This window comes from Hydra vulgaris, chromosome 03 (assembly GCF_038396675.1).
Source record: "Hydra vulgaris chromosome 03, alternate assembly HydraT2T_AEP".
Lineage (NCBI taxonomy): Eukaryota > Metazoa > Cnidaria > Hydrozoa > Anthoathecata > Hydridae > Hydra > Hydra vulgaris.
In genome coordinates, this window is record NC_088922.1 from 44,220,062 (window position 1) to 44,292,150 (window position 72,089).

The 72,089-nt window shown below is 26.9% G+C and overlaps 3 protein-coding genes across 3 annotated transcripts in view; 1 reads left to right on the forward strand and 2 right to left on the reverse strand.

Moving 5' to 3' along the window:
* The first annotated feature begins 4,360 nt into the window (after window positions 1-4,360).
* Window positions 4,361-47,852, forward strand: LOC100213529 (phosphoacetylglucosamine mutase). The gene is made up of 21 exons (XM_065793346.1): window positions 4,361-4,519; window positions 4,640-4,713; window positions 4,956-4,999; window positions 9,929-10,014; window positions 16,053-16,148; window positions 16,245-16,318; window positions 16,423-16,550; window positions 24,224-24,379; window positions 24,462-24,504; window positions 30,258-30,338; window positions 30,450-30,493; window positions 30,657-30,717; window positions 31,906-31,964; window positions 41,731-41,832; window positions 42,128-42,183; window positions 43,981-44,038; window positions 44,798-44,857; window positions 44,977-45,039; window positions 46,965-47,086; window positions 47,575-47,626; window positions 47,714-47,852. The coding sequence occupies exons 1-21, from the start codon at window positions 4,422-4,424 to the stop codon at window positions 47,810-47,812; spliced, it is 1,656 nt and encodes a 551-aa protein (XP_065649418.1). The 5' UTR covers window positions 4,361-4,421; the 3' UTR covers window positions 47,813-47,852.
* Window positions 33,652-35,384, reverse strand: LOC136077838 (E3 SUMO-protein ligase ZBED1-like). Its single transcript, XM_065791990.1, has 2 exons — window positions 33,951-35,384; window positions 33,652-33,760 (listed from the first exon to the last, which is right to left on the reverse strand). The coding sequence occupies exons 1-2, from the start codon at window positions 35,382-35,384 to the stop codon at window positions 33,677-33,679; spliced, it is 1,518 nt and encodes a 505-aa protein (XP_065648062.1). The 3' UTR covers window positions 33,652-33,676.
* Window positions 47,853-61,047: 13,195 nt separating the features above from the next.
* LOC101237115 (huntingtin) overlaps window positions 61,048-72,089 on the reverse strand; it is a 108,662-nt gene continuing 97,620 nt past the window's right edge. Inside the window, exons 45-53 of the mRNA XM_065793347.1 lie at window positions 69,592-69,709; window positions 67,691-67,836; window positions 66,602-66,669; window positions 66,131-66,236; window positions 62,542-62,704; window positions 62,375-62,457; window positions 62,085-62,162; window positions 61,649-61,739; window positions 61,048-61,539 (exon numbers count right to left, since the gene is read on the reverse strand). Of these exons, the coding sequence (XP_065649419.1) occupies window positions 61,408-61,539; window positions 61,649-61,739; window positions 62,085-62,162; window positions 62,375-62,457; window positions 62,542-62,704; window positions 66,131-66,236; window positions 66,602-66,669; window positions 67,691-67,836; window positions 69,592-69,709 (985 nt within the window). The 3' untranslated portion in view covers window positions 61,048-61,407. The remainder of the gene's footprint in view (window positions 61,540-61,648; window positions 61,740-62,084; window positions 62,163-62,374; window positions 62,458-62,541; window positions 62,705-66,130; window positions 66,237-66,601; window positions 66,670-67,690; window positions 67,837-69,591; window positions 69,710-72,089) is intronic.

Below are 72,089 nucleotides of genomic sequence, written 5' to 3' on the forward strand. Positions count from 1 at the left end.
TGACTCACAAAATTGCTCCAAAATCGTATCTGGCTTTTACGGTACCGATTTTAAAGTTAAAACCTGTGAATAGTTTTTTAAAGCATGTGTTGGCGCCCAACTTGTATACAACGCAACATGCTGTTTTTGTTTTGTTCGTTTTTAGAACTATATATCAACTAAGTTTTTATTTTGAAGCTAGAATTGAACTGGAATGTTTATTATGTTCAGTTTGGAGTTCTTTTTTAGTTTTTATTAACTTTATTAGTTTTAAAAACTTTGTTTCTGTATTAGAAGTTTTTTTTTTCCCACATCTTCACTTCCAACAAGGCTGAAAGCAACCACCATTAGAGTTGGAAGTTACTGGAAGAGAAAAGATGAAGTTTATAGAGCAAGATAACGATTGACAGACGACTTAAAATATTACAAATTATACGATTCAGGAAAACAAGATGAAGGAAGGAAATTCTAAAGAACTGATGTTCGAGGTAAAAAAACTGGACAAATAAGAGTTTTTAGAGCATTTAGGAGCATTTACAGTAAAAGGACATATTAGAATGACGAATAACACGAGAATGAATTTTAGTAGATGGCGCAAGAGACGCTAGCTCTTTAGAGCAGTGCCCAATATAGTATGTATAGAAAAGAGAAAGAGAAGCCACATTAAGACGATGTGATAATGGTTGGAGGTTAGCTGCAAGAGCAGGTCCAACTACGTTTACAATGCGTTTTTGTACCTTGTCTAAAGGAGAAAGGGCATCATTGGAAAATTCGTCCCAGATATGGCAACAGTATTTCATACAAGGATGGATTTATAGAGATAAAGAATAGAATCCTGAGTAAGAAAGTGGCAAGCACGATAAAAAGGTGCAACCTTAGCAGAAGCTAATTTTGTAATAGATTTGATATATGATTTCCAACGAAAATTGGAAGTAAGAGTTAATCCTAGAAAATGAAGGGTAGATAACTGATCAAGTATATTACCGTTCATAAATATAGGAAGATATAGATTATTGCAATAACGATTAGCTGAAAAAAATTGAGTTTTATCTGAGTTAAAGTTCACCTGCCACTGTAAGCCCCATACTGTAGCAGAAGTGAGGTCCTCTTCAAGCTCAAATACCCTCTTTAAGCAATCAGAGAGTGTTGGCTTCTTATCAAGACAAGAAAAAATGGTAGTATCATCAGCAAACAATGCCACCTTAGATGTAAGAATATAAGGAAAATAGTTTATGTAAATTAAAAAAGTATAGGGTCAAGAATAAAACCTTGAGGAGCCCCTGAAATGACAGGATATGGAGAAGAGTGCTGTCCATTGAGGACAACTTTAATACTACAATCGGTAAGGAAGGATTCAATAATCTTAAAGATGTTACCTGATACACCGTAAGAAGAAAGCTTATGGAAAAGACTGACATGCCATCTTTATCAAAAACTTTAGAAATGTCAAGAGCGATAGCTTTAACCTCTTCACATCTATCTAATGCACATTAAAACCTATCGGTTGTTAAATCAGCAGTAAAGCAAGAAGATCGAAATCCATATTGATGATCAGAAAGTAAGTTATTAGATTCAAGATGAGAGATTAAGTGTTTTTAGTTAGACGAGTCAGATCGCTCTCCTGAAATAAGTGAATTTGTATCTGAGATATGTTAAAATATGTTTGATTTTGTTCCATTTTGTTCCTGAACATGTATAGCGTTTGATGGCGCTTTCTTTGTATTAGTATAAATTTTGATGGCTATTTGTTTTGAAAATTGCTAGCCATTTTTTTTAATACTATAAATATCAAGTAATACTGAGAAGTTGCATTGAGAAGCTACCATGTCTTGTTAAAATCAAGTTTTAAGCTAATAAAAGAAATTGTTTCAAACATTTTGAGCTCCTTAAATAAATCTTGATCTTATTTAGTACGAAATAAATGTGATTAGAACGAAATTTTATTATTTTTATTTATTTTATTATTTATATATTTTACATTTATTTGTCTTGTTATTTAATATTATTTAGTACAAAATAAACGTGATTTAGAACGAAATAAATGTGATTTTCAAAATTATGTTGAAAGTTTGGGTAATGAAAGAGGAGGGGTAGCGTAAGAAAAGGAGGGGTTTGGGTATGAAAAGAGGTGGGGTAGATTTTAAAATAAATAATGCGTTAGTACTCGGCGAGGGGAGTGGTTGTTATAAGCATACAGAAGTGTAAAAGAGGAAAGGGATGTCCTAAATTAGTGCGTACGTACTTTATGGATGCCCTCAAAACAAAAGATATAACGAAGTTTTCGAGCGGCAAAAAAACGTCAGATCAAGCTGTTATCTTTTATAAAAAAAAAATATTGTGAAGTTTTGCACGCGAAAATAATCAAATTTTTGCACATTTAAAATGTAAATAACTTAAAATAAAATTGTTTTCAAGTCATAGTTCCTTATCAAATATATATCAGCATAAAATTTGCCATTCATATACAAATTATGTATAAATTCATATATAAATCATACATAAATTGCTATCCATTCATATATAAATTACAGATTTTTAAAACTATCAAATTTGTTCACATTTTTTACCAAATTTTTACCGTGGCTATTAGGTCCAAGGCTCTCCCAAAAAAAGCTGTCAGGAGGGCATAAATTACGTTACTCTTTAAAGGAGGGGGGAGGGGTTTGTATTTTGTGACTCATACGGAACTTGTTACTTAAGAGTTACAAAGTTGTGACGAGGAGAAGGGATCAAAAACTGTCAAAAATTGCGTGGCGTAATTTATGGACAACCCTATAGGTGTTACTAAAAAAAAAATTAAAGCTTCTTACATTTGCAAATGGGCCCCCTAATTTGCTAGGCCCCCCTTGATTGGGGAAGACTAGCCATGTGGATCTAAACTCTGTCTACCACTTAGATGCACATTTTTCAGCTTTATATTATTTTTGTTTGGGTTCTAAGATATTTTAAGCTAATTTTTCTCCTACTAATGGACATGTACACAAACATTTTTATACGTATGCAGGGCATTGAAATAAACCAATCACAGTCTTATTTTTGTTGAAACAGACCAATCACATGTTTATAAACTTTAATGTTTATAAACTGTTTATAACATATTTATAAACTTTAAAATACTAAAATCTAAGAATCGCCAATTTTTATTTGCAGAAAACAAAAACAACAAACCAACAAAAATGTAAATGGCAAATGGCTTGCTTTATTTTTGCTATGTTGCTTGATAAAAGTGGGCTTTTTAATATTTTTTTGATAGAGCAAACATTACTAGTACCTTAGTGTAATAAAGAATATACCTTGCAATATAAAAGCTTTACAACTTGCAGGCCATATTTTTTGAATCTAGTGTCGGTTCTGAATAATATTTATACATTATTTACATAGTTTCATGTATTTAATTGTTTTTATAGTAATTTTTATTAGTGAAAAAGCAGAATTAATAGATTACTAGCAACTCTAATACAAAAAAGACAAGCTTAGCCCTGATCGCATAAATGTAATTTTGATTATATTTATTAAATATAATTACTCTTAAAGTACTTAAATGATATAAGTACTTAATTAATTTGTATTTTTTAATGGCTGTTTGCAATTATAATATAAAAATGAATTGCTTTACTATTTGAATTATAAGCAGTTTAACAATAACATGCTTTATCTATTTAGTATTTTAGCTTTAGTGGAAAGTTGTAAATCCATAGTCATAGAGAAGTTACTAAACTTGTTTTTTAGTTGATCTGAATGAGAATATATCAATTAATTTGAATAAAAAATTAAACAACCAGTTAAAAAATAAGATTTTTATTAGATAGACATATCAATTTCGATTCAATGTTGAGTTATCTGTTGATAGTATTCTTTACTTTCTTTTTATCAATGAAAATATTGTATTTTATGCTTTTGTTTTTGCAGAAAAGATATATTTTACAACATAAGTTGACTTTTCATCTCATCATAAGTTATAAAAACAGAGTTGAAAAAAAAAAACTGCAAAAGGGGAAATTTAACTCAAAGTTACCCAACTGGGTTATACTGAATAATTTCTCTACAAATTATTTGGTATAACCCAGTTCAGTTCAAATTTTAAAATTTAATACTTTAATTTATTCTTAAGTCACCCTAATTCAAGAAAAAATTGTTAATGATTAATGCTATCCTACTACTATAACAGAAGAGTACCTAAGCTTTCTTCTATCTATCACAGTTATGTCTAATGTTTACTTTGTACAATTTTTATCATTTTTATCTGAATAATTTTATACACGTTACTTTTTAATCTAAACATTTTGAACATTTAATTATAATATCAAAATTTTTATTGTTCTACAGATTCTAATATCTGTAGTTTTGTTTGAGAATTTTTATTGAAGTAGTAAAATATTGATCATCAATTCAATGGTAATCTAAACTTTATTTTCAGAATCAATATCAATATCTAATATAAGATGTCTTCTTTAAATGAAGAATTAATCAACCAATCATCTGCTTTACATCCAAGACCAGATTTTCTGTTTACATATGGCACTGCCGGGTTTAGAGAAAAGTATGTATAAACTTTTATTTTACAAATTACATTGCTTTTTAAAACTCTGTAAAATAAATTTTCATTGTTTTACTTTGATATTTTTTTTTCCCTTTTAAAAGTCTTAAATTTAATTCTTAGAGCAGACCTATTGGATTCCGTTGTTTTTCGAGTTGGAATGTTAGCTGTACTTCGCTCTAAACATAAAAATGGACGTTAGTAGAGAACATATATATTATAAAGCATACTTAATTATCATTAAAGTTAATTTAATTATCATTAAAAGTTTAGTGAATGCACTTAATTAGTGTTTTTATACTAGTTAATTATTTATTGGGACATAGTATTTTTGTTCTTGCAAATATTTTTTTTCTTCTTTTTTTTCACTTTATTTCTTCCTTTTTTTTTTCTTTATAGATATTTTTTAATATAAATATAGTTATGTTGTTTATTTTAGAAGCCATTGGTGTCATGGTTACAGCTTCTCATAATCCTGTGCAGGTTTGATATTTTTGAAAATCTTAAAATGGTTCTATGCTAGTTAGTTTTGCACAACATTTTAAATCTCAAATTTTTTAAAAAAATCTCAAATTAGCTTTAAAATACTAAATCTTTAAAGAGAGTGTGTAGACTAAGAACTTCACTAGTTACATCAAATTTTGCTTTATACAATTCTAATTTTATACAGCTGTTTGGGTCACCAAATCACCTGCATGCAGTGAAAAAACAACCCAGAAACTAAATTAAAATATTTTAATTTATTTAATTTATAATATTAATTTATTCATGTGGTTTATTCATGGATAAATGATTTGAATTAAATTTAAAAAGTTTTTAATTTTAATTTTCACTTTCTTTTTCTTAAGTAGAGAATAATGATTAAACAAGGTTGCTCTTTTATTTTAAACGGTTTGCAAGAAGAATAAAACAGGAGAGAATTTATTTTTCTCTAACTTTATTAATATTGAAATGAGACAAGAAAAAGACATTTATGATCTTGCCTCATTAAATTCCATTATTGAGAATGATAAATGAAGTTCTTTAATTTATCATTTAATTAGGATCAATAATAAAACTTTTTATTTGTAATAAGTTTTGTTTGAGACAGCTTTTATCATTAATAAGCCTAGAATGTGGCATAGTTGATATTTATTTTGTTCAGACATTTTTTTTATTATACTGTTGTGTATCAGTATTTTTTAAATTTTTCCAAAATTTAAACCAATTGTTTAAAATAAAGATTTACCAAAAGTTTCAATTTTTAAATCAATTTCTTTAACTAATTAATTTATTTATCAATATAAATTAATTACTAATGAACTACGAAATGCGCTTAAATAACAATGGTCAATATTATTTAATAACTCTTGAGCTATGAAGAGCTACAATGCAGTAGTGGTGTAGAGATGTGTAAAAATGTGTAGAGTGCTCGACTCATAAGCAAGAAGTTTTAAGTTCAATGTGGTGGGGCCACATCCCTGGTAGTACTGCGCTAAACTTGTTTCTCTGTGCAGCATCCTTGTTTGTCAAGGTTCGTGTTTCAGAGTTATTGAGTCAGGAGAGGGTTGTTAAAATAATTAAAGTAGTCTCCTCAACAGTCATGGTCTTCAAAGTCTTAGGGAGGTGAATTATCATAAAAAAAAGTGTTTAACAAAACATTAGAAATCTATTTTTACTACTTTTTATTTGTTTTGTGATCATTAGGGCACTCCTAGAAGTCCTTACAGTCTTATCACAGAGCACTGTGGAAGAGCATTTAACTAAAAAGTTCACGTCTCCTTCTTTACCAATGCTACTTATTGGGCTAGAGTCAGTGCCAAACCTCAGAGCTCTTGATTCTGAGTCAGAACTCTAACCACTGAACCATGGCTGCATACTTGAACCAATATTTTAGCCAGGTCATATTACAATACTAATAATTAATGTATAATATTTTGCCAGATTTTTGACCAGCTAAATATAAAAATGATATTTTTATTAACAGTTAAAACTGTCAATTAAAAAGTTTTATGATATATGGTAAGCATTTTTTGTCATTATTTCAAGGCGGTCACTTTTACTTAATTTTATTTAAACAAAAAATATTAGGAAGTATCATAAAACACTTATTAAATATATATCTTTTAATTTTGGCATTACAAGTTTCATGCAAGCTTGCTGAACCATTGGCATGAGAAGTCCCAGAAAATAATTAATTCTTCACAGTATTGGATGTTTGTATGCTTCGGCTGACATGTGACCACAACTTTGAGTGACTGGCTCTTGCACCCATGTGTTGTTGTTTGTAATTGATAATTAAATTGTTTACTATTGCCTGGGGAAGCACTTTGGTACTTACTGTTAATTGCTGTTTACTAGTAGCTAGTACTACCAATTCCACTACAAAACGTTATGGTAGAGGTATCTTTCTTGTTCAGACCAGCATTATTCATACTTCTTTTTCTAACATTTCTAGACATTTCTTTTGTAAATTTTTTATTTTTTATTTTTTTATTATAAATAAAAATAATTTAGGAAGTATTTTGTATATTGAAAGTCATTAAAAATACAAAATACACCAAAAGTTGTATTTAAAATACAAATACTATCTACTTGATTAAAAAGTATTTTAAATACAATATACAAATATTTTAAAAGTATTTTAAATACATATTTACTAGTATTAAAAAAACTTTACAACACTGAAAACAGATCGATATAAAGTAGAACTATCTCTATCAGAACATGTAAAAATATCTTTATTTAATGACGATATGTGAGATAAAATGTTTATCAATTGAAACTGAAAAATTATTCATTCATTTAATCCAACAGTAGGGGTTATAATTTGAAGATAGCAGATATAATTTCTATTGTTCAAACTATTTGAATAATCTAAAAATACAAAACAAAAGCATCTATTCAAAAATGTCAAACCTTCATTACAGTGGTAATATGATTTTAAAAAGTGATGAAAACATGATGTAGCATAACATAATGTATATAACATTGCATCAAACAGAGTGTTATTTTGCACTTCAAAAATAATTGACACTTATTTAAACAGTTACAAGAAACAATGAGAAATGAATTCTATTGTAAACAACTGCATCAGGCTTTTCTACTTACCATCATTGTTTATAAATCAAAAAGATACTTATATCAATCATGGTGCAAAGATTATCCAACCGACATAATGTATACAAGATCAGATTAATAGATAAATAAAGAAGTTTATTAAGTAGTTTGAATGGCTATTCATCCTAGCAGTTAATTTGATTGGCAGACAGATTTCTATAAGATGGTTCTATGGTTCTATTCCTATTAGATGGTCACAGCACTTGTGTTAATAAAAGTTATTGAAATATGTAAAGAAAACAATGTCAGATTGGTCTATCTACCAGCTTAATCAAATCATATTTCGCAGCCACTAAATGTTGGAATTTATTTTCACATTAAACATACCTAGGAAATTTGTTAAAATTGTATTATGAATTATTGAACCGAAAAAATGTTGATAAAGCTAGTTTTCTTAGTTTATTAAAAGTTGAAGGAAGTAGCATGTGCTTCACCAGCATACATGCAATCAGTGTTTTCGAAAGAGCGGTGTTATTTTGTTTCAATAAATCCAATATTGACTTATCAAAATTGATAATAACAGAAGTATTTGAAGATTCAGCATCAGAGCTAGCATCACAATCAGCATTAATTATATTATCTACTGCACAGTGTTCATCATCAATTTCATCAAAACAAACAACATCAATTTCAAGTATTTTAGTTGAATATTATAACAAAAGGTACATTTCAATTTAATATTATAACAAGATTTCAATTAAAATAGTTATTCACATATTCACAAATCTAAAAGAAACAATGTATGAATTGATGGAGAAGCTTTGGCTAAAGCTAAAACAATGGTTAAAGTTCAACCAACGATGAAAAATGCAATAGAAAAAATGCTACAAATGTAACAAAAACTACGCAGACTCGTAGAAAATAGATTACTTCAATCTAGAAAATTTATATGATTTTATTTATGCATTTCTATAATTCAATGGTTCAATGTAAAATTAACTTGTGTTTGTTGTGGTTTTGCTATCAAGTATGTACTTCAAAACAATATCAGCAAAGCACTGAGTTTTTCTGCACTAAAAAGTTTAAACTAGTGGTTCTGATATTGAGTAACAGATTTTTCTTTTTATTAGTTTTCATATATAAATTAGCTTTTTCCTTCTTTTTTTATTGTTTTTTCATTTGTTAAAACAGCGACTGACTTTAAAATTAATTTTAAGAAATATGTGTTACATAAAACTTTTTTTTTTGTATAATTTATAGCAAGCAAAATTTTTTATTTATTGAAAAAACCTTGTGAAAAAATGTTTCTCGTCAAAAATAAATTAAACTTTTTTAATGTTAATTAATATTAGGCTAACTTACCTTATTGTCAATATATTTTTTAGCAAATTCACTTTAAATGGTTTGATACATTTTTTAGAAGCTTTGGTATATTTATTTGCTATTTTACACAAAAAGTATAAAATGAATATAGTAGTAACTAAACATAATCATACTATCATCATAGTATAAATAATCATACATACATAATCATAAACATAAATAATCATACATACATAATCATAAAATAATTATACTAAGGTATTTACAACATTATTTGTGTATTTATGTATTTAAGAAATAAGATAAAAAAAGTAAAATAACTTGTTGCTAAAATATGTTGCTACCATACATGTTGCTACACTAAAATAATCAATAACATAGTAAAAATACAATAATAAAGTACTGAAAAAGTGCATAAAAAGTACCACGTTACCATTACTATTTGCATTACATTGTTAGCTTTTAGATTTTAAGAAGAATGATGTTTATTGTAGACTTTTTAAGAACAGAGCTAAATTTTTTTTAAAAAAACATGAAAAGGAAAAGTGAAAACTTTTTTATTGTTTTAATTGATAAACTTTTTAAAGATCACTTTCACACTACCTGCCCACAATGTAAATAATTTTTGATACAGAAGCTTTTTATGGCTTTTTATTTGATATAGTGTTATTAGTATTATAACCTTTTATACTACGTTTGCACTATTTAGTAAAATTGACTTTTTTCCAAACCTCGCCATGGTTAAACAGTGAAATAAGTCTGGTTTGTTGTTGCCACAGTTAAGGCTTTTTTGTGTTTTAATGGTTTTTGACTATTATGAAAGTAAAAATATTTTTAAATCTATTAATTTAAAAATTAGTTTATATAGGGGATTACTAGATAATTAAACAAATTCTAATAATATTAGTTATACATATTAGTTTAATCACATTTATAATTCTAATTTTTTTTTAAAACAAAGATTTTAAAGAACAAAAACTTTAAATGTAACTGTTTTTAATGACAAACACATATTTTTCAAGTTATCTGTATATTCAAATCTTTATTTAGGATAATGGAATCAAATTGGTTGATCCGTTTGGTGAAATGTTAGAACAATCTTGGGAGGGTTTTGCTACAGAGTTAGCAAGAGCACAGTAATTGACTTTTTATGCTAATAAAAGAATATATATATATATATATATATATATATATATATATATATATATATATATATATATATATATATATATATGTATATATATATATATATATATATATATATATATATATATACATACAAATTTATATATATATATATATATATATATATATATATGTTTGTATATATGTGTATATATATATATATTTACATATATATATTGTAGGTATATATATGTAAGTATAGTATATATATTTTTTGTACTGTTCTCAACTAGACTTATATTCATTGATAAATTTTAAGTTTCACAGTAATATCTTTCAGCGTTCAAAAATAATGACCATATATGGTCATTATCTTTACAGCGTTCAAAAATAATGACATGTACATATATATATATATATATGTGTGTATATATATATATATATATATATATATATATATATATATATATATATATATGCAGAGCCGGAGCCAGCTTTTTTTGGTCTTTGAAATAGCTAACTTCCAGACATGGAGCAAACTCCATACATTTATATGTTTATACTTATGTCAAATAAGGATGCTTTGCAAAAAAATTGTGATGATTGGAGGCTGGGAACAAAAAAAACCCAAATTTTGTGTCCCCTCCTGCCCCAAATGTGAGAGCAACAAGTTGATGAAATATTTTTTGTACTCTTTTTAACTAGACTAATATTCATTGATAAATTTTAAATTTCATAGTAAAATGTTTTAGCTTTTAAAAATTATGACCATATAAAGTTTAAACCCCCCTCAATTTGAAAGGGTTATAAATTTTATATGGTCATTATTTTTGAACGCTGAAAGATATTACTGTGAAACTTAAAATTTATCAATGAATATAAGTCTAGTTGAGAACAGTACAAAAAATATTTCATCAACTTGTTACTTTCACGTTTGGGGCAGGGGGGGCACAAAATATAGGGCAATCTGCTTGTAACTGTGCAATCTGCTTGCCCAGTACAATCTGCTACAATCAGAACAAACTGCTACAATCAGTACAAGCAGTACAAACTGCTACAATCTGCTTGCCCAGTACAATCTGCTGGTAACATGTCCCCAGTACAATCTGCTTCATGTCCTGCTGCCTTGTAGGATACGCCTTTTTAGGCAAAGGCTAGAAGATGCCAACTCCGATTTAAAACACCCCCTGCCTTGGGGCTCTTGGTTGAGTAAAGGCTAGAGATGGTGTCTCGATAAAAATACTCATCTTGGGCAGATGTTAAATGCACCCAGCTACTGTCTTGTAGAAGGCCTCCTAGGCAAAGACTTAAGGGGTAAACAGATTCTATCTGTTGACCAGCCTCGCACCCCTTCTTCATCTATTAGGCTGGCGCAGATTCCAGTTTAAGATGTTGAATGCTGGATCTTCTTGACTCAATGCATGGGTTTGCTTGTGTCACTGTTTTTATGACTAGGCAACTCATTCTATTATCTCCTTATGAGGGTACAGCTCTAAAACTCAGTTTTATGGTTCTGAGGCCGGCTGGTAGTCAGGTTTCCCAAGCTCTGTGGTAGCTCTCAGAGAGGCTGATTCCATCAACAGCTGAAAAATATTAAAGTATTAACAGTGCCATGTTGCGCATGGATGGTGTCCCTGTTTGTACTTTTGGTGTGCATTGCGGAGGCCACATTTGGAGCCCTTTGTTACGGCTTAGGGTTTATTAGTAGTAATGAGGCAATTGCTTGGGCTATTAAACGGTGTTCTGAGTACTATCTATGCTTTGAGTCAAGTTCTTCAATCTAATTTAAAAATGAATAAAGTACCAAAAACTATAAAACACAAAAAACCATCATCATCACCAAGTTCTCTAAACCTATCATTCACTAATATTCGTGGTCTTCGAAGTAACTTTCCTTCTGTTGAGTCTTATCTCTTGCAAAGTTTACCAGACCTACTTGCTCTTTGTGAGACTAATTTGAGTTCGGCTGTCTCATCTTGTGATCTTAGTGTTGATGGTTATCTTCCTCTGATTCGTAAAGACTCCAATAGTCACATGCTTGGCCTGGGCATTTACATTCGTAAGAATTCACCTGTTTGTCGTGAAACTAGGTTTGAATCCGCAGACTATTCTTTCATGTGCTTTCGTTTAGCACCACTTCACTCTATTGCCTTTCTCTTTGTTCTATATCGCTTTCCTTCATCTCAAGACTGCACTCTTTATGATGTTATTTCTGATCATATTGACCAAGCCCTCTCTCTTTATCCATCAGCTAATATAGTTGTTGTCGGTGACTTTAATGCTCACCACTCTGAATGGCTTGGCTCTAGTGTCAGTGACTCTGCAGGCATTAAAGCCCACAACTTTTGCCTTTCTCAATCCCTAACTCAAATAGTCAACTTTCCAACTCGCTTTCCTGACAACCCTAATCATTTACCTTCTCTACTCGACTTATGTCTTGTTTCTGATCCTAGTTAGTGCTCAGTTTCTCCACATTCACCCTTAGGTGCTTCTGATCACAGTTTGATCTCTTTAAAACTAATATCTCATTCTTCTTCATCACCTGAATCCCCCTATTATCGAACCTCTTACAAGTACAGTAAAGCTGACTGGGATTCTTTCCGTGATTTTCTTCGTGATGGCCCTTGGGTAGAAATCTTTCGTCTTCCTGTCAACAAATGTGCTCTTACATAACTTCGTGGATTCAGGCTGGCATGGAATCTTTTGTTCCCTCTTGACGATTCCAGGTCAAGCCTCACTCTCCTCCATGGTTTTCCTCACACTGTGCTGCTGCGATTGCCAATCGAAACCGTTACTTCCATATTTATCAGCAAAACAATTCTCCAGAAAACAGACGTCTGTTTATTACTGCTAGAAACAACTGTAAAAAGGTTTTGTCTAACGCCAAAACCCGCTATTCTCAGGTCATGAAATCTCGTATCTCATCTCAAAAATTAGGCTCTTGTGACTTCTGGAGAATCTTTAATAATATCAATAATAAGGGCAAATCTATAATTCCACCTCTCTTGTATGGTTCAGACTTTGTCACCTCACCTAAAGACAAAGCCGAACTGTTTGCTAAAAACTTTTCATCAATATCATCTCTTGATTCCACTAATTGCGTTCTACCTGATATTGCCAACAAACAGGTTGATCCATTGCTTGACATTCATATCACTCCAGCATCTGTATCTTAAGTGATTTCCTGCCTAGACTCTTCTACAGCTTGTGGCCCAGACAACATACCTGTTATTGTCTTGCAGAAGTGTTCTCCGGAGCTGTTGTCTATACTCTCAAAACTATTCAACAAGTGCTTATCAGAGTCTTGTTTTCCAGCCTGCTGGAAAGCCGCATCTGTTATCCCTATCTTCAAAAATTCTGGGGAGCGATCTGATTCGTCTAACTACCGTCCCATAAGTCTTCTTCCTATCATAAGCAAGGTTTTTGAATCTTTAATTAACAAACACTTAATTTCTCATCTTGAATCTAATAACTTACTTTCTGACCATCAATATGGATTTCGATCTTCTCGTTCTACAGCTGATTTGCTAACAGTAATAACTGACAGGTTCTATCATGCATTAGATGAAGGTGGAGAGGTTAAGGCCATCACTCTTGACATTTCAAAAGCATTTGATAAAGTTTGGCATGCTGGTCTTCTCCATAAGCTTTCTTCTTATGGTGTATACGGCAACATCTTTAAGATCATTGAATCCTTCCTTTCCAATCGTAGCATAAAAGTTGTCCTCGATGGACAACACTCTTCTTCTTATTCTGTAACTTCAGGGGTTCCTCAAGGTTCTATCCTTGGCCCTATACTCTTTTTAATTTACATTAACGATCTTCCAGATATTCTCACATCTAAGGTGGCATTGTTTGCTGATGATACTACCATTTATTCTTGTCGTGATAAGAAACCAACACCCTCTGATTGCCTGGAGGGGGCATTTGAGCTTGAAAAGGATCTCACTTCTGCTACAGCATGGGGCTCACAGTGGCTGGTGAACTTTAATTCAGATAAAACTCAATTTTTTTCAGCCAATCGTTATCGCAATAATTTAGATCTTCCTATATTTATGAACGGTGATGTACTCGATGAGTCACCTACTCTTCATCTTCTAGGATTAACTCTTACTTCCAACCTTTCTTGGAAACCATATATCAAATCGGTTGCAAAATTAGCATCTGCTAAGGTTGCATCTCTTTATCGAGCTTGCCACTTTCTTACTCTGGATTCTATTCTCTATCTTTATAAATCCCAAATCCGGCCTTGTATGGAATACTGTTGCCATATCTGGGGCGGATCTTCTAATGATGCCCTTTCTCTTTTAGACAAGGTGCAAAAACGCATTGTAAACATAGTTGGACCTGCTCTTGCAGCCAACCTTCAACCATTATCACATCGTCGTAATGTTGCTTCTCTTTCTCTTTTCTACAAATACTATAATGGGCACTGCTCTAAAGAGCTAGCGTCTCTTGTGCCATCTACAAAAAGTCATTCTCGTGTTACTCGTCATTCAATTAAGTCTCATCCTGTTTCTGTGACTGTTCCTAAGTGCTTCAAAAACGCTTATTCGTCTAGTTTTTTTCCTCGAACATCAGTTCTTTGGAATTCGCTTCCTTCATCTTGCTTTCCTGACTCATATAATTTGCAATCTTTTAAATCGTCCGTCAATCGTTATCTTGCTCTACAATCTTCATCTTTTCTCTTACAGTAACTTCCAACTTTAATTAGTGGCTGCTTGCAGCCTTGTTGGAAGCGAAGATGTTTAAAAAAATATATATATATATATATATATATATATATATATATATATATATATATATATATATATATATATATATATATATATATATATATATATTATATATATATATATATATATATATATATATATATATAGAAAGATAGATAGATAGATATAGGGACAGATTTGGATGCATGCATACATGTATGTAAAAAATGCTAATTTATTGATATTGTAAACAAATACTTTGTAGAAATAGTTAAAAAGATTTATTTAAAAGTGATTAAATTATGGGATATAAGATATCTCATCTCTATTGAAAATGTTGATCTTAAGATCAGTTTAAAATAGAAATACATTTTGTAAGACAGCAAAGTGGTTAAGTCTAATGATGGACAATTTTTGAAGGGATATGAACTACTGAATCTTTGAAGAATCTAAAGCAATCAAGAAGACCAGGCTAAACAAAAGAAGACCAGCATAAACAAAAGAAGACCAGGCTAAACAAAAGAAGACCAGAATAAACAAAAGAAGACCAGGATAAACAAAATATTGTCAGGATAAAAACCTTATGATGCTAAGCAACAAAAATCAATGTTTAACAGCTGTTGATTTAATTTTACAAATGAGATCTTTATAAGAAACTAGCTGTCTGGACCCATAAAATACCAGTCTTGATTAGTCTATTCTTGGTTGGTCTTGATTAGTCTATTCTACACCGACAATTTCTATACTTATTCCTTCAATTTTTTTTTTAGTAAGCGGTAGAAAAACTATACATATTTTCTTGTTTTTTAAATTATGAATAAAAAAATAATTTATCTTTAAAAAAACTTAAACACTTTGGTAGTCTTTGTGTAAACTGCTTTTTAACAGCGGTTCGGATATTAGTACCTGAATCGGCTATTCTAGATAATATTTAGAAGACCCACTTGAAATGTATTGGTTATTTACAATCCAGTATTTGTTACAAAATATTTTAGCTCTTTTAGTGCTAAATATATTTTGTAATATTTTGTTACAAATCTTTTCAGAAATAAAATTTTTTTTTGAAGTTGTTAACTTGCAAGACATATATTTTTCATTGTATATGTATGTATATATATATATATATATATATATATATATATATATATATACATATATATATATATACATATATATATATATATATATATGTATATATATATATGTATATATATATATGTATATATATATATATATATATATATATATATGTATATATATATATATATATATATATATATATATATATATATATATATATATATATATATATATATATATATAACATCATATAGAGACAATGAAGTAGCAGTTGTTTTATCTAATATTGTTGAAGTGAACAAAATCAACTTGTTAGTTGTGGGTAAAGTTGTTGTTGCCCGAGACACAAGGTCATTTAATTTTTTTTCATTTATTTCTAAATACATTAATTATTAACTTCTTTTTCTTTATTTTATTAAAGCAGTTTTATTTCTCTTTTTATTTAGACCCAGCAGTCTTCCTCTTGTAAACTCTGTTAAGGAAGGTGTAAAAGTTCTTGATGGACAGTGTGATGATTTTGGTATATTTATTTGCAATTTTACATAAAAAGTATAAAATGTATATAGTAGTGATTAAATATTAGATAAAATATTAAAATAAAAAGTAAATACAATTTTATTTAAGGTTTGCTGACCACTCCTCAGTTACATTATATAGTTTGCTGCATCAATACTAATGGATCCTATGGAGAACCAACTGAAGAAGGATATTATAAAAAGTTTTCTACAGCGTTTCTAAATTTAAGAAAAATGGTTAGTTTAGTATTTCACATTTATTATTTCATATTTAATATCTCGTATCATCTTATATTCATCTTTTTTTTTTATCTCACATTTAATGCTCCACATTTACCATTTCACATTCATTATCTCACATTTATTTTTCCACATAGCATGCTATTTAAGAATGTTACTATAGTCAAGGGTTATTATAGTGTGGAATAAACTACAAGGGTTATACTTTTATCTGTAAAATTTAAACAAAAATTTCAGTTTACAGAAAATTGTTATTAAAAATATGGTGCAGTATAGTTTACTTGTGATTTGTGTTAATATGAATAAAATTATTGGATTATATATCTTATAGTAACGAAACAAATTTAGCCAAATATTGATGTTTCTGAATATTAGACAAACTTTCGATTATGTATTGTTATGTTTACTCATCATTTCATGTTGGTTATTTTTTTCCTTAATGTATATACTCTTAATATTAAGTATATTAAATTGTAATGTCAGAGATGTTATCTAAACATGCATTCATAGTTATTCATATATATATATATATATATATATATATATATATATATATATATATATATATATATATATATATATATATATATATATATATATATATATATATATATATATATATATACACATACATACATACAGGGTGACCAGAAAGTTTTGGCACATAGTAAAATTGCCATAAAAACGACTAAATTTAAAAAAGGTGAATAAGATTAAAAACAAACTTTATTCTAACAACTAACAATCACATTACAACATTAGATTTCAAAATAACCGCCTTTAGCTTTGATACAGGCCCTAAGTCTCTTGGGAAAATCATCGACTGCGGCACGCAGGTATTCTGGAGAAAGATTATTCCATTCCTTCTGAAGTGCTCGGTGCAAAGAGTCCGAATTCCTATGAGGGATAGAACATGCCTTGGTCTTCAAAACTGACCACACGGAATAATCCAACGTGTTGAGATCTGGCGAGTAGGGAGGCCATTCTTGGTCACTGATAAAATCTGGAAAATTGTTTTTGCACCACCCTTAAACGATTTTTGCCTTGTGAGCAGGAGCTGAATCCTGTTAAAATGTCCAGGGCTTTGTGTGGTTCCATGGTTCTAATCACACTTTACCAAAGTGTGATTAGAACCATGGAAGTACTTCTTTTATAAGGACATCACTTAAATAGTTTTGACTGTTAATTTTAACTTCAGAATCCACAAAAACTACTAGAGTTATCCCGCCAAAAACCATAACGGATTGCGGATGTCCTGAACGAGAAGCGATTCTACCCTTTATGTTTGGATCACTGATACTTCTGGACAATATCCGATCATTTTGATGGTTTAAGAAAGCTTCAACATTGAATAAACATTCATCAGTGAAAACAATTCCTGAGTGGCGCGCCGAAGAAAAACATTTGAGCAAAAGCTTGCATCTTTCTATTCTTACTTTCTTCATATTGTTTGTGAAAAGATGAGCTTTTTGGATCTTGTATGGGATAAGTTTTAGCTTATCCTTGCATATTTTTCTCAGGGATTCATGACCTATTTGCAAATCATTTGCTGTTCTTCTCATCGAACTGCTTGGATTTCAACGAATTCTATCACACACTTTTTTGATAATAATTTTGCTACTTGATGTCGGTGGTCTTCCACTTCTAGGCTTGTCTTGGGTGCTGCCTGTCTCCTTTAAACGTTTCAAATTGTTATTGACAGTTCTTCGAGGAATTTTAAGTCTTTTTGCTATCTCTGCTCCAGTGCATCCACTAAAGAACAAATGCTCTATAGAAACTCAATGGTCTTTTGTGACTTTCATACTAAAAAAAAAATAGATTTAAATAAAAAAAAATGCCTGAATACGATTAAGAATTGACATAGGAACAAAATGGAAACAAAAATATTGACAAATAATACATTTTCTTAAGTCTAATGAACTAATTAAAATGAGTGCCAGAACTTTCTGATCACCCTGTATATATATATATATATATATATATATATATATATATATATATATATATATATATATATATATATATATATATATATATATATATATATATATATATATATATATATATATATAATTGCTCTGTAGAATACAATTTTAAAATGCATTCTACAGAGCAATTATGAACTAGCAGAAAATCACTTAAATTTTTTTTTCATTTAACACTGTGTTTAATCAATAATGACTCATCAGAAATTGTAACTTTTTTGGAAATATTGTTATATGCAGGTGCTGTTTTAGGATGCATATAACAATATTTCCGAAAAATGCCTACTATGCCTTCAAGAAAAATTTGAAATAATTACACATACAAACAGAGAATGTTTATTAAACAAAAAATTGGAATTGATTTCTAAATGCAGGCACGAAAATAAGTTTCTCCTAAAAAGCTATAAAATAAATGAACTCAAATAATAGTTATATATAATAATAGTTTTGAATTTTTTTTTTTTTTAAAAAGCAGAAGTAATCAAATGTAAAGAATTCTTTTTATTACAGTGTCAACATATTCCACAAATGTGTGAAAACTCTTTTTGCAAGTATTGTATAGATATATTGTATTGATATGTTTTGTATATGAGTTTGTATATATATTTGTATATATATATTTTGTATATATTTGTAATAAACTAGCTATTAGTATTTTTTTGTAATTTTTCCATAAATGCTCAACAAAAACTGGGATAAAAATAGTCATTAGGAATAATGCTCATTAGGAATAATGCTCATTAGGAATATGTTATATTTTAATGCTATTTGTTAGCAATAAGAAAAATTGAAATTGAAATGTAAAGTTCAGTTTTACAAATTTTACAAAAAATACTTGGTTTTTTTAGTAAAATTAATCTAAAAATTTTAAATCAGAAAAAACTAATAAATTTTCAACTTGAAAATGTTGAGAAAGATTTTACTTCATTAATCGTTTTGAACTAAATATCCAAAAGTTTATAATATTGAAAAACTGGCCTTTTAATTTTCAGCCTATTTATGCACCATATCCGGTCGTGTATAATATAGGCCATATATATATATAAATATATATATATATATATATATATATATATATATATATATATATATATATATATATATATATATATATATATATATATATATATATATATGTAGACATATTTATGTATGTATGTAGACATATTTATGTATGTATGTATGCATGTATATATATATATATATATATATATATATATATATATATATATATATATATATATATTATATATATATATATATATATATATATATATATATATATATATATATATATATATATATATAGTTTTTATTTATTATTTTTATATTTATTTAATAATTTAGTTGTTAATTAAATGAGTATGTGATAATATAATAATGTGGCAATAATTGGTTGACATAATCCTTTTAATAAAATAACAATAAAATGTCGTTTTATAAAAAAGACTTATGTGCTAAATAATAAATGTAAACTTAAACTAGAATTAAGAATTAACTTATGTGCTGAATAAACAAATGTATACTTAAACTAAAATTAAAAATAAATAAACCATAAACTAAAAAAAGAAATAAAAATTAAAAAAAAAATATATAAAACACAAAACTAAACTAAAAAAATAAAAATCTTAACTAATGATAAAATAGATATATGATAAACTAGAAAAAGTAAAAGCATTTTATTTTAGTTTTTTCACTACATGGAGTTTAGAAAAGATTAAAGTTTCAAAGTTATTCAATCCAAGCTTAAATACTTCAAAACTTAATTATTTAAAAATTGGAAACTTTGATATTTTCAAATGCCTACTAAGCAAATAAAGAAATGAGTCATAAAGTAGTCGTGGCCTCATTAAGTGTTTAATCATCCTAAGTATTACACTAACCTAGTAATATTGAAAACATTATTAACTTTAATCTATTAACTGAGGCGCTTCTATATTTAATAAATTATTATGTTTGAATTTCTAATTGAGGCACTTCTAAATTTAAAAGATATATTAATTTTATGCTTTTTTTTTCACTATTTTTATTAACTTTAATTATTAACTTTAATCTTAACTGAGATGTTTCTAAATTTAAAAAGTTTTATTGTTTAATTTAATTTAATGTTTTTATTTTTACTGGTTTATTTTTTAATTGTTTTATTCATTTAGATTTTGTTTCTCTTTTCAGTTTATGGTTTGTTTATTTTTAATTTACTTTTTAGTTTAGTTTTTTCAGCTCATTTTTAAATTATTAAAACATGCAAAGCGCCGGGGCCAAGTTGTCAAAACAAAATACTGTGTACCTGGTCATATATGGTGTGTGACCGAACGCCTTTCCTATGAAGGCTCTCTCTCTCTCTTGACCTCTATTTTTACATTCATTATTTACTTCAACTTTTTTTTTAGTAGACAATAAAAAAATAGTTAAACATTGTTCTTATATATATAATTTTCTACCTAACATTTCTAACATTTCATTTCTTCCTCAAAATTTCTTCTTCATCTAACATTTCATTTCTTCCTCAAAATTTCTTCTTCATCTAACATTTCTTCCTCAAAATATTAAGTTAAGATTATTAACCATATCATCAAGTGATGCTGTTTTTAATAAATTCAGAATTTTAATTAAAAAAAAATTTTAAATTAATTTACAAAAGAGATAGCTTACTCAACAAAAGAATTGAGAAATCTTTAAATGTAAACACAAAATAAAATTCCTTCTCTCATTCAATACCAATGATTAGTTTTTGATTGCGTCTTCTTTTTCTAAAGATGTTAGAATACATTTTATTGTAGTTTTTAAGTTGTATTATATTATATTATTCACCTTGTTAAAGCCAAAAGGGCTGAAAAAAAGCCTTGTCAATAGGTATGAAATTTTAGGTTAGACTTAAAGTTTCTTTTTAGTAGCCACCCTGTAGCATTTTTACTTGATGTTGTAACTTGTAACTTATTGTTATTATGCAAAACTTAACAATATTGTAGTTTTTTGTAATTTTTTATTAATATACATAAAAATGTATAAACGTAAAAGTGTTGTAACTTGTAACTTGTTGTTATTATGCAAAACTTAACAATATTGTAGTTTTTTGTAATTTTTTATTAATATACATAAAAATGTATAAACGTAAAAGTGTTGTAACTTGTAACTTGTTGTTATTATGCAAAACTTAACAATATTGTAGTTTTTTGTAATTTTTTATTAATATACATAAAAATGTATAAACGTAAAAGTGTTGTAACTTGTAACTTGTTGTTATTATGCAAAACTTAACAATATTGTAGTTTTTTGTAATTTTTTATTAATATACATAAAAATGTATAAACGTAAAAGTGTTGTAACTTGTAACTTGTTGTTATTATGCAAAACTTAACAATATTGTAGTTTTTTGTAATTTTTTATTAATATACATAAAAATGTATAAACGTAAAAGTGTTGTAACTTGTAACTTGTTGTTATTATGCAAAACTTAACAATATTGTAGTTTTTTGTAATTTTTTATTAATATACATAAAAATGTATAAACGTAAAAGTGTTGTAACTTGTAACTTGTTGTTATTATGCAAAACTTAACAATATTGTAGTTTTTTGTAATTTTTTATTAATATACATAAAAATGTATAAACGTAAAAGTGCTGTAACTTGTAACTTGTTGTTATTATGCAAAACTTAACAATATTGTAGTTTTTTGTAATTTTTTATTAATATACATAAAAATGTATAAACGTAAAAGTGTTGTAACTTGTAACTTGTTGTTATTATGCAAAACTTAACAATATTGTAGTTTTTTGTAATTTTTTATTAATATACATAAAAATGTATAAACGTAAAAGTGTTGTAACTTGTAACTTGTTGTTATTATGCAAAACTTAACAATATTGTAGTTTTTTGTAATTTTTTATTAATATACATAAAAATGTATAAACGTAAAAGTGTTGTAACTTGTAACTTGTTGTTATTATGCAAAACTTAACAATATTGTAGTTTTTTGTAATTTTTTATTAATATACATAAAAATGTATAAACGTAAAAGTGTTGTAACTTGTAACTTGTTGTTATTATGCAAAACTTAACAATATTGTAGTTTTTTGTAATTTTTTATTAATATACATAAAAATGTATAAACGTAAAAGTGTTGTAACTTGTAACTTGTTGTTATTATGCAAAACTTAACAATATTGTAGTTTTTTGTAATTTTTTATTAATATACATAAAAATGTATAAACGTAAAAGTGTTGTAACTTGTAACTTGTTGTTATTATGCAAAACTTAACAATATTGTAGTTTTTTGTAATTTTTTATTAATATACATAAAAATGTATAAACGTAAAAGTGTTGTAACTTGTAACTTGTTGTTATTATGCAAAACTTAACAATATTGTAGTTTTTTGTAATTTTTTATTAATATACATAAAAATGTATAAACGTAAAAGTGTTGTAACTTGTAACTTGTTGTTATTATGCAAAACTTAACAATATTGTAGTTTTTTGTAATTTTTTATTAATATACATAAAAATGTATAAACGTAAAAGTGTTGTAACTTGTAACTTGTTGTTATTATGCAAAACTTAACAATATTGTAGTTTTTTGTAATTTTTTATTAATATACATAAAAATGTATAAACGTAAAAGTGTTGTAACTTGTAACTTGTTGTTATTATGCAAAACTTAACAATATTGTAGTTTTTTGTAATTTTTTATTAATATACATAAAAATGTATAAACGTAAAAGTGCTGTAACTTGTAACTTGTTGTTATTATGCAAAACTTAACAATATTGTAGTTTTTTGTAATTTTTTATTAATATACATAAAAATGTATAAACGTAAAAGTGTTGTAACTTGTAACTTGTTGTTATTATGCAAAACTTAACAATATTGTAGTTTTTTGTAATTTTTTATTAATATACATAAAAATGTATAAACGTAAAAGTGCTGTAACTTGTAACTTGTTGTTATTATGCAAAACTTAACAATATTGTAGTTTTTTGTAATTTTTTATTAATATACATAAAAATGTATAAACGTAAAAGTGTTGTAACTTGTAACTTGTTGTTATTATGCAAAACTTAACAATATTGTAGTTTTTTGTAATTTTTTATTAATATACATAAAAATGTATAAACGTAAAAGTGTTGTAACTTGTAACTTGTTGTTATTATGCAAAACTTAACAATATTGTAGTTTTTTGTAATTTTTTATTAATATACATAAAAATGTATAAACGTAAAAGTGTTGTAACTTGTAACTTGTTGTTATTATGCAAAACTTAACAATATTGTAGTTTTTTGTAATTTTTTATTAATATACATAAAAATGTATAAACGTAAAAGTGTTGTAACTTGTAACTTGTTGTTATTATGCAAAACTTAACAATATTGTAGTTTTTTGTAATTTTTTATTAATATACATAAAAATGTATAAACGTAAAAGTGTTGTAACTTGTAACTTGTTGTTATTATGCAAAACTTAACAATATTGTAGTTTTTTGTAATTTTTTATTAATATACATAAAAATGTATAAACGTAAAAGTGTTGTAACTTGTAACTTGTTGTTATTATGCAAAACTTAACAATATTGTAGTTTTTTGTAATTTTTTATTAATATACATAAAAATGTATAAACGTAAAAGTGTCGTAACTTGTAACTTGTTGTTAATGCTAAAAGCCACTATAAAAATAAATGTTTTTTTTTTTAAGATTTGTAAAGAGGCTGAACCTACTACAGTTATGGTTGATGGTGCTAATGGCGTGGGTGCACCAAAGATTTTAGAAATGATGAAGCATTTAGATGGTACTCTTCAAATACAACTATACAATGATAAAACAGATGATGTTTTTGCTCTTAATAAAGATGTAAAGAGTTTTTGAATTAATAAGTTTGATTTATTAAAATAAATAGATAATCATTTTATCACTGCAATTATAATTTATTTAGTGTGGTGCTGACTATGTAAAAACTCACCAAAATGCTCCTAAAGGTACTTTTAAAATATTTTTTTTATGGATTTAATGTTTTAATTTTTTTAATGGATTTAATATCAGTAAATATGATATCAGATGTGTATGTATATATACATATATATATATATATATATATATATATATATATATATATATATATATATATATATATATATATCTGTGTGTGTGCGTGTGTGTGTATTTATGATATTATATATGCATGTATATTTTGGTGTTACATATGTATGTATATATTTTAGTTTGTACAAACAGATCCAATCTGCTTTGAAAACACTTAATTATGCTAACTAGTGATATTACATGTAATAAAAGTTTTTTTGAGGACTTTTTAATTATTGTTTAGTTTTTTTGGATTTTACGGATTCTCATAGTGTTTTTTGTTATTTAATTTGTCTTGTTTTTTTTTCATTTATTTTTAACTTTCTAAAATATTTTTAATAAGTTAGTTTTTCTGCTTTAGTTTTTTAGATTTTACAGTAGATTTTAATAGAATCGTTAACCAAGTTTCATTAAAGTGTGAACAGAGAATTAAGTAAGAGAGTGGATTGGATTTTTTAAGTTTTGATTGGGAAAATGGTGAATTAATTGCCTTTTTTTTTTTTCAAAATTTTATTTTGCTCAAACTTTGTTTAAATTTCAATTCAAAATTTGAAAACAAACAGCAAAAGTTTTCTTTCTAGCTGCAGAGTGGCCACAGATTATTTAAATATTATATTATTACTAATAATATTTAATGTTAGGTTTTAAACCTAATAACTAAATAATTTGGTTACTTTGATCAGAAATCTGCTTAATTATTGCTTACAACACCTTAAAAATATTATTTTCTTAAATAATTTCATAAATAATTTATTATTGAAGTTCAGGTACAGCAATTGTATTATTCAAATTTGTTGCGTATTTATGATAAACTCATACATTCAACATTCAACTAAAAGACAATATCAAGCCATCATTAAAATTCTCTTGTTTTAAAAAAGTTATTGAAAAGAGATTTGTTTAAAAAACACACTTATTTAATATTATTTATAAAAAAATAGGGTAAGTTGGCATTTTATACAGCTTAATGTACATTTGCTGCAAACATCAAATAATCTGACTAAATAGCTGCCAGGAGAGAAATGATGTCAATTTAGGCAGCCAATTATTTTATCTACAAAATAGTAATAAGTTGGGCAACAATTTTTTTTAATTTTTTTTTTTGGTTATTAAGGCGCTCTCAGAATTCCTTATGGTCTTATCACAGAGCACCGTGGAAGAGCATGGAAGCGTGGAAGATTTAACTTAATTGAATACTATATTTTGTTTGTTTATTTTGAATTTTTTTTTTGAATTTTTTTTTTTCTGGTTTTTTTAAAATGCAATAGGTATTGTATATATTTTATTGCAAATTTTTTTTCTAGTGATTAAATATTTGATTTATTGAAGTCATTGTTAGAACTTAACATAACATGGGACCCAGGGCTAATTATGGATCCCAGTGATTAAATAAACTCTATGTAGAGTTACCAAAAGAAAGAGATGTACATCTCTTTATTTTGGTAACAATGATTTAATAATGAACTTGAATAAGGGAAAAACTAATAGTATGATTTTTAGAACTTCAAACAAAGTAAATAAACTTAGCAAGCTTAAATTCATATACAAAACTCAAAGAATGTATTCTACGGAGTATTATGGAATTGTTTAAGACTCCACTTTGAATTTAAATAAAAGCTCTAACAGAGCATACAAAATGCCCTTTTCTCATCTAAGATTTATGAATCATTAAATGCCACATTTAACTTTGAAAGCATCTTTAACAGTCTACTCAACTGTAATAGTACCACTACTAATTTATTGTGTTATCTAACCTCAGTCTCTAAAGCTCAAATTTAAAAATGTTGTATCCTTAGAGAGCAGAGCTCATAGCGTTGTCAACAAATGCAATTTCAATGAAAAAGATATGCAAACTAAAGCAATCATTTTACTGATAAAAAAAATAAAGTAATGTAAATGTGTATGTAAAGTATGTGTAGAAAAGAATGTCTAGTTTTTCATCAACTTTTGGAACTACTTTTCACGAGTTATTATTTCGACAATTATTATTGACGACAAGAAATAATAATATCAATGTCAAATTAAAAAAGTTTTAAAATATAAGAAAGATTTAAATATGTACAAAACTGTTTTTTACTACACAAAAGCAAAAGTATTTAACAATTTAACAAAAATTTAAAAGATATAAGCAATTTTAAAGATTTTAAAAAGGCATTTTAAACTTTATTTTTAAGATTTTTAATTTTTTAGTTTTGACATTCTATATGTTTAGGTTTTAAAATACTTTATGGAACTAGATACGCTACACAAAAAAATATCTTTTAGGTGAGCCCCTCTCAGAACTACCTTTCATCAGCCTCTCTTAGAACTACCTTACTACCAGCCGGTCTGAAAACCATTAACCTGTGTGAAGGTAACAGTAGCAGTTGTATAGTCACTAACATGGAGGCACTACCGAATACAAATAAATAGAGTCAAGAAGATCCAGAATTCATCATCCTAGGCAGGAAACAATTTTTTTATTGAGAAACTATCTTAGCCTTTACTAAATTGAATGATCTAAGAGTTAACTTCTCCTAACATTTTACTAAAAAAGCAGATTCTCGTCAGAGAGAAACAGGGCAGGTTGTACTTGATAACATGTTACCAGTAGCATGGTGATCATGATGATCCTGAACCTGATCTGACCTAAAGTTATCTGACCTAAAGTGATTTAATCTGATCTGACCTAAAGTAATCTGACCTAAAGTTAAAAGAATTTATTTCTGTAAGCAGTACTCTAACACATTGCAAGAGAATTTGAATATAAATTAAGAATACATACATGTAGTTACTTACAGATTAGCTAAGACTGGGCCAGAGGCTCACACAGAACATATGCATACATAATGTAACTTACAGGTGAGTGAACACCCTGTTAATGTTTTAGACAGAACACTAACATACCCATATAGCAACTTTTTGGTAAGCTGACACAACTCTAGCTAAAACTTTTTTAACTATATAACAGATAAAAATAGATATTATGTTAGATATAGCATGAGCTACAATGCTGCAGCATCAAGTTTTTTTAATATATTGAGGCTTTTTTCAGCATCATGTTTACTTATTTTCTTAAGGTTCATTCATAAATTATTCATCCAACCTTTATCTATTTATATACGTAAATAGATAAGGGATAGATGTATAATTGATGGCTGAATATTGAATATATAAATAAATGTATAGCAATTTGTGATTTAAATGCTTAAGAAAAAGTTTGAAAACTAAATTTCTATGCAAGTTAAACAATATTATTATTACTTTTTTTTATGTTTTGTAAGAAAGACAAAAAACTTTCTTCTATATTGATATTTTTGTTTAGCACCAAAATAACACAACAACTTCATTAAATGATTTTTAAATTATTAATTAAATGACAACCTCATTTTCATGCATCAAATAAGAATGAGAATTTTGTTATTAATAGAATTGCTCATATTACACAAAACATTTGCAATTAAGAGTAAGGCTAAACAATATGCATGTCATTTGCTTATTTTATTTTTAACAAAGTGTGATTCTTGATACGTTTATAAGCATTATACTTGTTATAAAAAAAATACAAAGCAACTTAAGTTGCTGTTGGTTAATTAAAAAGGTAAGTTTAATTACTCAGTTTTGGTCAAATATTTTTTAAATTTTTGAGGTGTTGAAATGAATAAATGAATGTATGTTATATAATCTAATATTTCATAGTATTTTTTAAAATGGGTTGTCTTCGCAAGAAAGACACAAATACAGGAGAAAAGAGAAAAATTCAGATTAATCTCAAAAGGCTACTGTTTCTTCGAAAGTATCTTATCAATCAGTTCCCCATGAACCAGCTCCTTAACATTGGAAATATGCTTAGATATATACAAATTGTTAAAACTCCAAGATCTTTAAAGTTTAAATCTGCTAAGCCTGTTGTAGCTTGTTCTCAAATTTTTCCAGGCATAGCTCTCATCTGCAAGGGTGGATTATGCAAAGATCCCAACCATAGATGTGTCACTGCTCTTGTAATGAATGTTTAGAACAAGGCTGTTTTTGGAGAACTTTCCATTTCCAGAGCTGCTGTCAAATAAAAAAAAATGCAATTTTAAATTATGTTGATAAAAAACAAGCAACTCAGCACAAAAAAAATGATAGTTAAATACAAACATAAATAGAAAAAAAGTAACCAATACATAGGAAATTAATTAACTTAAGAAATAGTTTGTCTTCATATTATTAAGGGAAGATTCTGAAGCTCCATAATAAGTATTGCAAACTCATCTAATTAAGAAATCTAAACTGGGATTCCAGCATTGGTAGATTTACCCAGATACTTGTGGGAAAGTTTAGGGAGAAGATCCAATTAGATTGGCTTTGTTCCCAGGAGTAATGTTGTAACGCCACTGCTTCCAATACTGAAGTATTTGTTGGCGCTATTTTCACAAATTTTCTCAACATCTCTTTTCTTTGGTTTCTCTGCACGCAACACATGTTGAAGTTACACATCTCTTATTTTATGGAAGCTTTCATTGGTAAAAAAAATATAAGGGCAAAAATATAAGCATCAAGTAATAGGTGGACAAGATGGATAAGATCATCAGGTTTAGTTGGAATGGGCTACAGGTTGAATCATCTCTGTAAAACATTTTAAGAGAGGCCTTAGAGTTTTGGAAGACAGCATTGACCACAAGAACATTTAACAGGGGGGACTACAAGAAACTCTGTGAACAAGTTGTCTTCTATTAAGGAGGCGTTATACCAGGGTTTCATTTTTATCAACTTGGAGCCTGTCATGAACTCAGGTATATTTAAAAAATATTATCAATAACTACTACCCAAACTAGGACAAGGCCCTTCTTGTCAGCATGTAGTGACATATTTGGTACTTAACAGAACAGTTAGTTATACTGGTCCTAGCTGACAATAATGTTGAAGAGAAGGTAAAGAAGAAGATGTGGGAGATGTTGATCAAGTATGATGTCCCTGAGCAGTTTCATATGGGGAAACCAAAGCTACCGATTATCATGAGATTAACAAAACTTACTGAACTAGTAGGTTCCCAGAGCTGGATCCTGTTAAAGGTAACTGAAATTTCTGTCGAAGAGGTAGAGAAGTGGATCATGGGAGATGCCTGTGAAATGCTTAATCTATTTGAAAGGTTTTTAAAGTCAAAGAATATCAGACTGATCCAAAACTTTGTTGGAGGCAAAAGGTCGAATGACATGAAACAGAAATTATTTTTTTTGGGACACCCTAACGCACACTGATGATGTCATACTGAAATAGGTAGCATTGAAGGCTTCAGTACATACGTTGACTGACTATCTAGGTAGAATATGCAAGGGAGTGCCACTACAATGTCTTAATGTTTAAGTTGGGTGCAGCAATTGATTTTTTTATTATCTTTTTTTTTCTTCTAAAAAAAAAGGATTTACATCGACAAAAACAGTTGGCAAATGTATATTTATATGTGCTATAGTGTATATATATATTATTATTATTATTATTATTATTATTATTATAAAATCCAAGATAAATTTTAATTTCTTTCTAATAATAGATTTCTAATAAATTTCTCATATTTTTATGCAATTACTTATAAAGTTGATGTTGTTTTATCTGCTTACAAATAGATATTTGAAAAATATTTTTTTATGTTCTTCTTGTAGAAAATTTTCTTTTTTTTTAATTAAAGGAATGAATCTGATTGTGGGAAATCGTTATCTTTCTTTTGATGGAGATGCAGATCGAATTGTTTATTACTATGTTAATGCAGGTTATTGTTTTTTTGTTGTTTACTTTTATTATTGTTGTTATTTTTTTTGTTATGGATATTTTTAAAAATTATTGCACAATTTCTTTTGATATTTTTTTACAACTTTTTTAGATAAAAAGTTTTGCTTGCTTGATGGTGATAAAATAGCAACACTGGTACTTTTTGTTTGAATTATTATTTACTAGAGAATTTTGTTCTTTTATATTTTTTAATTGTTAATTTGTATATTTTTATTTGTAGATTTTATATTTTTATGAAAGTTATTTTGTAATTGTAGTTTATTGAAAAGTTTTAGTTTTCTTAATTTTTTTATTTGAGATTGCTGCATTTATAAAGGACAAGCTAAATATTGCTGGTATTGAACTAACAAATGGTTTAGGTATGGATTATTTAACAAGTAATTTAGGTATGGATTGTTTAAAAACATTTTTCAACATTGCATTAAGGTTAAGATATCGTTAAAAATTAGTTTATGAGCTATATATCTATTTATATTTATAATTATATTTACTTATATATATAATAAATTTATATTTCATACTTTTAAATTTGTTTTTTAAATTATTCTTATTTTTAAACAAATTAAAGTAAAGAAAATTGCATGCTTTTATTTTTTACTTGTTTTCTAAAACCAATAAATTAAATTAAAAAAAAAAATTTTTTATCAACTATAAAAAATAAATATACACATATATAAGCATATACATCTTCTAAACTGTTTGCAACAGTTGTTAATAAATTTGATACAACAAATGCAAACATGCGTGGTGAAAGGTAATCCATTCTCATCAAAATCACATCTATAATTATCAAAGTATGGAAGAGGAGTGACGTCCATTTATCTAGTTTATTCAATCAGATAAACATCATTGCTACTTTTGTTTTACTTTGCAATTAAAAATCATAATTTTTTGCTTTGTCACAAATATCTGAATAACTCAATGGTTAACTTTCTTGTTAATGTATTTAAGTAATATATTTAAATAAACATTTATAGTGTCACAAATATCCTAATAAATTTCACACAGTTTCTCAAATTTATGAAAAAGACTCAAATTTATAGTGTAAACCATGTTTAGCTTTGATTTTTAAAAATTTTCATTTTTATAAGTGTAATTTTTATTTTTTATCTTTATAAGTATCTTTTTATTGTTAAACGAATAGACTTATTGCATAACAATATATTTTATATAATTAATATAACAATATTAATTATATTTTGTTCAAGATTTTTATTTAAAATGTTGTGTTTTTGTTGAGACTTGTTTTTTCCAAACTTCTAAATGCATTAATAATAATTCTTTTAATAATAGTTTGTGTTAATGTCTTTATAAAAAATTTATTTGTAACTAAACAGGAGTATTAAAACTCATTCTACTATGCCATTAGACCATTGGACTACTATGTCATCAGACCATTTGATTACTGTGCCATCAGACCATTTGGCTATTGATACACAAGAGAAACTATATAGAAAAATATATTTTGGAGTAATATTAATTCCCACAAATTATTTTTCGTTGGAAACAATTTATTTTTGGTATTTAATTTTTTATTTGTTTTATAGGTGTTGTTCAAACAGCTTATGCAAATGGAAGCTCTACTGATTATTTGACTAAAAAATTAGTAAGTGTAATTAAACTTTCATTTTAGTAAATTCTGTTGTTCTTTTTTCTCTTGGTTTAAAAAAGAGTCAACTTTAATTCTAATATCAGCAGAAGTTCGGCATCAGATTAAATCTCCATAAATATCTGTGTGTGTACATTTTCTTTGAGAAATTGTTATACACAACACATACACAATAAATGTAAATGGAATAACTTATGACCTCTCAAACAGAGTATTAGAGAGAGATCTAAGTATTTTTGTACAGCCGGATATGAGTTGGAAACATCAAACACAAGTACATGTTAACAAAACTTCAAAAGTTCTAAATTGATTTTAAAGTGCATTTGAAAGTAGAGAGTAATACTTATACTAGCTGTGTGACCTTACATTAAATTTCCCATTCCAGCAGTTTGCCAAATCTAGCAGAAAATTTTATTGCTTGAAAGAGTTCAACACAGGGCCGCAAATATACCATTCTCAATCCAATGCTTGGTTATGAAAAGCTATAAGATATATATATATATATATAGATATATATATATATATATATATATATATATATATATATATATATATATATATATATATATATATATAATTTATATATATATATATAATTTATATATATATATATATATATATATATATGTATATATATATATATATATATATATATATATATATATATATATATATATATATATATATATATATATACCGTATATACTCGTGTATAAGTCGAGAAATTTTGGATGAAATATTTACTCTAAAACAGCAATTCAACTTATATGCGGGTCAGAAATTTTTTTCTGACCCGCATATAAGTCGAATTAAAATCATTTATTTACAACCACCCAACCGTGTAGGATATTCAAATAGTGTTTTAATTTATTTGAATATTTTTAATTCGTATCAAATAATAAACTGAAGTGCATCAAAAATAAAACAAAGTCAGAAGCTGGTTTTAAACTTAAAGTTGTTGAACTTGCTGACATCAATAATAACTCAAATGCTGCCAGAGAAAATAAAATTGATGAGAAGCTTGTGCGTGACTGGCGAAAAAATAAAAAAAATCTTTCTGAAATGCCAAAAACCAAACATGCAAAAAGAGGAGATATTCCATCGTTTCATCGATTAATGAATGGGTTTTGGACCAGCAACAAAATGGATTTACATAATTCTTTAATTGTGTTTATGTCCTTATATTTAAAATAAATGTTTTAAATAATATTTTTGACCGCAAATTTTTATTTTGAATACGCTAGATTTCAATTGTAGTCGATGTAGAAGCACTCCCTTGCGAGTCAGGCTATAAGATAGTTGATGTAGCAACACTCCGCGCATGATATAGATCTATATATATATATATCTATATATATATATTAGGGCTTGCATGCGATTAAAATTTTTAATCGCAATTAATCGCATGATTAAATTTTTTGATCATAATTAATCGCGCGATTAATTAAACACTATAATTTAAATAAATAAAAGAAACAAACATGAAAAGTTTTAAAAATCATTTGATCTATTTACATGCAAATGATAAAACATCATAAAAAAGTTCTAATTATAGTTTATACTGTTTCTAATAAACAAATAAAAATAAAATATTTGAAAAACTTGAAATAAAAAATTTCTTAAAGCCAGTCTTTTAAACATAATAACATGTTCAATGAATCTGGCAGCAGAGATGATCTGTGCTTGTCTGCGCAGGGTTCTTTTCGATATCAACTCACTTCATCTTCACTTGGGGAATCAACTTCATCCAGATCTGGTAGATTGAATACCATTTTAAGATTTATTGCTGATGCCTGCTGCAAAATAATTATTCAAATATTACCATATAAATAATATTTAACTATTTCAATTAATATTATAGTACTCATAGAATTTATCTATAAAAAAGGTTATTTTGATAAATGCAATTTTGAATCCATTATTATGCCATTAGATTTATTCAATTAAAAAAAACCATCAAATTTATTACTACAAAATGCTCACCTCTTTTGGTTCTTGTTCTATTGATACTGGTTTGAGGTCTGGAACAGATTCAAGAAGCTTCAATAATCTCTGCCAGACATTTGATCTTTCATTTGAAGCTATAAACGATAAATTTTTAAATCTTGAATCTAATGCTGACGAGATTTGCAACCAACTATCATTCAAAAAATCATTAAATCTGCGCTCCATTTCATTTACAAATTTTTCTTTAAATAGCGCGATGTAACGAGGATCATCATCTTGAATAATCATTTCACGTGATAAGTGGCATATAATTGGTAAAACCACTGAACTAGATACGTATTTATTACCACCTAACAATTCTGAAGCCACTTTGCATGGATGCAAAACATCAGCAATTTTTTCCATTTTTTCCCACTCTCTTTCTGTCAAAGTCTGTAAGTGATGGTTTTGCTCATCAAGTGTTACTGTGATGGCTTTTTTATGTTTCAACATACGTCTCAGCATATCATACATGCTATTCCACCTTGTAACAACATGCTGAATTAGATTTTCTTGTGGCAGGTCGAGGTCAATCTGATTTTCATGTAATTCCATATTATTTGCTGGACTATGTTTAAAATGTCCAACAATTCTGTGACATTTAGCTAGTGTTATGTCAAATGCAGTCTCCTCAATGGCAGATTTTATAATTAGCTGAACGGTATGTGCGAAACATGGAAGATGTTTGAAGGGAAAACTTGATACAGCCTTTACAATGTTTCTACCGTTATCAGTACCAATAGAAAATATTTTTTCAAATAATCCCCATTCATCTGCAATATTTCTGATGTGGGTTGAAACATTGTCACTTGTGTGTCGGTCCAATGTTTGATGAACACCTAAGGCAAATGAGTTCAACATCCAGTTGTTATCTATTAAATGACATGTTAAACCAAGATAACTGACATTACCCATTGAAGACCAATGATCACAGGTAATCGCTATACTAGTAGCCATGTTTATGAGGTCTATTTTTTTTTTCTTCTCATCTTCATAGAGTGTTTGCATTTTTATTTTAATTGTGTTTTGACAGGGAAGATTGTAACTGTAGTCGGATGTTGCAGTTCGAATGACATTCGTCAAACCTGGATCTGTAACAATGTTGAGTGGTCGACAGCTACTTGCAACCCAGCAAACAATGGCTTCCGTAATTTCCTTTGATTTATTTGCAGAAATTTGTTTATTTACGCCCTTTTGTGATTTAATACTGTCCTCAATTGTAAGTTGTTTTGACAAACTCGCGATCTTGCTTTGATTTTTACTAGTAGTTGCGAAGAACACGTGTTTACTGTTCAAATGATACTGAAGCGTTGTAAGACTTCGGTGATATGCAAATTCTTTGGAACAATATTTACAGATAACCAATTTTTTTGACTCGTCTTTAAAAATAAAGGCTCCGTTGAGGATAGATTGATTGCCGTTTGAACCCATAATTTAAGTTATTAACAAATAAAGTTCATCAGGATAAGATATTAAAAATTTGGAAATTTAATAAATTTATTGACAAAACAACAACGCGATCAAAACAATTTCCAAAACAAAAAGTATAAGGTAAGAGAGACATAATTGAGACAAATAAAACAAAATGGCGTCATCACAGGAATAAACATTGATTAGAAATAAGAAAGTGGTATAGAAATTTCTTTATTGCTCAAAAATGATTTTTTGATGCTAACCAAAATTAGCATTGCCAAAAAAATTTATGATCTAATCTAATGGCCAAAAAAATTTATGAGTTAGAAAATTTGATCTGCGTTAATTTTTTTAACTTGCGTTAAATTATTAGCGCTTTAACGCGTTTTTAACGCGTTAACTTTGCAAGCCCTAATATATATATATATATATATATATATATATATATCTTTTTTTAATTTTATTTTTAGGTGCCCCAAGAAGTCCTAACGGTCTTGTCACAGAGCACCGCGGAAGTGCATTTAACCGGGAAGGTCACGCCTCCTTCCTTACCGTGACGCGAAAATTTGTCCAGAGCTCGTTTCGAACCTGGATCTCCTGCTTATAAAGCAAGCGCTCTAACCACTGCGCCACAACTGCACAATATATATATATATATATATATATATATATATATATATATATATATATATATATATATATATATATATATATATATATATATATATATATATATATATTAGTAGTAGAAAATCACTTAACAAAAATTTTTCCATTTAACACTGTGTTTCATCAACAAAGATTCATCAGAAATGGATGATCAAATTAATAAAACTTCAATTTATACCAAAAATTAAATTACAGGAAGTTGCAAATGTCTTGACCACTGTAAATTTTCACACATTTGTGGAATTTGCTGACACTATTATAAAAAGAATTCTTTAGAAATGATTATTTATGCTATTTTTTTAAAATGTTTTTTTAAAAAGGGTAGTTAATGTAAATATTATTTGAACTCATTTATTTTTATAGTTTTTTAGAAGAAACTTATTTTCGTGCCTACATTTAGAAATTAATTCCGATCTTTTGTTTAATAAGCATTCTTGATTTGCATGTGTAATTATTTCAAATTTTTCTTGTAGGCATAGTATGCATTTTTTTGAAATATTGTTATATGCAGGCGCTGTTTTAAGGATAGACCAATTCAGTATAAAATCATCAATATTTTTTTCTTTTAATTCCCATATATATTTTGACAGCATGGTGTCTTTTGAATACTTTTTATTCTTGAAAGATTGCTTATGATTGGCAAAACGTTTTTTCCATTCACCCTCTGTTATGCCAATATATTGTTTATCAGGTACATTCTTAGAGGAAACAACACATTTATATACCACATTTTTTGATAAACAATTTCCACTCATTGGACAATTGATTTTTTGTTTACAATTACAATTTTCTGTAGTTTTTTCACTTAGGATTTCTTTTTTGTTTAACAAAGCCTTATTGTGACCTTTTATAATTCTTTCCATATTTTTTGTGCAACTGTAGCTAACTTTAATTGTATTTCGATTAAAAATTATATGTAATTTATTAGATCGCGGGAAATGCTTATTGACCAATTTTAAAAACACTTTTCCTATGTTAGTAGAAACATTTTTGCTATATGGGGGGTTGAACCAAATTACATTTCTAGTTCTATTTTGTTTTTTTGTATACTTTTTTTCAGGGTCAAATTTTAGTTCAAAATTTTCAAAATCACTTTTTTTTAGGGCATCTTCAAATATTCGTTTAGAGGAATTGAATACATTTTCATTTGAGGAGTTTTGGTTTAGTCTGTTATTAATTGAAATCGGGATTTGTTTTAGAACTTGGGGTGGATGGTTAGAGTTAATGTTAATATATAATAGTTCATCATTTGGTTTTTTGAAAGGCTTATATGAATTTTCAGAGAGGTTAAATGTGACATCAAGAAAATTCACAATTTTTAAATTTATGTTTATTTCGATTTGAAAGCCAATATTTTTTAAAATTTTTATAATATCTTTTCTAATTTTGTCGAGCTGTGGACCAGATTTTCTACGCATTACTATTAAACCATCGTCGCGATAAAGGCCTAAATCTTTTATATTGATTATTTTACTTAACAAATCTAAAATATATAGTCCAACAAATTTACAAATTTCTGCTCCGTCATAACTGCCCATTGTTACATCAAAGCAGTCATGTTTTTTTTTTTTTCCTTAAATCCTTAAAACAGCGCCTGCATATAACAATATTTCCAAAAAATGCATACTATGCCTACAAGAAAAATTTGAAATATTTACACATGCAAATCAAGAATGCTTATTAAACAAAAGATCGGAATTAATTTCTAAATGTAGGCACGAAAATAAGTTTCTCCTAAAAAACTATAAAATAAATGAGTTCAAATAATATTTACATTAACTACCCTTTTTAAAAAAACATTTTAAAAAAATAGCATAAGTAATCATTTCTAAAGAATTCTTTTTATAATAGTGTCAGCAAATTCCACAAATGTGTGAAAATTTACAGTGGTTAAGACATTTGCAACTTCCTATAATTTAATTTTTGGTATAAATTGAAGTTTTATTAATTTGATCATCCATTTCTGATGAATCTTTGTTGATGAAACACAGTGTTAAATGGAAAAAATTTTTGTTAAGTGATTTTCTACTACTAATATAATTGCTCTGTTCTTTTAAGAACATTGAGCACTCTATTGTGTAGAATACTTTTTGAAGTTGTTTAAATATATATATATATATATATATATATATATATATATATATATATATATATATATATATATATATATATATATATATACATATACACTGAGGCATATTCGTTTAGACGCATCAATTTTTTTCTCTTTGTCTTAATTTTTTTCTATGAATTGTCAACTGATATGCATTCAAGTTATTATCAAAATAATTGTTGTGTTGTGGGCTAATAAAAATCACACAAAAATTTTTTTTATGTGTCTTTATTAACATGAGAGCATTTTTGATATACAAAAGTACATTTTTTAATTGGAATATATCTATAGACGCAGTCATATTTTTGACATTGAAAGATGGAAATTAGTAATGCGTATGTCCTCCATTACACTGGATCACCTCAAAAATTCTGCCTTTCATTGACTCCACTAGTTGTTGAAGTGTAGTTTGATCCAACTCGGACCATGCTTCAAGGATTTTACACTTTAACTCAGTAACAGTTTTAAATTGGTGTCCAGCTGCTTTAGCGTCATAAACTTTTCTTGATGGCATTCCCCACACGTTCTCGATTGGATTTAAGTCCGGGCTACAAGCTGGCCATTCCAGAACCGGGATTTTGTGGTCTTTAAACCATTTCATAGAATGCCTAGATGTGTGAATTGCAGCATTATCTTGCTGAAATATGGCATTATCGTCCATATTTTCATCCATATAAGTTATGAGAACATCATCCAACATTTCTGTATACTTTATCGAGTTCATTTTAGGTAAACCACAACACAGAGTCAATTTTCCTGAATAAGAAAATCCACCCCAAACCATTAAACTTCCTCTTCCATAATTTCGTTTTGTTTGTGGGTCATTTATTCCTCTTAGATCATGCCAATAACAACTGTAAGAGTCCGGACCATCTAAATTGAACTTTTTTTTATCTGAAAATATTACGTTTTGCCACTCATGAGTCCAATGCATATGGTTTTTAGCAAACTGTAATCTAGCAATTTTATGGTGTTTTTTTAACATTGGTTTTTTGTGTAGTTTCTTCCACTTTACGTTTGGTGTTGTACGTAGAATATGTGCAACATGTTTATTGGTGACAGGCAATAATAATTTATCCTTTATTTGTGTTGCATTCAATTTATTTTTGGTTGCTTTGAAGCGAATTCAATTAATTTGCCGATTTGTTAATACTTTGTTGCCGTTTGTTGCTTTTTTTACACCGTAATTGTCACCTTTTGCAATGTAGTTTCGTACAACATGGTCAGATCTTCCAATTTTTCTTGCTATTTTTCGTATAGAAAGTGCTGGTGAGATTTCTGAGCCACGATATAAATTTGTATTTTTTCAGCACCTGTCAAATACTTTTGTTTAGGCATTTCGTAAAATGCAATAAAAATGATACTGGCAGAGCAAAAGATCAAATTACACTAAAATTTATCAATTTATTTATGTAAAAGTGATTAAAAATCAATAATTACCGTTATTAACCTGATTGCGTCTATAGATATATTCCAATTAAAAAACATGCTTTTGTATATCAAACATACTCTCATGTTATTAAAGACACATAGAAAAAATCATTTTGTGGTTTTTATTAGCCCACAACACAACAATTATTTTGATAATAACTTGCATGCATATCAGTTGACAATACAAAGAAAAAAATTAAGCTAGAGAGAAAAAAATTGATGCGTCTAAACGAATATGCCTCAGTGTATATATATATATATATATATATATATATATATATATATATATATATATATATATATATATATATATATATATATATATATATATATATGTATATATATATATATATATATATATATATATATATATGTATATAAATATCTTTGTGTGTATATATATTTATATATCTGCAGGAATAAATAACCATATAAAAATATAAGTATATATACTTTTTCATATGTATAAAAGTTTTTTCATTTACATTCCCTAGCCAAATTATTAGACACTCTATAGCTTTTTAATAATTGCATGTTTTGCAATGCTTTTACATGTGAACATACATGTAGTCGGTTTTTATTTCAGAGATTTTTTATATACTTTGATTTGAAATTATTTTTAAGTATGGCATCGCAATGTTTTTTACTTATATCAAAATGTTGGTAAATGAACTTAAACAAATATGAACTGGCTTCAGCCATGTTCTTTCATGTATCAGTTGAGGCATATTTCTTTTTCTTAATGTGATGTGTTTATTTGTTTTGCAGGTTTATACTTCATAGTTATTTGTTTATTTTGTGTGCAGTGTTTGAATAATCAATTGGAACATTTTAAGGATGTTTAATATTTTTCTTTTTTTTAACAAGTCTGCTTTTTAACAGGTCTGCTTTAGCAATAAAAGCACATTAGAAGTTTAGAAATAACCTCTCTGCATTGTGGCAAAAAAAAAAAGTTTAATCATGGCTGTTTTGTTCAGACTGTTAAGCACCCTACAAAGTGATGACCTGGTTAGTCATCAGTGGAAAGGGTGCTGGATGTCTGTACAAGGTAATATGTAAAGAGACAAGATTAGTATAACAAAGTCTTACAAAATGGTTTGGTTTTGTAGCTCAGAGAATGATTTTAAAATGAGAATCCATTCATTTTGATGCAAAACAGAATTTCTGTTAACTAGTAGGGTGTGTCAAAGCTTATTGGGAAGAGAAAAATATCTCTTTGTTAGATTGGCCTGGTAATAACACAGATACAAACCCTACTAAAAACGTGTGGTAGCTGATGAAGAGAGCAGTGGTTTCAGATTTGATCTCAAGCAAAACACAACTTTTATAAAAGATGCGTGGAATCATTATCCTCAAATGCAGGAGGCAGTACAGTCTTGTAATAATAGCAGTTTGAGCAGAATTAAAGCTCTAATATTGGCTCCTGGTAAGGGAGCTCACCAAAATATTGTATCATTGGTTAATTAAAATTTTATAGAATTTAATAGTCCATCTAATAATTTTGGCCAGGGACTGTACGTTTAACATCCTAGGTTTTACATTTGTGTGGTATGGACGAATTTCCATAATGCTTTTTTCTTATTTAAATGTAAAGTTGTGGAAGACATGAAACATTTTTTTTTTACAGCTGATTATATATATATATATATACATATATATATATATATATATATATATATATATATATATATATATATATATATATATATATATATATATATATATTAGTGACGTGCCATCGGCAAAGGCCGATTGAGGCTAATTATAGGGTTTAATGTATGTATATAAAGGTAATATCTTAATATTAGGTATGCAACTTGTATATATAAGGTGTGTCTATGCACCAGTTTGGTTTGGCTTAATAGCCGATACTGATGCATCGGCCAATGCCTATTAATCAACCCATGTCATCCGCCGATTAATCGGCCAATGGTTAAGCTGATTAATTGGTTGCTGGCTATCAATAGCATAGACTAGTAGGTTGAATCACTTCTGATGAATAGGTACATGTTAAATATGTAATTTAAATCCTTAATATTATTATAGTACCCTTAAATAAGTACATTAAACCTGTTATTAGCCACAATCAGCATTAGCCGATGGCACATCACTAATATATACATATACATATACATATAAAAATTCATTTAGAATGTTCCTGTTGGAATAGCAAAAACTGGTGTAAAACATCTACACCACAAAGCTCAAGAGTTTGACATTGGTATTTACTTTGAGGCTAATGGTCATGGAACTGTAAGAAGCTTTAATTAGTCAAGTTAAATTACTATAAATTTAGAAAATTTAAATTATCAATGTTAATATACATTAAAATCTTTCTATATCACAAACCTTTTTTTTTTTTTTTCCCAGTTTCATAAAGAAATAATTACTAATGTTTTGTTTAGAGGGTGTTAATATTTTTTGTCTAATAATGCTTTCAAGACAAAATAATACAAATCAAATAATTTGAAAGCATGAGCTTAAATATTAAACATTTAGGCCTAACTCTTTATGACACTAAAATATTTTTTTATATTTTTTTTTTCAGGTAATATTTAGTGCTGAAGCATCAGAGAAAATACGAAATCCTAGTAATGGCCTCAGGTGAAATTAAAATAAAAAGCAATAGGCAATATAGTTATACAAAATGTTTGTGTTTATATGTGGTAATATGTAAAACCACAGTTGTTTATATCACCATAGTGATATAAACAAAAGGAGTTTTTAAAGATTTTCTTGCATGAGTAACAAAATTTGTTTTGGTAATTATAAAAATATGAAAATAATTATTTTAAACATGATAAATCATCCCAGTCAAAGAGTTAAAAAATCAAAACATAATTCCATGGGTTTCAAAACTAAGTCATAGATGTTTATAGATGTATAAGAAACAACTAGCTAGAATAGTCTCAAAATACTCTGTCATATTAAATAACTACACAAAAAAATTCTGTGGAGCTATTGGCAAACTACAATGTTACTCCAAAAATAAGATCTAGCACTTATTCACCAAAGACCAAATTTATTTTGTTTAGTTTAAAAAAATTTTACAATTGCGTATGCAGTAATTAATGTAAATTTTAATTAAAAAATACTTGTTAACAACTTGTCGACCTTATAATATAAGTTTTTTTATATTGCAACAATTGTTTTATTTTTAGTATTGTAAATGTGAATGTAAATATTACATAATTATAATATAAATATAAATACAATATAAAGTTATAATAGATTTAGTAAAAAATAATTATTTTTTTCTTTTTAAACACAGGTAGGCAGTGCAGAGAGATTTCTTTATTCTAAAATTCTTGGTGTGAAATATGTAATATAACTATAACATTAATGTAATACATGTAATATAACTATAACATTAATGACAATATGGTCAAGTATAAAAGAAAAGAATTATTGTTATAAATAAAATTATTGTTATAAATAAAATGAAAAATGCAAAGTCATTTTTAAAAATTCAAATAAAATAATTGCATAATATACTGCGATGCTTTTTAAAAGGCACGGTTGTTGCAAAAAAAAAATTATTGCAATTAAAAGATCCACAATAAAAGTGATTAGTATATTAAAGTTATTAATATATAAAATATATAATTTATTACATAAAATAAAAATTATAATTTTTAATTAAAGTTGTAATATTATATAGTATTATAAACAGTAAAAACTTTTATTGCTCTTTGTAAAAAATTTTATCAAATAAGTAATGTTATTAATAAATAGCAAATGTGAAAACTTAAAGTCAGCCTTGTTTAAAGAATTTTTTTGCGGCGCAATAAATGACACTTTTTATGTATATACTCTTGTAACATTAACATTACAAACATATGCTTGTAACGAGTATAAAACCAAATTTTGTATTTATTAGGCAATTTCTTTAACGAATAAACAGATAACAAAAACCTGTGCAAAAGCCAAAAGCTCTTTAGCCAGGAGCTGTTTAGAGGAGCAGATCGCATGGCTTGCCATTTCATTTTATGAGTTTTTTTCCGCTCTTGCACTCATTTACTCATGGGCATATTCTCGCGAATATGCCCATATATATATGCCTATATATATATGGGCATATTCGCGAGAGTGGTGGTCGTAACATTCAACACTTATATATGTATATATGTGTATATATATATATATATATATATATATATATATATATATATAGAGAGAGAGAGAGAGAGAGAGAGAGAGAGAGAGAGAGAGAGAGAGAGAGAGAGAGAGAGAGATAGAGAGAGAGAGAGAGAGAGAGAGCCCATTTGCTATAAAAATATTTTAATAAAATATTTATTAGGTATATTAGTATAAAATATTTTATTATCAAAAACAATTTTTCTTGTTTAAAATATTATAAGATTTTTTATTCGATTCTTAATGCTTAAGATTGTATTTTAGTGATAAGCAGAAAGAAGCAGTAAATAAATTAAATGCATTTATGGAACTTACCAATCAGGTGAGTTATAATATCATATGCAATAGTAAGACTTCTTTTGCAGTTTTAATATACAATTGTAACATTTTGACATATATATCACAGAGTTTATGTAGAATAAACGCGCACACAATGGTATTTTAATAGTATTTTTATAATATGCAAAACCAATTTAGAAGTCATCGATTCTTGTTTTTGTTTAAGTTATAAGAAAAGTATTTTAACTATCAGAACGGCAAAGTTTTAATAATTATTTTTTATTAAAGTATTTATAAAATAGTAATACAATTAAAATTAATCATAGTTAAAATAATTATAGAACATAGTGTAAATATAAATAATATTATTATAATATATAATTAGTTGATATAATTAAGAACTATATTTTCAACTACTGGAAAAAACAAAAATTCGCTATTATAATATGAGAAGATCTTGCCACAGCTGATAGATTTGATTAGATCTCTAACTGTTTTTTATTTAATGAAAAGATCTTTCTACAGCAGAGAGACTTGTTTAGATCCCTATTTGATTTTTTTTTTTAATATTATGTCAATTAAAACTTTCGTTTAACAAAGCAGCAGTTTTTATTATTATCATTATTATTATTGTTATTATTAATATTAATAGTGTATCTATTAGTTTTCATTTTATTTATATTAGTGAGTATATATTCAAATCATGCAACACTTATTTTTCTAAAATTTAAAACTTAAAAAAGGTTATTTTATCCTTGTTTTTATTCAGGTATATTCTACAGATATTTTTGTTTTTTTATAGACTGTTGGGGATGCTATTTCAGACATGCTTTTGGTTGAATCGATTTTACATGAAAAGCAGGTTTCTCTTCTTTTTAAAAATTTCAACCAATTTATTATGATATTTATAAAGTTTATTATTTTCTGATTTTGTATTTTACTTAAAAAATGCATAAACATACATATCATGTTAAATAATAGTGGAGTTGTATTGAATGGGACAACGAGTATCAAGACTTACCAAACAAGCTGGGAAAAGTGCTGGTAAGTTGGGTTTCTTTATGTTTGTCTTTTCTTTGGAATTGTATATATATATAAAAGTACATATACAATACTTTTAGTTGCTATTGACCGATCAAACACAAACTTCAGATGGTTTTTTTATTTTTAATGATTCAGATGAAAATTATTTGTTCTGGATTCCCTAGATTTCAAGAATTTTCAGACAAAAAATATTTTTTAGTTTTCGGACTGCAAATGCTAATTTATCAATAGATTTTATATATTTATGAATGAATTTGGTTTCCAGGAGAGTAAATTACAAGATATCGTTTTAGGCAAAAAAAATTTTGCACATCAGGGCTGAATATATTTATTGTGAGAGTACCATTTAAAAAATTTCATTCCAACATTTACAAGCTGTCACCTTTACCCGCATTTAAATTGGAGATAAAAGACATGAAGAGGTAAAAGACAAAAAAAAAAACATAAAGAGGTAAATAGTAAGTATATAGCCATTTATAAGTATGTCAAATATATATCAGCCAAGTAAACAAGTGGTGTAAAATATTATATCCGCTCAGGTGCCTGTTTGCCAAACCAGCTGTATAGTGTTAAGCTTGTTTGGCATTAAAACACTGAAATTGGAGGTCTTTTTTATTTTGTGCAGGTGGTATTCTACAGTACTATGAAGGCATCCAAATTCACTTGCTAAACAATGTGTAGTTAATCTTGGACGGCTTTTGATCATCTGCTTTAAATGATTTAAATCAAATTTCATTGGTCTTCCAGATCTTGGTTGATCTTAAGATCTTAAATTAACTCCAACTCATAAAACAGACAGTCTCATAAGTGGTCTTTAATCTCAGTATCCTACATAATCTTTAATGTCATCCATTTTCATAAACACAGAAGTTGAAAATTTTTAATTTGCTATTGTAATTCAGGTCGTTTCATTATTATAATTTAATAGGTCGTTTCATGGAAGTCTCTCCAAGCTTCCCAGTTATACTAGGAATATTTAGAAAAATTGTTTATTTTAACCCAATAGTTATGCAGTTCATTATTCATCTTTTAGTCAGTAATATCTATTTGAAGCAAATGAGGCTCTTCAGAAATAGTGAAGACAACAAACCTAGGAGTAGGAAAACTCTGATATGCATCATCCAGTTTAAAAGCTAAATGATTAAAATAAAACAGAAAATTAAAATGATTAAAGTAACGCAGAATTTTTTTATTAATTTTTTTATGATTGATTTTTGTTGTTGAATTGAAACTGTTGCTATTGTAGAGTTTGATTTTTTTCTTGAAGATAATATCATTGTTACAATTGTCAATATAATTGATAATTATTATAACTTATTATAGCTTTATTGTTATTATTATTTTTTTAGATTAATTTACGCATGCTTTTATTTATTATTATTGCTGTTAATTTTTTTGTTTGTTTGTTTATTTTATTTAGGTTTCACTCCAATGGTATATAAATAAAAAATAGTTTTTAACTATGAATGACTACTAACCTAATTTTGTTAAATTATAAAAAAAACTTGTAATTTTTCAATTTTTGGTTGAACAAATGGACAAATGAATAAGTAAAAATAATATCACTATTATAATTTTTATTGTTATAACAACTATGTTGCTGTGCTATATACTATGTACTATACTATACACTGGGTTTGACATATTAGGATGGTTTATTTTTTATAAACAAATAAAGTTAAACAATGATTTTTCAGTATCTTTCATGGATATTTAGGGAGTTTTGCTTGTGCTTTGTTATAATTGCTTGTAAATTTTATTATAGTTGTTTATTAAAACCCAACTCTCTTTTTTTTTTTACTTTTTTTTTTTTTTATTAAAATGAAGAAAAAAAGATTATTAATTATAATTTTTTTTTTTTTTTGAGAAACTCTAAGTTTTGAATTTTTATCCGAATGCATAATTTTTAATATCTTGTGTTTTAGGTAAAAGATCGCTGTATATTAAATGTAAACCATGACGAAACTCGTTTGATTGAGCCAAAAGAACTTCAGCAAAAGATTGATGAAATTGTTAAGTGTTGGCCTAACTGTCGTTCATTTGTTAGGTAATAGTTTAATTCTCACACTGATTTTTTTCATGAAATTTGCATGAATAGAAATTAATGAAAACTTTTTAAAATGGAGTAATGTTGCAGTTGTGAAGTCCTTGGTTTATAGTTAAGAGGTACACAGGTACAGAGTTCCAATATTAACTATAATCTTCAAAAAATATAAATCTTTTTTATATATATTACCAGGAAAAAATATTTCACTGTTAAAACGGTCAACTTAGGCAACCTTCCCTTGTATAAGTTGTGTTAAAATATCAATCAGATCGATTGTTCAATATCTCTCTGTACGCTTCATATTTACTTGCCAATTTATGGGAAAATTTTTCAGTCTTGATTACATTTTGCAGTTTCACAAGCATCATAGTTTATAAGGACAATAAGGTCATTGTAGGATTTTGATTTTAAAGGTTTTTAAAATATATAAGTCTATTAGTTAAATGTAATAAATCTCAAAATATATTTAATAGCATAAATTATTTCAGGCCTTCGGGAACTGAAGATGTTGTTCGAGTTTATGTCGAAGCTCGTACTATGGTAATGATATTTGATAAAGTTTTGTCGCAGGGTATGGTTATATTCGTTTAAAATTTTTTAATTTTAAATGTGTTTTTTTTCTACCAGAATATTACTGAGAGAGTTTGTGGCTTAGTCTGTCAAGCTGTTTACGACATATGTGAAGGTGTTGGAGAGCGTGCTGTGCTTCCTCCACTTCTTCATTAGTTATGCTGTGATATATTTGTGAATATTTACTTTATTTTTACATTTTGTTATAAATTAAAAAAGATTAAAAAAAGACAACTTATATAAAAATAGTTTTAAAAAATTAGTTTTAATATAAACGGTTTTTACATAAAATATCAATTTATTTATATAAAAACTTAATAGAGGTGACGTATGGTGGTTGAGGACAATTTATGTTGAATTTAACTAATCGAATAATTACAACAGTTTTCTTGTTTATGAAATTAATTTATTTATCTTTAGTTCGATTTTTATATTTTTCTTTTTGTTTTTGCCTTTTTTATAAGTATATTTGTTTTGTCATATATATATATATATATATATATATATATATATATATATATATATATATATATATATATATATATATATACATATATACATACATATATATAGGCTTTTATTTATAAATTTCTTAGTTACGTCATTAAAACGATGGGTAACATTTTTTATAAAATCCCTATTCATACTGACAATAAAACAAGCTATATTTAATGTGATATAATAACGATATACTGTGGTATTTTTACGCGTTTTACGTTTTATTATTCTCACTAAATATAAAATCCGAACACTTAGAGACTTCGGTGAAATTTAAAATCTATCAAATTTGGAGTTTTCTTCAAGTGTAAATTAAGTCTTAAGTTACCTACCAAACCAGTTTTAAGTTACCAAATAAAAACTCTCATCGGTTTTTTTTGTGAATAATATAAAAAGTAATTTAGCAAAAAAAAAAAAAAATATTTTTTTTAATATTTCTGATATTTAATGAAACCCTGATATTAAATATTGACTACTTTTGTGCTGTCTAATTACTTTTTGATTTTTATTTATTTTATTTGTTATAAAATTAAAAAAAAATAGTTAAACATTTTTATAAAACTCACTACTATGCTCAGTAAAAAGAATTTTTGAAAGTTAAAAAAATTTTTTAATGCTTGTTGATTTTTTTCAGAATCAGAAACAATCGAAGAAACAAAAAAGTTACCGATAATTTAACATTTAAAAAAGAATTTGAAGTTAAAACCTAAATCTTATGTTATTGATTAACATGATTGAAAAAAAAGTTGTTAACAGATTTAACCCAATTATTTCGGTAGGTCGTTTAAAAATCCTCATAGAACTCCTTCACAGAACTCCTAAAAAGCTTCAAAAAAAATAATTTAAATAACTCCTTCAACGAACCATCCATTTCCATGGATAAAATTTAAATGAATGTAGCTGTTTTGAAGCTTTGATCAATCTTTTTATCAATTAGAATAGTTATTGGAAGAAAAGAACAAAATCGTTGTACAAGGATTTAGAACACTAAAAAATGTGTTTAAAGTATAGCCAAAAAAAATGGTTTATAAGTGGCGCAATAATGTAATTAACTGTTTTCTATAGTTTTTTATTATTCTGATGGTATATTAGAAATTGCTACTACAACACCAAAAAAAAGTAAGAAAAATTAAATTTATTAAAGAACGTTTATCCAAAGTCTCAGATCAAAATAATATATCCATCTTGGGATAGCATTGTACTGTTTCTTTAGAGAATAAAATTTAAACTTGAATTCTAGGGTATTTTTTCCAAGAAAATAAGCTTAGTTTTACTGCAGTTTTTAAGCCTTGCATGACTTATATGACTTCTATGTTTTCCTAGATGATGAGAAGATCAGGCAGTGTAATGGCACTTATGTTTCTTATTTCAATAGAAAAAAAATGTTATGAATACATTTATAAATGTTATGGATATATTTATATATAGTTACGGTAACATTTCAAAGTTTTCAATTTTTTTAGTTTATTTATTCACTTTTGCTTAACTTTGACCGTTGGGTCTGAAATTTTCAGTTCTTGATCATTGATCAAGTACCTATTGAATTCATTTAATATACAAGTTTCTGTTGATGATTTATAGATCTTCATTTTTTGATTTCCATCTTTATAAAATTTCACGACATTTAATTACATATTCAAAAAATTACCTGTTAAATGAATTTTTAAAGTGAGTGTACAAAACATCTATTTATGTGACGATGACTCAAAATACGTTGTTTTGAAAATTAATATGAAAAGGTTGTTTGTTTTTTTGGGGTAGTTTTGTCGCCATTACGGATTTGATGCTAACTAATTTTTTAATAAAACTAATTTTTTTGTAAAAATAATATTGTTTTTTTAATTAAAACTGTTTTAAGTAAGTTGCATAAATTTATAGCAATATTATAGGAAGTTGTTAAATTATTTTTTTAACTTTGTGTTATACAATCTTAAACATTAATATATTTTAAACAGTAATAAATTTGAAAGTAAACTAAAAAAATAGTTTTTTTTCATTGAAACTTTATTACGTTTAAACCTAGTTTTTTTCCTTAAGGAACCATTTTCTGAGAAAACCAGGCAATAGTGCTGTTGGCTTAAAAGTGATATCCTTCAGTCACACTTGTTTTTTTATATAATAATGCTAATAGAGTAAGAAAAAAAAACAATGTTATAAAACAGGTTTTAGCCTTAACTTTCTGACCAATAGTAACCCTTTGGTGGAATGATAGCCCTCATTATAGGGATCACTAAGGTATAAGTATCGAAATTAGATTACAACGTCCTGGCAAGTTATTTGAATTTTCACATTCTATAGATTGCATAAACTTGCGAAATTACGGCTTATTTTGGTTTCTACGGTAGTAAAAATCTCTAATTTACATTAATATAAACAAGGAATACAAAATAGTATAATCTTGAAGCTATACAAGTAACAAACATGAAGTATATTCACAAAAAAACAGTTTTTTTACATGTAACGAATTCTAAAATAATTTAAAAATATTCTAAATAACATTCTTAAATGCCTTCTTAAAATAACTTTTCACAAGCAATCTTTACTATTGAAGTAACAGAGGCAACATTGCAACTTCTTCTGTATTCTTAATAATAATTGGGCCTTTTGTAGCTTTGCCGATGTATCTGAAAGTTGTGATGCATCGCTTCTATTGCCTGTTCTAAGTAAAGCCCAAAAGCTTGGTCATGTATCTCGATGAAATCTTTCACATGGAAAAATACACCATGGACCTTGGGTGTTACATAAGACACTCTGAATGCTTCAATTATTTGTGAGTAGTTTGGATCAAGGTTGCTTCCAAAACAGCCAGACACTAACGCATTGAATTTTCGAAAAGTATCGATGAATAGGATGGCTGCATAGCAAATGTGTTTCTCAGTAATTGATTAAATATTATGCGTAGCAGCATTTTGGATTGATTTCCTGCAAAATGCTCACTATGGTAAAGCTGTTTCTTAATTTGTAAAGCAACAGTCTAAATAGTTGATTGAGGAAAAACATAAAGTAGCGCAGAAAACAGATGATCGAAAACCCCAACTAGGAGCTTCAATTCCATGGAAGGAAGGAACTTCAAAACCAAAGTGTATCCAGATAGTTTAAATATTGGAGAATAAACAACATTTTTGTAGTCATGAACTTTTTTGATATTGGAGCCTGCTGACTTTCAAAAGTCCTCAATTTCCCTTAATTTACAAGTTACTTTGAACCAAGCTCACACCAGGTACAGGGATATTTGAGTGTACTTGAAGCCTAAAAATAATATTTGGAAGTTTTAGATTACAGGACAAGACAAATTCCTGGTCTTTCAAATTAATCAACTCAAATACTTGCGAAACGTTAGTATAATTTTCTTCTTGGAGATGACACAATAATGAGTTGTCGTTGGACACCAGTGTCAATAACAAATTTTGATGTGCAGTTGAGTTTTGCTGGAGAAATGCTAGGTTTGTGATTTAATTTAATAATTCCCAGGCTAACTTTCAGGAGCCCACCTCTTCCGTCGATTCTAACGTTTACAATTTAATGAGGGTAAGAACCTAGCAAACAAAATGACTCAAGGAAAAAATACTTTAAATCATATCTAAAAGAAGTGGACTTCATAATGGATGAGTTTGAGGTATCGCCTAATGAACTTCGGTTTGCTTTTAATATGATGAAACCAAACAAAAGCGCAGGTCTTTGATGGTATAAGCCCTAAAGAAGTTTTTGATATTATGAAATACCCTTAACTTATTGTTTTTAATCTTTAATTTAAAAATGGAATTTTTCCTGACCTCTTAAAATTAGCTAGAGTGGTTCCAATATTTAAATATAGCGATATCTCAAAGTTACCTAACTATAGACCTATTTTAATACTCCCATGTTTTTCTAAAATTCTTGAGCAAATAATGCATAAAAGGCTTTACTACTATCTTACAATTCACAAAGTTCTAAAGAATAATCAGTACGGATTTAGAAAGAGGTACTCGACAGAACATGCAGTAATTTAATTAGTTATTTTAATTTTAATAAGATATTTTAAATGGGTTTGGAAACAACCTATATACTTTTGGAGTGTTTGTTGACCTCTCAAAAGCTTTTGATACTCTGGACCATGATATTCTCCTGTACAAACTTATAAGTTATAAAACTTAGAAGTTTTAAAGTCAAAATAATTATTATAAATGGATTTGTTCCTATCTTAAAAATCGCAAACAATGTGTATCTTATGACAAAACCTACACTAAATTAGAAAACATTACCTGGTGAGCTACATAGGGATAGGGATCTATTCTAGGGCCTTTATTGTTTATTATCTATATCAACGATATTTACTTATCATCTAGTATACTAAACTTCAATCTTTTTGCTGACAACACTTAAGTTTTTTACCACTATGAATTGTGAATTTGATATCCTCAATAAATGGTTTAAAGCCAACAAACTCTCTCTGAACACAACCAAAAGCAAATACACTCTCTTTTCTAAATCTTCTAAATCTGAAAGCTGAACTTTGTGTGAACTCACTTTTCATTTGACCATTGTTTCTCAGTTTTCCAATTGAACAGATCAAACAGTCACAGTGAGAGTCTCGAGTTTCTGGTTGAAGTTTTATAGTTTAAACTTATACAATGATGGCAGTGTGATGTCCACTCCACTTTCCTTTCTTCTCAAACGAGAGTAGCATTTTTCACAAATTCCAAATGGAACTTTGTCATCATTAAAGTTGATTTTCTCTTTCAATATAATCTAACATCTTTCTTTTAGGTTTGATGTTACCCAATGGGCACAGTACGTTTTTAAAACGTTCTTTGGACGTTTTTATTAGGTTTAAATCTTGTAAAAACGTCTAAAAAACGTTTTAAAAACGTTTTAAAAACGTACCGTGCCCACTGGGTAGCCTCGTTAACATTTACTGAAGCAAAGAAAACAGTTTTCCTGCATTTTTGTTGGTTTTTAGCAGTATTTGGCATTTTTTGTAAAATTAGATGAGCACAGTTTAGGTCTCATTGGTAAAGTAAAAACGGCATGCATTTCCGCAAAATTCCAAAGTAAAAAAACTTTTTCAAAAATAATCTTTGCCATAATTAAATACGTTTCTTATCATTTTAAACAGTTTTTACAAAATAATTATAACTTAAGGGTATAAAAATGCAAAATAAGCTGTCGTTTCGAAAGTTTGTGTCATAAATAAAATATGAAAATTCAAATGTAAATAAATTGCCAGGACGTTGTAATCTGATTTCGATACTTGTGTCTATACGCTGGGTTGCCATTCCACCAAAGGAAAAGTTAAGGTCAGGACCTGTTTTATAACACTGTGAGAAGCCTGTAAATTCTTTTTTTGGAATATTTATAGTTCCTGAGTTATGGTCGGTTAAATTTTTGACCTTTTAACATTTGGAAAGTCATTTTTTGGGATTTTAGGATTTTTAAACTAAATTTAAAGACAATGAGACAACTGCATTGTAAGTTTGCTTTTAAATTAGGGAAGTATGAGCATAGGTTTCTAAATAAATGATAAAAAAAAATGGGTAAAAAAAGGTTCCTTAGTCTAAAAATCATAAGCTGAAAGCACATACTTTATAACTTATGGTCTAGTGATTTATTGTTTTTGGAAAGGGTATTTCATTGAAATTTTAATGGTTTAAAAAAATTGAAGGGGTGTTGCTTACTAAAATACTTTTGAGTCATCAAACTATCGAAAAATATTTTAACTAGCGTTCATGAACCAGCATCATGAGTAATATGAAAAGGTCCCAAGATTGAATGTATAGATTTTCTGTTACCCCATTATAATATTCTTTTCCTACAAAAAAAACAACCTGGAGGGTAAAATCTCATTACCGAAATAATGTTATGTCAAAAGATTGCTAAATCTGTTTGTTTTTTATTTTCTTTTTATATATAATTTATCAATTGTAGATATGTAAACACTTTTAATTGAAGAATTATTTTAGGCATTGTTTCTTTATTAACAGCTATTCAGTTTGGTTTATAAACCAAAAATAGAGCATTTAGTTATTTACTTCTGAATTGTTCAGAACTGAGTACCCTATCTTAAACTAAAACAAGTATTGCCCAAGATTTAGTTAAAGATACAACTGATTTCGATTTTGAGTCGTAAAAAAAACATTGCAAAAGGTGGTTTTCAACAATTTGCTAAAATTCATTAATTTAAAAAAACAAACATTTATTTACTAAAACTGTTTATTTAATATTCGTTTATAAATAGACTGCAACCAGATTTAAAAAAAAACAATTTATAGATTATGTAGTCTTTATAAATTATATAAACGATTTATTAAATGGCCCTAGTCGATTTTCAACCAGATAAGTTTTCATAACATTTTAATTACTCAATAAAATGCTTCCAAATTTTACAGACGATAAAACATAGAGTCTAATCTACTATTTTTTTATTTTTTATTTTTACCATCTTTAGTGATGCTTTATTATGCGATTTAATTTTTGGCTGTAAAAATGTATTTTTTGGCTTTAAAAAATGTATTTTTTGGTCGCAAACAAATCACATTAATCTATTTAAATTACAGTCGTTACGTTTTAAAAAACAATATACTTAGTACGTCACATCTGAGATTAAATATGTATAGGGGTGACAAAGTCTAGTTGGTACAGAGATAGATACAGTGTAAACACACTGTATCTACCTCTATACCAACTAGACTTTTAAAACTTCTTATAAAACTTCTAAAACGTTATTACATCACTCTACAGCATTCATGCAATAGTCAAGTTATAAATCATAATGGGAGATAAAAAATTAAATTTAACTATTAAAATATAACACTTTGTGCATATAACTGTCAAAGCTTTATATTGAATTCCTATTATACCTGTATGCTGTTAAAGTCTTTTAATTTTATTTTTATAGCAGAGCACTGGCACTAGCTTTCGCTGGCTTATCAGAAAGTCCCTTCCATTCCAATCAAGATTTGGATTATTTAGCAGTCATTAAATATTTCGCAAAAAATAAGATGAAAAAGACAAAAACTGCGAAAAATTGCGAGAAATACATACAAAAATTACACCAAAAAAAGTCTATGCTGTAAAAGACAAAGTTATTTAAAGAGAACGGGATAAAAAAAAAACAACCCGAAAAATAGTTAAAATCTGTATTAGCGAGCAAAAATCTGTATTAGCCAGAATAGCGAGCAAAAATCAGCATGCATTTTTGGGTTCACGAAGCATAATTAAGTACAGATTCACATGCTGCCGAATACATCTGTGACTTCTGTGCTGATGACTTAGATATTCCAATTGTTTAACACTCTATTTTTTAAATAAAAACTGGCATACTTTTTTAGTAAGTTCTTGGTGAGAAACTTTTTTTGTGATTTCTAGACATGGTTTTTAGACATGTGGCTGTATAATCTCAAGGCTCTTTAAATCTAATATATTCAGTTGAATTGTTTTAAACATTTCTATTAGGTCACTTCTCATTTCTTCCAACGTTGGTAAACCTAATTTTTTTCTCCTTTCTTCATAACAGATGTCTTTCAATGTTTCAACCCTTGTCGATCTACATTGTACACTTTCCTGTCTAATAATATCTTTAATACAATTAGACCTCCATATTGATGCTGCGTTTTCAAGCTGTGACTTTATTTAAATTTATTCGTATAAATGCAAGTTTTAACCAAACACAAGAGTGGTATTAGTGTTAAGTAGCATTTTTGCATCCGAAATCCATTGCATTCAAAATAGAATATGCTTGTTTTGTATATCATATATTGCCACCTTAAGCATTAACTACTTAATGTGCATATCATAAACAAAATATTTACTTAAATATTTTGCTTGTTTATTTAAATAATTAAGGTAAAAATGTGCATTCCTTAAGAGAATGCACATTAGGTGGTAGATGAAAACTACCACTTAGAAGAGATAGAAGTGTGTGTTATGTGGCATGTTTGATATTCTATACAATGTCAAATGCACTTTAGTTACAAAATAAGATTATATTTAAGTTAAGCTAATAGAAACTTAACAATTATGCTAATCTCTAATTAAAATATATGCTTTAAATATATTTATTCTTATTGTCCCCCTTCTTTTTTTGTGTGTCGCTATTTTCTTCTTTAACTTTTTAACAATGCACTATGTGAACCTTTTCTTTTTTATAATAAAGTGTTTAAGCTCATATACAAATATGTTACTTTAAATACTGTATGTAGGAAGTTTGCCTGTCACTAGAATAAAAAGTATAATATAATATATAAAAGTATAAATTCGTAATACTTATTTATTTCAATTAAAAAATCTTAACGTGTTTTTAATGCTCCCCTTTACCTTAAATAAAAATATAGGAGTTTAAACAAGCCTTTGCCTTAAATAAAACGACCTTTACCTTAAATAAACGACCTTTTACCTTAAATAAAAATAGTTTAAACGAGCTTGCGAAATAAAAGGAAAATAACAAAAATAACGTTTTCTAATTTAATAAACAGATCTCGAATTCTGATGTTGAAATGAAACGACAACTGAAATCGAGGCAAACTATGACAAAAATTTATTAAACAGTTGCTAAAAATAGCATTTATTATCAAAAGTTAATAAAAGAAATCGACTGATAGTTTAAAAGATATTTTAAATACTGAAGATTTTTTTTTTCTGAACTTATCTAGAAATACTTGTTTGTAAGAAGGGAATGTTTATATATCGTATAAAGTTACCAAGATAGTTCAAAAATATTAGACAGGTACAAAACAAATGGAAAAAAAGCTTTGAAATTTATTCGACAAGTAAACAACGTTATCGGGAACTAACTATAAAGAAAAAATTCTTAAAAAGTTCTATAATGGTTTCAATTGTTAAAAAAGAAAATGATACGTGTCTACATTACATACGCGTCTACATTATATACGTGTCTACATTATATACGCGTCTACATAATATGATCCTAGATTCTTTTTTAATAAACAATATATGAACTTAAAAGTATTAGCAACTTAAAAAATTTTTTATTGAAGACGACTGAAAAATTAGGTTTACCTATGTGGGTCTCCGATTCAGACTTACAAATATAAGACATAAGACTGTTGATATTAGATATTTACCTTTAAGGGAAATAAGTGATCGCAAAAGGACATTATTCCAAAATATTCATTTCTTTTTAAAAAAAATGTTAAATATTCATTAGATAATAAAAAAACAACAGTTTTACAAAATATATCCAAAAAATGACTAGCAATGCAAAGTAACTTAATTACCTTTAGACATGTTTTATAATTTAAATGTTAAAACCAAAAAATTTTTACAGTGAAATTTATTGAGATGTTATAAAATACAAACTAAATCATTCTGTAAAAAGGAAATGGAGTTGTCATACAAACTAGATTACCATGGCTTGCAGCATCGCTGGATGGTGTGTAATTAATGAAAATTAAATAATAAATTTGGGCTTACAAAAATAATATGTTCTTGGTCAAAGAATAATCATACGCTTAAAGAATTCATACTCGACTAATCTTTTTATGCTATTATGAAAAATAATAATCAGCCATGTAAAAAAACATGTAAATGGATATTACACTCAAACAAAAATTGCTGTTGGCAACCAAGATTTTGTGATTTTATTGTTTATAAATTTAAAGAATGCTTTAGTATTCGAATTCTTTTTGATATAATGCATTCTAAAGATGATGTAAATAAACTTATTTTATATCAAACATCTTTTACCTGCTGCCGCTGAACTTGAGACTCAAGTTCAATAAAAGTAGGTTGTCTAACACATCATTAAAAAGATAAATTCTTTTAGTTTGAAAAAATGTCATAAAGTTTTTTCTGTATTATCTTTAAAGGGTGATTAGAAGTTTAAAGTTTGAATCCTTGATGTAAGAACTTTTAATCAGAAATATATTTGATTTGATTTTGATTCGAAGAAGACAAATAACTGTCAAATTTTAATTACCCTGACAATGCAAATATATATATATATATATATATATATATATATATATATATATATATATATATATATATATTCACACAGATAGTTTGAGTCTTTTAAACCTCAGCCGATGTAAATTGGTTCCAACCTTCTAAAAGTAAAAGAATGTTTAGACGTTCCCTTATGTTTGCTAATTCCTCTTTAATTGTAGTATATCTCTAATCGATGAGTTAACTTTATCTAAAAGATTTAAAAAAAAAAAAATACTATTTCTATCTACTATTTTCTTCATTCGACATTGATCTAGGATATAACCGAGTTTCAAATGTTATAAATAAATCATAAAATGCAATAAATACTCTTATCAATTCTCTGTATGTTACATAATTTTTGTAACTTGAAAGCATGAAGCTCTGAATATTTAAGGATGACGTTATTTAACAAAACTACTAACTGCAGTCGTTAATGCACCTTGTACTTGGATAGGTTTGCTTAAAACAGTAGGCATTATTAATTTGCATTCTAGAAAACTAAATTGGTACTATACCCGGTATAAAATACAAATAATTAATCCAGGACATTATGTCTTGATATTGTTCATTTTGGTAAATTAAAAAACCATTCAATATGATTTAAAATCCAACATGCACAAACCAATTTTTGATTTAAAGAGGAGTAATAACAAACTGGTAAAAAACTGGATCAAGTAAATATAACTTTGATTTTGGACCTTTTTTTACAACGTTGTTCATATTTTAATATTTGACTGAGTATCATGAAGCTTCAAAAACTGGAATTTATCGCCTGGGTCCACCAAAAAAAAAAAAAAAGTCATTGAACCTATCTAATTCTAAACCACTAAAAGGTTTTAACAATTTTGGTTTAGGGGAAATGTTTTTATAAATAAGTTCATTTTTTTTTTTAGTTTCAATCTCATTATTAGTCTTGTTCATTATTTTTAATGTTGTATTTTATTTTAAAGGGAAGTCACTTTCTTTCTAAAGTTGCTTTATTTGCTGTTTTAAAGTTTTACAGTTTTCACAAACAACTTTTTCTTTGCAGCGATTGATATAAAAATCACTAAACCAGTTTTCATTTTAAAGGAAAATTCGTTTTCTAAAGCCACTGTTATTATACTGCAAATCTTCCTCTTTTTTTAATGTTTTCTCTAAATGCAAAAACAGACGGGATCGCATGTTTATGAAGTGCTTGTCAGAATAAGGTTTGATGATAATATAATTTATATAAAAATGAGACTCTCAGACTAAGGTATATTTCATTTTAACATTAAAGTTATTTACTCCTTTTTGTTGTCGAGTGTTGATAGATATATTAATTCACTATTTTAACAATTGAGGGTTGCTTTAAGAAAAGTTAAATAAAAAGTCAATAATCGTTTAATTTTTACGCTTTTCATACCAAGCATTTTTATACATTAGTATACAACAATACTGACCCCTCCACTTTCTAGCAGCCTAAAACATCTTTATTTGCAACTGCATTATTTATATCAAAATAATATACCAAATATTTTTAATTATTTTTTAAATAAAAATTAGTAAGATTAATAACAGTCATCAAAACAGTCAACTTTTTCGTAGCAACAAAAACAAGAGAAGTTTAAAGTTTTTCCTTTTTTAAATTTAATAATTTGTCATGTTTCACCTCTGTAGATGTTAGCTGTGGCATTAAATCATTACACGCACGTATACTGCGTCTAATTGATAAAGTTCATTTTTGATAGTTTCGAGAAAAGTAATATAAAATAATTTAAGGAATAAAATGAGGTTTATGCTCATCAAACAAACAACGTTTGTTCTTTAAACAAAAACAATGTTTTTGGCGTTCAAATGTTGCTCGTTGATTTTGTTTTAAAGTGCACAAGATATAAGATTAAAATATTGCACTGATGTAAACAATAGGTCAGAAAAAGGCATAGTTTTTGGAGTAACTAAGTACTAGTGATCAAAAAACTAACGTTTTGAATATATTAAACATATTAAAAAGAGTTACTGATTCAAAGTTGCACAAAAAGTTAATTTTATTTTCTTAGGTATTAAGTTAAAAAAAGAAAAGATTATAAAAAAACAAACAACATCGTTTGTGTTGTTTGGCAACAAAAAAAGTTGTTTTCCAAAAGTTTAAATTTTAACTTCGCATTAAACTTAAAAGTTTTCAGATTTGTGATATTTATAGGTTTAGATTGTTCAGCTGTGCCCCGAGTTTAACTATGTGCTATTCCTCTTTTAAAAATTTAAGATTTAACTGTGACACTTTCCTCTACTTAAAAAATTATTGTAAAGACTTACGTCATTCGATAAAATGATAAAGTTATACAAAATAACAAGTTATAAAATGTTATTAATTATAAGAAAAAAATTTTAATAAATCAATATAAAATAATTTGATAAAAATAGCTATTAGGAAAACTATTAAAAACAGTTTCGGTAACACGAAGCATGTACGTAGAAAATATAAAAAGCACACTCTTATCGTTACCGTTTTCGTCAATTAGTTCACGGTTTACTTATTAGACATTAATTCATTTCTTTGAGCTGGCTAAAATTTTTAAAAAGATTCGTAGACGCGACAGTTATTTTATATAATAACAGTTAAATAAGCATAATTCAAAAATACAAATGGCAATAATTTTTTGAAATATTTACTTCTTAGAAAATGAAGCCTTTTTGATTATTATAAAAAAATTTAAAAATTAAAAAAAAAATTAATTAATTACTTTAACGTTTTTAATTCTTAAGAATGGTGCGTGTGTTTTTAGAAGGGAGAAAGCGTGATGAATTAAAAAATGGAACGCAAAATAAAAAAGGTTTCGAACAAGAATACGGCGTGTACAAAAACATCAAAAATTTCTAAAAACACGTTTGTATAACAATACCACAACGACGCATTTTTATTTACGCTATGAAACCAGTTCATTCCTTTACTAAAATTTTTTCTTTTATAGACTTAACGTCTGCATAATGTATAATGACTAAATATCAGACATTGAAAAATATTTATATTATCAATAATATTTCTTTAAAAAATTAATATTTAAGAATATTTGCTAAAAAATGAAATAAAAATAAATAAAGAAACAAATTTTCAAATAATAAATTTTTTTTTTTGCACTTTAGCCTTTTAGGTCAAAATTCTTGATACAATCGAATCGTCAAACAAAAAACAAAAAAAAAAAACAAAAAAAAGTGATTCAAACAAACAAAAAAAGTATATAGAAGTTGCGTAACAAAATGTTTCAAAAATGCGCAAAAAAACTTGTTTATAAATATTTTAAAAAACTTTAATTGGTTAAATATACGTTTCAATATGCCTATTTTAATGCACTTTTATTTAACATGCATTACTTTTTTAATTTTTCTAGAGCTTGGACTTCCGTGCAACAAGCTAGAAGTCGAACGTAAGGTGACGCGGGATTGTCTATTTTGCCATTAAAGAATTGAAAAAACTGTTTTCTCTGCGCTGAGTCCAGTTTCTAGAATAAGCAAAAAATACTCACTAAAAAAAGTCATAAAATGCTGGTAATCAAGTCATAAAATACTGGTAATCCACCTTAAAATACTGGGAATTAACAAAAGTTTAACCTGAGCCGTGTAAAAATCTAGCGCAGCAATGTAAAAAATTTCTTTATCTGCTTCTTCCAATCTTCCTTTGTTTAACACAACATATGGGAAACTTCAAAATTTTTTGTTAATGAAAAGTTTTAAAATAATTGACATTTTTATTAAAAATATAATCAATAATTTAAGCTTTATACCCCCAATAAAATAAATCATGCACGCAACATTTCATCAATTCATAATGGTAATGCACATCACCTAATAAATGGTAATATATTTTAACTTTCCCAAAATATCAATTAAATGAAATTAAAATGCCATTACATTAGGATTAAAAAGACAGGAAGTTTGACAATGGTCATCATGCAAAGTGATCTGGATTACATACAAGTAAAGAGATTATACTAAAACTCAATTGCATTATTTGAAGACCTATTATTTTGCAATGCAAAAAGGATACAGAGATTTTAGCCAAGGATTTGAGGAGGCGCAAATAAAGAAACACGTTAAACTCCAAACAGCCATTGCCAAAGGTGTTCTAAATATAATCCGTAGATTTTAAAGTATTGAAGTATTTAGACGAAAAAAAAAAACTATTAAAAATATATCCGCTAGGTTTCAAAGTACTTTGCCTAAAAAAATGTTGTTAAACTAAATATTGTTAATATATAATGTGAATATAAAAACAAAACAAAAAATGTTAATGGCAATATGAATAAAAACTGCTATGTTTTATTGAAATATTGTAACCTTTGAACAAAGCTGGCGATACATAAAAACACCCAATCTCTGACGGTCACCTCATTTCCTTCCCTTTGTAGAATGTCTGACACCTTAAACAAACAAAAACAACTCAATGAAATTTCAAAAATTTTTATGCTTTTACGAATGTTTATTTTAAAAAAATAGTTTTTTACCTTGTAAAATATTTTTGCAATGAGCTCTGGTCTTGGTTGCTGACTAGACAAAAACTCGCTGATGAGTTTGTTCATAACCTCTTGCACTGGAAGAAAATCTAGTAAAATTCTTGGTAGAATGTTTGCTAAAAGAGTGGCTTCACTGATTTGACCCTTCCTAATTCTAAATGATAATTTTTTTTTCAAAGAAAAAAATCGCTGTTTAAAACCTTAGTAAAATAAATACATAAATTTTAAAAATTAATTTTACATATTTTTAAACTTAAAATACATATTTTTAAACTTAATTAAGGCGACTGCAAAACGAATCTAATAAAAATTCACTTTTTAATATTTTAATTTTTTATTATTATTTTAAAAACTCACTTTTTTATGTTAATTTTTTAATATTTTAAAAAAATCATTTTTTAATATTTTAATTTTTTAATATTTTAACTTCATTAAGAAATTATTGTAAATTTTTATTAAGTTTGTTTTAAAAATATCTTTTACACAGGTAAGAAAATAATTAAAAACTGTCATAACCATTTATATATTTTGTGTTAAAGATGTATGTAGCTCAATGCGAAATCTTCAATAAACGGTCTCGTCAAAAGATGCAACAGGTTAAGCTCATGCAAGACAGCAATATTCTCGGTGTCAAAGACCAAGCAAATATAATTGAGCGCAATTAATTACATCAAAAAATGTATGTCGCAATGAACTCGATATTGCGCCAAATTTAATTTCTAAGGCAGGATAATTAAAAAATTTCCAATAGTTAAATCCTAGAATATCACACACCATTAATATTAGAAACATACATAGTTGGACCTAATGATAAAAGAAACTACGGCGAGTTTTTCCAAAGATTTTTGGCTGCGTTATGAAATTCATTTAATAACAAACTTGTCTAAGAATGGAAAATTGCAGCCAAAAAGCAAAATTTACTATGCAGACGGCCATCTAGTTATGTATGACGGTCATGTCATGTAAAAAAACTGTAAAAAAAAAAAAAAATATATATATATATATATATATTAATAATATATATATAAATAACAAAAATATATATATGTATATTAATAATATATATATAAATAAGTAAAAACTAATACTTTAATAAAGTTTTTGTTTGTTTGTTGAATACTATTATCAATTTACAAAACAGATAGATTAATGGTCGATCTGATAAAAAATAATAGCTATTCAACAATTTTTTTCCTTTAACCTTATAATAAAAAACGAGAATAAACTTTTTTTTTAAAACCTTTAATACTTAATGAAAAATGATAACAAATTTTAATTTTTTTAATAAGTAGATGCTATAATAGCGGGTTTTAAATTTTTTTTTTAGAACAGATTCAAAAAAGCAATTATGTTAAAATATTTAAATAAAAATATAAATTTTTAATTTATAATCATTTAATAAGGATTGCGATCATGATTTAAATATTTATAAAGATTGTTCAAACGCTAGTCTATTTTGCTTTAGTTGAGATCTTTAAGGACAAACCTTATTTTATGTTTGGAAACTAAAATCTCCCGAGGGAATTGAAAAACTTATTAAAAAAATAAAATTAATGCATTTCAGTGTTTCGTCGTATTATGTTTTTTTTAGTTAATAAACAACGCTAGTTAAATTTTAGTTGGAAAGTACACGAGTAAAGTGAATTAAAAAAAAAAATTAAAGAAAATAAAAGATTAAAAAAAACACAACAACAACAGAAAAAACAACAGTAAAAGGAGTTCATTTATGATGTCACAGCCACCAAACGCTAATTCTATTTCCATTAAAAGATTACGTTGACACTGGCGGCCCAAACAAGATTAATGCTTATTGCTTTCATGTTAACTATCAACAAATAAATAACATTTTTGAGGTTATATTAAAGTATTGTCTTAGTAGAGTATAAATAGAGATCATTTAATCATGCGCCACAACATCAATGAATTTTATTTGCTATCAAGACCAGAAGCAACAACAAAAAAATAGAATCAATGTGTGTTTAGTAAACTAAAGCTGTTATTGACAAGCGAAACATTTACATTAAACATTGAAATATCAAGAGAAAAAAATATAGCGTTATTAAGTTTATTCCTTTACGCTTTTCATTAGAAATGGACATTGCAAAAAATTGGATAATTATCGACAGAGTTACTTGCACTACGAGCACTGTAACCACTGCACGACCTATAACATCTCACACACAAAGCCCTTTGAATGCAACAAAACGAAAAGCCACGAATGAAGAAGACTGGCCATGCAAACAGAAAACAAAAAAACAAAAAGAAAACGAGGAGTGTATGAATGATTTAACGTTGGAATATAAACCAAGTAGCCCTTTGTATAAAAATTTTGGAAACGGATTGACACTATGTAATAACACAAAAACAAATATATTTAAAAATATAGACGATGTTTTACTTTATATAATGCAAACAAACGAACCAATAAATTTGGATGAAAAAAATGACGTAATATGTGATAAAAATATGGGTGTGGATATATTCAAAGAATTGATTGACGAGCTACATCACATTAAAGAGCTCCCCGATCTTACATTTGATTTATGGGGTTTGTGCAACAGTTAAAATATTTTGCATTCGACTTGTAGAGATGGATCTATTATAAATATATGTTAGTTACAAGTTATATTTGTTACTGATATACATTACTTTGCTGCTTAAATGAAACAAAAACCAAAACCGTTCATGGAAAAAGATACAAGTTAGTAAATTCAAGACCTGAAAAATGAATCGGATTTCAACTGATAATCATCTAAAATAGTTTTTTACAGAATTCTTCTTAAAACAGTCATCTTTTACGTTGTTTTCGAGTACCTCATTAATAGCTAATTATTATATTTCTATTATTTAAACATAAGGACCGGATATTTAAAAAATTTCCGTAGTTTAAGGGCGTTGAACATTTGATTCCCCTTATGATAGCTCACAGCACGAAATATTAGCGTTTTATTTTTCTGCAGCACGATTATTAGAAGAAATTCAGTTGGACACTAACATTAAAATTCCTTTACACTGTATATATTATTAATATTATTTTACTTGTTAATAGCTGTATTTATTTGAAAAGTATAACTATTTTATAATAAATTCAATATTTTTATTTTTATATTATATATACATATTTATATATATATATATATATATATATATATATATATATATATATATATATATTGATATATATATGTGTATATATATATATGTATATATGTATGTGTGTATATATATATATATATATATATATATATATATATATATATATATATATATATATATATATATATATATATATATATATATATCAGTGATGTCATAAAGCCGGAACGTGGTATGAACATATTTTTTTTAATGGTGCTGCCTTAAATATTATTCAATTAAAAAAATAACTACTTAAAGAAAATTAAGAATATATATATATATATATATATATATATATATATATATATATATATATATATATATATATATATATATATATATATATATATATATATATATATATATATATATATATGGGATTGCCGTTTGGTAGTTTTTTCATTTTTGCTTTTTAAATATATTTATATGTGTATATAGAAACCTCGCCAGTAGAACGTTAATTCTTTCCATCATTATTAAACGAGATTCAATAGAGGCATCACCAACGTCAATATTTGTTAACCCAGATGCATATTCTGCATTTTTTCCTAAAATCGAAAAAAAATTAAATAAAATAAAATTGAGTAACTGTTAATTATCGGTAAAAACATTAATATAAACATTAACTACTTCATTGAATAAAATGTAGTTTTATAGATTATCCTGGCTTAATTAAACTTGATTTAGCTTAATTTAATCAAATTAAGTATGCTGTAAAAATATTTATTTCATCATGAATGCGCTATTATTTTTACATCAGTTAATATATAGATCTTAAAAAGATTAAAAATATTTAGTGAACGCTCTAAAAGCTGATATACACTTTCTTTTTGAAAAAGCAACATTTATACAAATATCAACTCAATAAAAGTAATCTTAAAAATTTATAAATAATATATAAAACAAACTTTACCTGTGTACATGCATGCGCATAACAGACTTAATGCAGGGAGACATTTTCCCGTCGTTCCATTTACAATACTATCATAAAATATATTGCATGCAATTATTTGTTAAAAATTGTTTATTATATAAATATGTACTCGGAAAACTTTCACCTCGATCTTTCTTTCTGACAAAACTTGTGAGAAAAAAGGTACTTTACCTGGTTGCATGTAAAGACTGTTATAAGGTAACCATGTAACATGTACAATATTTGCGATTTTGAAAATTTTTGAAATTTGATTTGCCTGAGCAGCTAATCAATATCTTTTGGTGAAAAAAGAACCTTACTATTTTTTTTTTTAGTTTAGATGAGTTCTTGAGGTTCCTCTTTGGATTCTAAATTTTTGATGGGTCCTAATATTGTTTAAATTTTTTTTTTCTAAACTATATCAACTTGATACTTAAAAGAAGCAAAATAATATGCTGATTTTGAAAATAATATTTGTTTTTATTAAAAAATTAAAATTAAAAAAGTAGAGTTGTTTTTCTCATTAAAAACCCCCGTCCTCAACAAAACGGGGGTTTTAAGGTATATTTTTGCAAATATTTTTTTCACTAAAAAAATTTTTTTAATAAAATTATTATTTATGAAACAAGCATTTTTTTCTGCTTTTTTTGAGTCCAAGGTTGATATGGTTTAGAAAAAAAAAATTCAAAAATATTAGGACCTGTCAAGAATTTCAATTCCAAAGAGGACCCTCAAGATCTCATCAAAATCAAAAAATATTTTTTTACTTTTATCTTATAATTAATAGACATTGATTCGTTTCTCAGTAATATTGGTTTTTAAACTCTTTTTTTTTTGCTATGAAAATCGCTCCACCCTAATGTACAAACATTGACAAAGAAAAAGAGAGACACAATAAGGATTTAATACATAAATTAACTGTTTTGGTTAAAGGAAGGTTTGGAATTGGTAACTTGCACGAGTGAGAACTTTTATTTACAATTAGTGCCGCCGGGATGGAATTAACTAGGTGAAGTTCTCCGAGTAGAAAAACAATATACCACTTATAAATTTGAAAATATAGATTGAAATAAAAGTTTAAAAACATACCATTGAGCAGACAATTTAGCAAGCCGTTCAGATTCGGTATTAGTTAAAGAAAACGAAACTGCCAGTCTCTCAAGACCACGAAAAAGTAAGCAGTTGACTTCAGGGGTATTTAAGTCGTCAATTTTACAGAGTTCACCACTCGCACTCTAATAAAAAAAAAACTATTCAATGAGCCTAAAAATACTAAACTAGTACAAAACTAATATGTATTCTAAGGCTGTGTGGGGAACCAGGGAGGCGACTTTTTATATTCTTTTATTAATCGTTACAGCCCTCTCTCATCATTTTAACTTCAAAATACAAATTTTAACGAACAAAGGTGCTGCGTGGTGAGACAATTTAAGCAAGTGAGAATTATGCTGTTGATCAAGAAAACCTAGAAGTGATATGAATCCCGCCAACAAAAAAGTAAATAAAACAAAAGCAACAACTCAGTGTTCGAGACAAGCAAACAACTGATAGTAAAACGAAATAAATAATACGTTAAGTTCACACAAAATGAAGCAAGTCTATATAATTTATCTTCTTCTGTAAAAACAAAACCTATTCGAAAAAGGTTGATCACCTTGATTTTTTGATAAAAAACAAAGTTTAAAAAAAAAAAAAATTATGTGAGAAAATATAGCTTACGTATTAAAAATTAATTTGGAAAGTTTTTGTAAGAATATTTTATTTCATTAAATTTGCAGAGCTAATGTAAAAACATTTTTAAAAATAAATTCTTTAGTTAAAAACTTTTGTAACAATAGTCTTACGATTTGTGATACAATTATTATTTTATAATTTTTTTTAACAAGTCCTACTTTTTCAAACTATAAAGTTTTTTTTATTTTTGGAGACAAAAATTTAAAACTTTCCGGATTCAAATTTTTAAGCCTGTCTAATTAATAAAAAAAGAAAAAAAAAAAAAGAAAAAGCTACGCCAACAAATCAAAAAACTTGAGTCCGGCAAAAAAAAAAAAAAAAAAAACGAATCAAAAAAATAAACTAAAGAATAGAAAACTAAATGAAGATTACGTCAACAATTCGCTAAATTAAATAACAATAAAACAAAATTGTTTTATTGTTAATTTCAAAACAAAACGAACGCCGTATAATTTGTTCTCTCCTGATTCATTGACGTCACAAGTTAATAATGAATCAGGAAAGAACCAAAATAAAAATATTAAATTTTGTAATATATTAGTCTTCTGTTTATTTACCGCCTACTTATTTGCATCTATATTAATCAACAATAACAAATCAGAAAGGCATGGGAAGAATGCTTTTTAAAATATCCTTTAAAATATAATATGAAGCTGACCTCAACAATTTTTAGAATAGGTATTTTTACCCTATTTGAAAACGGAAATCCCTCACGTGATCTTTGTGATGCAATTGTAGTGATTATAACAATACAAAGTAAGCTTATTTATTCCTATAAGTCAATTGTAAACTGAGATAACAGTCATTGCAAATGATAAAACTGCGCATTACACGCATTTTATTAATTCAGCAATTTTAATTCTAGCAAAAGGGATATTTTTTTTACTAACTCTATAAAAATCACGGTCTAGCTATATTATTTCTAAAATATAAAAATAAAATATAAGAAAAAACAACAACTTGGAAAAGCTTTATAAAGATAAACCAATTGTAATTCGTATTTTAAGGATTTCATCAAACAATTAAAAGCCATTCATTCACGCGAGTGAAGACAAAGCAAACAAAACATTATCACCAACAACAAAGAAAAAAATCGTATACTTATTATATTCATCTATACAGTTCAACTGAGAAGATAATCATAAGATTGTGTAACAATATTTAAAAATAATCTTCATTTCGTAACAATATTAAATGTCAAAATGGTTATTAAATTAAACTATATCCTAATTTTAAAGTGTCAAAATATAGTTTACCTCAAACACTAGAGTTGCAAAGTGAGAATCACTGATTTCTGATGAACAGTTTTCTATTAGAAAAAAACATAAACTCCAAAATGTCATAGCAAATCTTTCATTTACCACATAAGTAACTCTAAAATTACAAAAAAAAAGTTGCTATTATAGCAAGAACGCCAAATACATATAAATACATAAAAGATATCAAATACATATAAATACATAAAAGATATCAAATACATATAAATACATAAAAGATATCAAATACATATAAATACATAAAAGATATCAAATACATATAAATACATAAAAGATATCAAATACATATAAATACATAAAATATATCAAATACATATAAATACATAAATGATATCAAAAACGCAACCTCTGAGGAACAATTATATAAAAAATTTATTAAAGCTTGATAAAACATTTTTCTTTTTGTATATTGTTAAACATTTTTTGTATATTGTTAAATATTTTTTCCAGCAGTTCTACTAAAGTATTTTTCGGGCTGTAGAAATTTTTAAAAATTGATTGAAACTCGATAAAACGTTTTTTATCCTTTTTTTTTTTTAAATGTTATTCACCGCCGCTGCGCAAAGAAGTAAGTTGAGCGAGGTACTGCCAGGGAAGTGGTAAGGATTACACTCTGAACTTTTGGCCTGCAAAACGAGCGCTCTACCACTCCACCACAACCGCATTAACAGCAATAATAAATAAACAGCATTTCTAGTTCATTTATAGCAATTTAAAAATTATATAAGAAAAATTATGTAAGTATAGAAAAATAAAAGTGAACAAATAAAATAACTATTTTTATACGGAAGAGAGACTTCGATCTGCGAATTATAATCTTTTAATATTTATTTTAACTAATTACAGAAGAAAAAAATTTATTTTAATCAATTTTAAGAGAAAGACTAATTTGTAACAGCTTTAGTAATTTTTTTTATTTGCAGATATTTAATTTTTCAAATTTACGGCAACTCAGAGAAAATTCACTAACTCTACTTAAAATTTTGTTTTATCATTGACTTTTGAAGTTTACTTAATTTTTTTAAACTACCGGTAAATTCGCAATCCCTACTTAAAATCTCAAGTAGAAATAATAATAATCTAATAATAACCTTATATAAACAATAAACTCATATAAATATATAATAATAACCTTATATAAACAATAAACTCATATAAATATATAATGATAACCTTATATAAACAATACACTCATATAAATATATAATAATAACCTTATATAAACAATAAACATATAAAGTTTTTAGTGGCAGTATCTTGGCTGCCGCGACATAAGTTAGTTTTTAATTTGTTTGGTTTAATCATTGTATAGTTTAATCTCTTATTTAAAATTACTTTGTTCCATTATATAAATAATTTATCTTTATTTTTTTTTTCTAGCTTGCAAAAAATTTTTTTTTGTGATTTATTGCTTTTATTTTACTTTTCAAATTAATTCAAAGTAACGCGAGGTTCTCTAAAGTAACGCGAAGTTCTCTAAAGTAACGCGAGGTTCTCTAAAGTAACGCGAGGTTCTCTAAAGTAACGCGAAGTTCTCTAAAGTAACGCGAGGTTCTCTAAAGTAACGCGAAGTTCTCTAAAGTAACGCGAAGTTCTCTAAAGTAACGCGAAGTTCTCTAAAGTAACGCGAAGTTCTCTAAAGTAACGCGAGGTTCTCTAAAGTAACGCGAAGTTCTATAAAGTAACGCGAAGTTCTCTAAAGTAACGCGAAGTTCTCTAAAGTAACGCGAAGTTCTCTAAAGTAACGCGAGGTTCTCTAAAGTAACGCGAGGTTCTCTAAAGTAACGCGAAGTTCTCTAAAGTAACGCGAAGTTCTCTAAAGTAACGCGAGGTTCTCTAAAGTAACACGAGGTTCTCTAAAGAAACACGAGGTTCTCTGAAGTAACACGAGGTTCTCTGAATTAAATAAAGCGAGTAACGAAGTTAAACTGTTCGTCATTAAATTTTTTAAACTTGCATTTAACTAATACGAAACTAATTTTTTTGTGTGGAAAAAATATTAAAAAAAAAAACGGATAGTTGATGAATTCAAAGTTGGAGATGTCTCTTCTCATTTAAATTTTTCATCGGTCTTGGGTAGAAAAAAAAAATCACCTTTTTTATACTGAACCAAAAAAAAAAAAAGTTTTCGCAAGTTAAAAACTGAATTTAATTTTTTAAGAATCAGAATAATTACTAGATATATTTCACTGGTAACCAAAACGACTGCCAAATTTTATATCGTGTCACTCAAATGAAACCTTTTTTATTCAAGAGTATTTGTTTTGTAACAATAAAAAAGATTTTTTTTAAAATCCGAACAAAGTGCTAAGAGTCATAAATGGGGCAAAAGGTAAAGTTGAGTGAAAAAAAAACAATTTCAAACAGTTTAAAAAAAATTTAAAACATTAAAAATATTTCAAAATATTGACAATATTAATGTACGTATGGTACATAATCCAAAAAAAAAAAATCGAACAGTTTTTATCCTGCTCTAG

Coding starts and splice junctions, on each gene's coding strand:
- LOC100213529 (XM_065793346.1), top strand. CDS start 4,422: ATGTCTTCTTTAAATGAAGAATTAATCAACCAATCATCTGCTTTACAT. Junction 44,858..44,976: donor CGATTTTACATGAAAAGCAG/GTTTCTCTTCTT, acceptor GTTAAATAATAG/TGGAGTTGTATTGAATGGGA. Junction 45,040..46,964: donor ACAAGCTGGGAAAAGTGCTG/GTAAGTTGGGTT, acceptor CTTGTGTTTTAG/GTAAAAGATCGCTGTATATT.
- LOC136077838 (XM_065791990.1), bottom strand. CDS start 35,384: ATGGGTTCAAACGGCAATCAATCTATCCTCAACGGAGCCTTTATTTTT. Junction 33,761..33,950: donor TAGAACAAGAACCAAAAGAG/GTGAGCATTTTG, acceptor ATTTTGCAGCAG/GCATCAGCAATAAATCTTAA.